The following is a 71,567-nucleotide window of genomic DNA, read 5'->3' on the forward strand; positions in this document are numbered from 1 at the left end:
TGACCCCCGACATCTCATCAGATCATGTGACGACCTAGGCTGACGCTTCCACCTCTGGTGATGACATCATGTTACCTGTACATAGGGGGCACTGACCTCCAGGGTGACCCCCGACATCTCATCAGTGATGACATCATGTTACCTGTACATAGGGGGCACTGACCTCCAGGGTGACCCCCGACATCTCATCAGTGATGACATCATGTTACCTGTACATAGGGGGCACTGACCTCCAGGGACCCCCGACATCTCATCAGTGATGACATCATGTTACCTGTACATAGGGGCACTGACCTCCAGGGTGACCCCCGACATCTCATCAGTGATGACATCATGTTACCTGTACATAGGGGGCACTGACCTCCAGGGTGACCCTCGACAGCTCATCAGTGATGACATCATGTTACCTGTACATAGGGACGCTGACCTCCAGGGGTGACCCCCGACATCTCATCAGATCATGTGACGACCTAGGCTGACGCTTCCACCTCTGGTGATGACATCATGTTACCTGTACATAGGGGACGCTGACCTCCAGGGTGACCCCCGACATCTCATCAGTGATGACATCATGTTACCTGTACATAGGGACGCTGACCTCCAGGGGTGACCCCCGACATCTCATCAGTGATGACATCATGTTACCTGTATATAGGGGACGCTGACCTCCAGGGGTGACCCCCGACATCTCATCAGGTCATGTGACACCACATAGGAGGAAACGTCTCCGGCTGATCTCCAGGGCATGGAAGGGAAGGAGGCAGAATTTGGCCGCTCACCTCTCTTCTCTCCACAGGTCACATCTAATGCCGAGGCTGAAGGAATCGCGCTCCCACGAGTCTTTGCTTAGTCCCAGCAGTGCGGTTGAAGCTCTTGATCTCAGCATGGAGGAAGAGGTGGTGATCAAACCTGTCCACAGCAGCATCCTGGGCCAGGACTACTGCTTCGAGGTAAGGGGACTACTACTGAGGTGATGAGGGCAACACACAGCACGCTGTGTAAGAACAGTCAGCGTTAGACAGGTCTTTATTATCCCAGGTCACGTAACAGGTCCTCACTATCCATGGTCACCCAACGGGTCCTCTCAGTCCCTGGTCACATGACGGGTCCTCCTGGCCCCTGGTCACATGGCAGTTCCTCATTATCCCTGGTCACTTGTCGGTCCTCATGACCCCTGGTTATATGATAGGTCCTTGTTATCCCTGGTCACATGACAGGTCCTTCTAGTCGCATAGCAGGCCTCCTGGCCCCTGGTTGCAAAGTAGGTCCTCCTGGCCCCCGGTTACATGGCGGGCCCTCCTGGCCCCCGGTTTCATGGCGGGTTCTTTTTATCCCTGGTCACTTGATAGGTCTACAGAATACGTCCCCTGAGATGAATTCAGCAGGAAGGAGCCTTGTGTCAGAGCAGGAGGTCTGTACTCCATGGTTTGGGTCCTGGAGCTCCTCGCCTGCTGCAGGGTAAGGCCAGGGTGGGGCACTAATATGCCGAGCACGCGCTGAGTTGTCTCTTTCACCCGCTGGGGATTCTATGCCACACCTCATGCCGCCTGCTTGTTAATTTCTGTTCTGGGGAGATCTGTTGGAATCTTGTGGTCACAGGGGTCGTCTCCCACCCTGCAGGTCTGGCATATTGTGGATGATGGGCTGGCATAGCCTGGCAGTCTTCCAGTCACCAGTCTCTACACCAGACTGGATCTGCGTGCTGAGCAGGGCTCCGTCTCTGCCTTCTGTGTCATGGCGGAGGGAGGCGAGGGGACACATGGCAGACATGTCCTTGGTATCTCTCCTTCCACTTCCATATGTGATGGAAGCAGCAGGATAAACCCTCACTGTGTGCAGTAATGGAGGCTGAGGAATCGGGTCGCTAGAAGCTGACAACCAGGGCTGAGCACCATTAAACTACACACGTGCACAACCCGACACAAGCTAGCGCATGTAGGGATGCAGAGTGCTCTCATGGCGTCTGTTTTCCTCGTAGGTCACAGCATCGTCTGGCAGTAAATGCTTCTCGTGCCGCTCATCAGCTGAACGGGATAAATGGATGGAGAACCTGCGTCGTGCCGTACACCCAAATAAGGTATGGGAAGAGCGCACTAACGGGCACCCAGGTACTCTGCCCGCATATCCCTCCATAATGCTTCATCATCTTCCACCCCATACCTCCTCCATGCTGTCCAAGCTCACACCAGTACTGAAGATCTGGAGGACATGGAATTCAAGATGGCGGCTTCTAAAGAGGAGGGGCAGGGTATTCATCTTAGGTGGCTCTTGAGTGTTGACTTGATTGCCTCCCAATGAAGCTGCTTAAAGGAGTGGTCTGTCTTCAGCAGAGGAAGTTAATACCAGGCACTTACTAATGTGCAGTGATTCTCCATATTGCCTCCTGTGCTGGCTGGATTCATTTTTCCATCACATACACTGCTAGTTTCCATTATTATGTCCACCCTACAATCCAGAAGCCGCAGTTGTGCTTCACCCTATAGAATAAGCTCCGGCTTCTTAGATATCCAGGCAGCAGCTCCCTTCCCGACCACCTGGACTCTGCGCAGCAGCTCCCTTCTCGACCACCTGGACTCTGCGCAGCAGCTCCCTTCCCGACCACCTGGACTCTGCGCAGCAGCTCCCTTCCCGACCACCTGGACTCTGCGCAGCAGCTCCCTTCTCGACCACCTGGACTCTGCGCAGCAGCTCCCTTCCCGACCACCTGGACTCTGCGCAGCAGCTCCCTTCCCGACCACCTGGACTCTGCGCAGCAGCTCTCTTCCCGACCACCTGGACTCTGCGCAGCAGCTCCCTTCCCGACCACCTGGACTCTGCGCAGCAGCTCCCTTCCCGACCACCTGGACTCTGCGCAGCAGCTCCCTTCCCGACCACCTGGACTCTGTGCAGCAGCTCCCTTCCCGACCACCTGGTCACTGCAGTGCCCGTAACCCTGAGCCATGTATAATGTGAGGGAAAAAATGGACATGGAGACTGACAAGGCATTAGGAGGAGCCTGGTAGTAACTGCGTCTGCAGCAGGGATGGCCAACCTGAGGCTCTCCAGCTGTTCCAAAACTACAACTCCCACATGCCCGAACTGGGAGTTGTAGTTTTGGAACAGCTGGAAAGCCGCAGGTTGGCAGTGCCTGGCCTACAGGATAAACGCCATCTGCTGAAAACAGAGACCCCCTTTAAGGCCTCCCTAATCCTTCAAGTAAGATATTGGAAAGTGTTAGAAATGCCCTAACAATATTTTTTCTGATAAACTTTATCTATTTATTTTCTAATTTTACCACCAAGCGACCCCTGAAGTTCGGGCCCCCAGACTAGGGGACATCCTGCACTGAATTTCACAGGCGAACTCCGGTCAGCAGAGCGCTCGCATAGTACAGACCAGTACCCGTACTCCGCAGACAGCGCTTCAAGGGTCGCCTGGTGGTAAAAATACAAAATAAGTTGATCGGAACTACCCTAAATACATTTTTTTCGAACACTTTCACAAAATGTTGCTTTCAGGATTGGGTCCACTTTATTGGCTTCAGAGCAGGAAACCTGTGTGTGAATGGCGCACTGACGGCGTTTGTGGCTTGCAGGATAACAGTCGTCGGACGGAGAACATGCTGAAGCTGTGGATTGTTGAGGCCAAGGACCTGCCGGCCAAGAAGAAGTACCTGTGCGAGCTGTTCCTGGACGATGTGCTCTACGCACGGACGACCTGCAAACTGAAGACAGACAACGTCTTCTGGGGCGAGCACTTTGAGTTCAACAACCTGCCGCCCCTGAGGAGCATCATGGTGCACTTATACAAGGAGACGGACAAGAAGAAGAAGAAGGACAAGAACAACTACGTGGGCCTGGTCAGCATCCCCATAACCGCGGTGACGGGGCGGCAGTTTGTGGAAAAGTGGTATCCGGTGGTGTCCACAAACACCAGCAAAGGGAAGTCCGCCGGCCCCATGATTCGCATGAAGAGCCGCTACCAGAGCATCAGCATCCTGCCCATGGAGCTGTACAAGGAATTCGCCGAGTACATCACCAACAACTACATGGTGCTGTGCACCAGCCTGGAGGCTGTCCTCAGCGTCAAGAACAAGGAGGAGATGGCGTCCGCGCTGGTCCATATCCTACAGAGCACCGGAAAGGCCAAGGTAAGAAGCCACACTACATGACACTCCACCTGCACACCGCCATGGTCAGCAGGAGGGAGGTGTGCTCATCCTGCAGCCTCTCCAGTAACCTGCAATGTGCTGCAGAGATGTGATCATCTGCGGAATATATCACTATGTACAGTACAGACCAAAAGTTTGGACGCACCTTCTCATTCAAAGAGTTTTCTTTATTTCCATGACTATGACAATTGTAGATTCGCACTGAAGGCATCAAAACTATGAATTATCACATGTGGAATTATATACATAACAGAAAAGTGTGAAACAACTGAAATCATGTCATATTCTAGGTTCTTCAAAGTAGCCACCTTTTGCTTTGATTACTGCTTTGCACACTCTTGGCATTCTCTTGATGAGCTTCCAGAGGTAGTCACCTGAAATGGTCTTCACTTCACAGGTGTGCCCTGTCAGGTGTAATAAGTGGGATTTCTGGCCTTATAAATGGGGTTGGGACCATCAGTTGCGTTGTGGAGAAGTCAGGTGGATACACAGCTGATAGTCCTACTGAATAGACTTAGGGGTGGGCGATATGGCCTAAAATCTATCGCACAGCCTGGAGCTGTGTAAGGGCTATTTGACCATGGAGGAGAGTGATGGGGTGCTGCGCCAGATAACCTGGCCTCCACAGTCACCGGACCTGAACCCAATCGAGATGTTTGGGGTGAGCTGGACCGCAGAGTGAAGGCAAAAGGGCCAACAAGTGCTAAGCATCTCTGGGAACTCCTTCAAGACTGTTGGAAGATCATTTCAGGTGACTACCTCTCATCAAGAGAATGCCAAGAGTGTGCAAAGCAGTAATCAAAGCAAAAGGTGGCTACTGTGAAGACCCTAGAATATGACATATTTTCAGTTGTTTCACACTTGTTTGTTATGTATATAATTCCACATGTGATAATTCATAGTTTTGATGCCTTCAGTGCGAATCTACAATTGTCATAGTCATGAAAATAAAGAAAACTCTGGGAATGAGAAGAAGGTGTGTCCAAACTTTTGGTCTGTACTGTGTGTGTCAGGAGGCAGAGAGGACAGAGTGATGTTCTGCAGATCTCTGTAGAGGTGTAATAATCTGCAGGATATATCACTATGTATGTGTCAGGAAGTAGAGAGGACAGAGCGATGTTCTGCAGATCCCTGTAGAGGTCAGAGGTGTAATAATCTGCAGGATATGTCACTATGTATGTGTCAGGAGGTAGAGAGGACAGAGCGATGTTCTGCAGATCTCCGTGTAATACTCTGCAGATTCTCTCCCTGTGACTCGGCAGGGCTGTATGTACACTCCCCTCGTGTCCCAGTGATCCTTGGCAGCGTGGTCTGGGGGTTGTGGCGCTGCCCGCCGCCTCCCTCTCTGCCAGCACTCGGGAGCAGTGTTTGTTTTGGGGTATCTGTGAAGCCGCCCGGCAGTTTCTGCCATCCGGATGAGAAGGCGCGTGTCCGCAGTCTCCACCGATCGTACCGCCGATCTCTGAGCGCCCTTCTCTGTTCTGTGCAGACCTCAGAATGCTGCTGTTTACTGATCTTATTGCAATGGCTGCTTTCCCTGATAACTCCACATGGCAGCTTCATATCTTCCAGATGTTCTGATTGTTACTCAATGGGTAGTACTCTGGTAATTACACGCTCCTGGCAGGACATCAGTACACAGACAGGACTGCACATTCACCCAAGGCTCCTTGCTGATGATCTCTGAGCAGATATGGGGTGTACGTGGTATGGTTCCTATTACTGTACTGCAGACATGGGGTGTACGTGGTGTGGTTATTACTGTACTGCAGATATGGGGTGTACATGGTGTGGTTATTACTGTACTGCAGATATGGGGTGTACATGGTGTGGTTCCTATTACTGTACTGCAGATATGGGGTGTACACGGTGTAGTTCCTATTACTGTACTGCAGATATGGGGTGTACATGGTGTGGTTATTACTGTGCTGCAGATATGGGGTGTACATGGTGTGGTTATTACTGTACTGCAGATATGGGGTGTACATGGTGTGGTTCCTATTACTGTGCTGCAGATATGGGGTGTACACGGTGTAGTTCCTATTACTGTACTGCAGATATGGGGTGTACATGGTGTGGTTATTACTGTGCTGCAGATATGGGGTGTACATGGTGTGGTTATTACTTGTCATGGTCTTACCTCCTTGCTGTTCCCTTCGTTTGACATGTGCTGGCGGCCATCTTGGTTTCTGGGTTTTCTTGTAGCCTCCCACCCTGCGGCTCCTCCTTCCCACTGGGAGGAGCTGGATGCCCAGCTCATATATATAGGAGGTCTGTGGCTTCAGTTCCTTGCTTGGTCCTCCTGTGTTCACATGCTTCCAAGACTGCTGCTGCTTCTGGTTCCTGATCCTGGCTGATTCCGGCTTCGTCTGACTACCCCGTTGGTTCCTGATTCCGGCTTCGTCTGACTACCCCGTTGGTTCCTGATTCCGGCTTCGTCTGACTACCCCGTTGGTTCCTGTTCCTGGCTTCGTCTGACTACCCTTCTGGTTCCTGACCTCTGTCTCCGCAAGACCCTGCTTCGGTTTAGCCATCCGTTCGGACTTTGCTTACGGCTTGCTCTTCAATAAAACCTTCTTATTTTCCACTTATCTCTTGTTGTACGTCTGGTTCATGGTTCCATGACATTAGGACCAAGCCATGAATTCTGACGGTACAGGGCCACCCTCGCTACCTACGCTGGTTGCCAGACTTGATCAGCAGGATCACCTGTTGGGTCGGTTCGCTGTGGCGTTGCAAACCCTGCTTGAACGCACAGCTCATTTAGCTTCCGTTGCCGATGGGTCGGTTGTCGCTCCTGGGCCCGCTCCTACTGCCGCTCCGGTTGTTGCGCCAGAGTCTACCCTGACACCTGTTGCTGCGCCTGTGGTGTTTCAGGGTATGACCGGTTCTGCCCCCCTTCCACAGCGCTTTGGGGGAGAGCCAACTCAGTGCCGAGGTTTCCTTAACCAGGTGGGCATTTACTTCGAGTTGCTGCCACATGCCTTTCCTACTGAGAGATCAAGGGTGGGCTTCTTGATCTCGCTGCTCTCGGACAAGGCCTTGGCCTGGGCCAGCCCTTTATGGGAGAACAACAATCCGGTGGTTGCCGAGTTTTCCGGTTTTGTTGCTTCTCTTCGGAAGGTATTCGATGTGCCGGCTCGTGCTGCCTCTGCTGCGAAGCTCCTTATGTCCATCAGACAGGGTTCACGATCCGTAGCTGAATACGCCATTGAGTTTCGTACCCTGGCAGCAGAGGTGGGCTGGAATAATGAGGCTCTGGTCGCTGCTTTCTCTCATGGTCTCTCGGATGCCTTGAAGGATGAGGTTGCAGCTAAGGACCTACCAGTGGAGCTCGAGTCTCTTATTTCTTTCCTGATTTTGATTGACACCAGACTCAGGGAGAGACCTTCCTTTAAGGAGAGCCTGCGGAGGTCTCCTAACAGATTGGCGCCTACGTTTGCTGTCCCACCCGTGCCTCCCTCTCCTCCCACGCCTCCTGGGGATGACTTGTCTGGGGGTGAACCCATGCAGCTGGGGTTTGCTCGCCTGTCTGAGGGGGAGAGGGTACTCCGGAGACGCGAGGGCCGATGCATGTACTGTGGTCTCGGTGGGCATTTTCGGTTGGCATGTCCGAACCGTCCGGGAGAACGCTCGCACCTGAGGTCCTGTCGGGGGCAGATCTTGGGTGGAGTCTCCTCGTCCCCGGTTTCCCGTGTTGACAAACCACTGATCACGGTTGTCCTCTCCTGGGTCGGGGGCTCGGTGACGACCCAGGCGTTGGTGGACTCTGGTGCTGGTGGTTTGTTCATTGATAGAGTGTTCGTTGCCGCCAATTCCATTCCTCTGCAGCCTCGAGGTTCCCCACTGGCTCTTGAGGCGATAGACGGCAGACCCCTTCTGCCGCCACACGTGACTCATGAGACCCTTCCAGTGGGGATAGCCATTGGTGCCGTTCACAGAGAGTCGGTCTGTCTCCAGGTTATTTCGTCTCCACACTACTCGGTGGTCTTGGGGTACCCCTGGCTCCAGAAGCATAATCCGACTTTCGATTGGAGATCGGTCGAGATCCTCTCGTGGTCACCGCAGTGTGGGGCTAGTTGCATCCATGGGCCTGTCAAGTTGCTGTGTACTTCCTCGGACTCTCTGTTGCCTCCTGAATACGAAGAGTACCGGGATGTATTCGATAAGGTGCGCGCGGTTGCCCTACCTCCGCACCGCCCATACGATTGTGCCATAGAGTTACAATCCGGTGCCGTTCCTCCTCGTGGCAAAGTCTATCCACTGTCGGTAGCGGAGAATGAGGCCATGGAGGAGTACGTGAGGGAGGCGCTTTCACGCGGACACATTCGCAAATCCTCGTCCCCGGCAGGGGCTGGATTTTTCTTTGTGAAAAAGAAGGGCGGCGAGTTGAGGCCTTGCATCGATTACAGGGGTCTCAATCGCATCACGATCAAGAACGCTTACCCGATACCCTTGATTTCCGAGCTGTTCGATCGCCTCAAAGGGGCCACGGTCTTTACCAAACTCGACCTGAGGGCGGCATATAACCTGGTAAGGATCAAGGCGGGCGATGAGTGGAAGACCGCGTTTAACACCAGGACCGGTCATTATGAATCCTTGGTTATGCCCTTTGGGTTGTGCAATGCGCCCGCAGTCTTCCAGGAATTCATCAACGATGTTTTCCGTGACCTGTTGCAGCAGTGTGTGGTGGTCTATTTGGATGACATCTTGGTATATTCTGCATCCATGGAGGCCCACATTCTGGATGTCAGACGAGTGTTGCAACGCTTACGAGAGAACAAGCTGTTCGGTAAGCTTGAGAAATGCGAATTTCACCGATCCCAGGTAACCTTCTTAGGTTACATCATTTCCGCTGAGGGGTTCTCCATGGATCCTGAGAAGGTTTCGGCTGTCTTACAGTGGCCCCAGCCCAGTGGGCTTCGTGCCCTGCAGCGCTTTTTGGGCTTCGCCAATTATTATCGGAAGTTCATCAGGGACTTTTCCATGCTAGCCAAGCCTCTCACGGATCTGACCAGGAAGGGCAGTAATCCTCAGGTCTGGCCGCTCGAGGCCATCCGAGCTTTTGAGGCTCTAAAGTCCGCCTTTGTGTCGGCTCCGATTCTGTCGCATCCCAACCCTGGGTTGCCTTTTGTCCTCGAGGTGGACGCGTCTGAGACGGGAGTAGGCGCCCTCCTGTCTCAGCGTAGAACACCAGAGGGTCCTCTGCTTCCTTGTGGGTTTTACTCCCGGAAACTGTCTTCCGCGGAGTGCAACTATCAGATTGGTGACAGGGAGTTATTGGCCATCGTGCAGGCCCTTAAAGAATGGAGGCACTTGCTCGAGGGCTCGGTGGTTCCGGTTCTCATCCTGACGGACCACAAGAATCTGACCTACCTCTCTGAGGCCAAGAGATTGACACCACGTCAGGCCAGATGGGCTCTGTTCTTGTCACGTTTTAATTACGTGGTCTCCTACCTACCCGGCTCCAAGAACATCAGAGCGGATGCCTTATCACGGCAGTACTCCGAGCTGTCCGGGGAGGAGTCGATTCCGACTACGGTCATACCCCCGAATCAGATCCTGGCCGCTATTCGCACCAGCCTGACTTCTCCTCTGGGTGAGCAGATTTTGGCGGCTCAATCTGGTGCTCCCTCTGGGAGACCCAACGGCAGATGTTTTGTGCCTGAGGAGTTGCGCACTCGGTTGTTGCGAACCTACCATAACTCCAAGGCCGCGGGGCACCCTGGAAAGAATCAGCTGTCCTGGGCGGTTTCACGTCTGTTCTGGTGGCCTTCTCTACGTTCCGACATCGCCGCATATGTAGCGGCATGCTCCGTTTGTGCCCAGAGTAAGTCCCCTCGGCACCTTCCGTTGGGCCTTTTGCAACCCATAGCCACCGGGGAGCGTCCATGGTCACACCTGGGGATGGATTTCATTGTGGACCTCCCTGCATCCCGAGGCCATACGGTCATTCTCATGATTGTGGATCGGTTTTCCAAAATGTGCCACTGTGTTCCTCTCAAGAAGTTACCCTCTGCACAAGAGTTGGCCTCGATTTTTGCCAGGGAGGTCTTCCGGTTGCTCGGTTTGCCCAAGGAGATTGTGTCGGATCGGGGGAGTCAGTTTGTGTCCAGGTTCTGGCGCGCCTTTTGCTCCCAGTTGGGGATTCATCTCTCTTTCTCCTCGGCCTACCACCCTCAGTCCAATGGGGCCGCAGAACGATCCAATCAGGCCTTGGAGCAATTCCTTCGTTGCTATGTCTCCGATCACCAAGACAATTGGGTTGACCTCCTGCCTTGGGCTGAGTTTGCCAGGAACACGGCGGTGAACTCTTCCTCTGGGACGTCTCCCTTCATGGCCAATATTGGGTTCCAACCTGCCGTGTTACCGGAGGTATTCTCTCCCCAGGATATTCCGGCTGTGGAGGATCACCTTTCCGTCCTACGTGCTTCTTGGGTACGGATCCAGAGGTCCCTTGAGGTCTCTGCGCAGCGCCAGAAACTCCAGGCTGATCGCAGACGAGCGCCCGCTCCTTCCTACCAGGTCGGAGACCGCGTATGGTTGTCCACCCGCAACCTCAACCTTCGAGTGCCCACTCCCAAGCTGGCGCCTCGCTTTGTTGGTCCCTTCCGAGTGCTTCGCAGGGTAAACCCGGTAGCCTATGCCCTTGCGCTTCCTCCTGGCATGCGGATCTCCAACGTGTTTCATGTCTCCCTGTTGAAGCCACTGGTGTGTAATCGTTTCACTTCCTCGATTCCTCGGCCTCGTCCGGTCCAAGTGGGCAATCGTGAGGAGTATGAGGTGAGCAATATCCTGGACTCACGCCTGGTCCGCGGCCGGGTGCAGTTTTTGGTCCATTGGCGTGGTTATGGTCCAGAGGAGCGTTCCTGGGTTCCCTCCGCAGATGTCCATGCTCCTGTCTTGCTCCGAGCCTTCCACGCACGCTTCCCTCAGAAACCGTTCCTTACTCCGCGGAGGAGGGGCCCTTGAGGGGGAGGTACTGTCATGGTCTTACCTCCTTGCTGTTCCCTTCGTTTGACATGTGCTGGCGGCCATCTTGGTTTCTGGGTTTTCTTGTAGCCTCCCACCCTGCGGCTCCTCCTTCCCACTGGGAGGAGCTGGATGCCCAGCTCATATATATAGGAGGTCTGTGGCTTCAGTTCCTTGCTTGGTCCTCCTGTGTTCACATGCTTCCAAGACTGCTGCTGCTTCTGGTTCCTGATCCTGGCCTCGTCTGACTACCCCGTTGGTTCCTGATTCCGGCTTCGTCTGACTACCCCGTTGGTTCCTGATTCCGGCTTCGTCTGACTACCCCGTTGGTTCCTGTTCCTGGCTTCGTCTGACTACCCTTCTGGTTCCTGACCTCTGTCTCCGCAAGACCCTGCTTCGGTTTAGCCATCCGTTCGGACTTTGCTTACGGCTTGCTCTTCAATAAAACCTTCTTATTTTCCACTTATCTCTTGTTGTACGTCTGGTTCATGGTTCCATGACATTACTGTACTGCAGATATAGGGTATACACGGTGTGGTTATTACTGTGCTGCAGATATGGGGTGTACATGGTATGGTTATTACTGTACTGCAGATATAGGGTATACACGGTGTGGTTATTACTGTGCTGCAGATATGGGGTGTACATGGTGTGGTTATTACTGTACTGCAGATATAGGGTATACACGGTGTGGTTATTACTGTACTGCAGATATGGGGTATACACGGTGAAGTTATTACTGTGCTGCAGATATGGGGTGTACATGGTGGTGTTATTACTGTACTGCAGATATGGGGTGTACATGGTGTGGTTCCTATTACTGTACTGCAGATATGGGGTGTACATGGTGTGGTTATTAATACTGTACTGCAGATATGGGGTGTACATGGTGTGGTTATTACTATGCTGCAGATATGGGGTGTACATGGTGTGGTGGGTATTACTATATTGCAGGTATGGGGTGTACATGTTATTACTGTAATGCAGATATGGGGTACACATGGTGTGGTTATTACTGTGCTGCAGATATGGGGTACACATGGTGTGGTTAGGTTATTACTGTGCTGCAGATATGGGGTATGCATGGTGTGGTTAGGTTATTACTGTGCTGCAGATATGGGGTATGCATGGTGTGGTTACTATTACTGTGCTGCAGATATGGGGTGTACATGGTGTGGTTCCTATTACTGTGCCGCAGATATGGGGTGTACATGGTGTGGTTCCTATTACTGTACTGCAGATATCGGGTGTACATGGTGTGGTTCCTATTACTGTACTGCAGATATGGGGTGTACATGGTGTGGTTCCTATTACTGTACTGCAGATATGGGGTGTACATGGTGTGGTTCCTATTACTGTGCTGCAGATATGGGGTGTACATGTTGTGGTTATTAATACTGTTCTGCAGATATGGGGTGTACATGGTGTGGTTATTAATACTGTACTGCAGATATGGGGTGTACATGGTGTGGTTATTACTGTGCTGCAGATATGGGGTGTACATGGTGTGGTTACTATTACTGTGCCGCAGATATGGGGTGTACATGGTGTGGTTATTACTGTAATGCAGATATGGGGTGTACATGGTGTGGTTACTATTACTGTGCCGCAGATATGAGGTGTACATGGTGTGGTTACTAATACTGTGCCGCAGATATGGGGTGTACATGGTGTGGTTACTATTACTGGGCCGCAGATATGGGGTGTACATGGTGTGGTTATTACTGTAATGCAGATATGGGGTGTACATGGTGTGGTTACTATTACTGGGCCGCAGATATGGGGTGTACATGGTGTGGTTATTACTGTAATGCAGATATCGGGTGTACATGGTGTGGTTACTATTACTGTAATGCAGATATGGGGTATGCATGGTGTGGTTACTATTACTGTAATGCAGATATCGGGTGTACATGGTGTGGTTTTTACTGTAATGCAGATATGGGGTGTACATGGTGTGGTTACTCTTCCTCTCCGTGGTGCAGGATGATCTGTGATCTCACTCTGATGTAATAGGCCTGGGAATCTCCTCCGTGGTGCAGGATGATCTGTGATCTCACTCTGATGTAATAGACCCGGTAATCTCCTCCGTGGTGCAGGATGATCTGTGATCTCACTCTGATGTAATAGACCTGGTAATCTCCTCCGTGGTGCAGGATGATCTGTGATCTCACTCTGATGTAATAGACCTGGGAATCTCCTCTGCGGTGCAGGATGATCTGTGATCTCACTCTGATGTAATAGACCTGGGAATCTCCTCCGTGGTGCAGGATGATCTGTGATCTCACTCTGATGTAATAGACCTGGGAATCTCCTCCGTGGTGCAGGATGATCTGTGATCTCACTCTGATGTAATAGACCTGGGAATCTCCTCCGCGGTGCAGGATGATCTGTGATCTCACTCTGATGTAATAGGCCTGGGAATCTCCTCTGTGGTGCAGGATGATCTGTGATCTCACTCTGATGTAATAGACCTGGGAATCTCCTCCGTGGTGCAGGATGATCTGTGATCTCACTCTGATGTAATAGACCTGGGAATCTCCTCCGTGGTGCAGGATGATCTGTGATCTCACTCTGATGTAATAGGCCTGGGAATCTCCTCCGTGGTGCAGGATGATCTGTGATCTCACTCTGATGTAATAGGCCTGGGAATCTCCTCCGTGGTGCAGGATGATCTGTGATCTCACTCTGATGTAATAGACCTGGGAATCTCCTCCGTGGTGCAGGATGATCTGTGATCTCACTCTGATGTAATAGGCCTGGGAATCTCCTCCGTGGTGCAGGATGATCTGTGATCTCACTCTGATGCAATAGACCTGGGAATCTCCTCCGCGGTGCAGGATGATCTGTGATCTCACTCTGATGTAATAGACCTGGGAATCTCCTCCGTGGTGCAGGATGATCTGTGATCTCACTCTGATGTAATAGGCCTGGGAATCTCCTCCGCGGTGCAGGATGATCTGTGATCTCACTCTGATGTAATAGGCCTGGGAATCTCCTCCGCGGTGCAGGATGATCTGTGATCTCACTCTGATGTAATAGACCTGGGAATCTCCTCCGTGGTGCAGGATGATCTGTGATCTCACTCTGATGTAATAGACCTGGGAATCTCCTCTGTGGTGCAGGATGATCTGTGATCTCACTTTGATGTAATAGACCTGGGAATCTCCTCCGTGGTGCAGGATGATCTGTGATCTCACTCTGATGCAATAGACCTGGGAATCTCCTCTGCGGTGCAGGATGATCTGTGATCTCACTCTGATGTAATAGGCCTGGGAATCTCCTCCGTGGTGCAGGATGATCTGTGATCTCACTCTGATGCAATAGACCTGGGAATCTCCTCCGTGGTGCAGGATGATCTGTGATCTCACTCTGATGTAATAGACCCGGTAATCTCCTCCGTGGTGCAGGATGATCTGTGATCTCACTCTGATGTAATAGACCCGGTAATCTCCTCCGTGGTGCAGGATGATCTGTGATCTCACTCTGATGTAATAGATCTGGGAATCTCCTCCGTGGTGCAGGATGATCTGTGATCTCACTCTGATGTAATAGACCCGGTAATATCCTCCGTGGTGCAGGATGATCTGTGATCTCACTCTGATGTAATAGACCCGGTAATCTCCTCCGTGGTGCAGGATGATCTGTGATCTCACTCTGATGTAATAGACCTGGGAATCTCCTCCGTGGTGCAGGATGATCTGTGATCTCACTCTGATGTAATAGACCTGGGAATCTCCTCCGTGGTGCAGGATGATCTGTGATCTCACTCTGATGTAATAGGCCTGGGAATCTCCTCCGCGGTGCAGGATGATCTGTGATCTCACTCTGATGTAATAGACCTGGGAATCTCCTCCGTGGTGCAGGATGATCTGTGATCTCACTCTGATGTAATAGGCCTGGGAATCTCCTCCGCGGTGCAGGATGATCTGTGATCTCACTCTGATGTAATAGACCTGGGAATCTCCTCCGTGGTGCAGGATGATCTGTGATCTCACTCTGATGTAATAGACCTGGGAATCTCCTCCGTGGTGCAGGATGATCTGTGATCTCACTCTGATGTAATAGGCCTGGGAATCTCCTCCGCGGTGCAGGATGATCTGTGATCTCACTCTGATGTAATAGACCCGGTAATCTCCTCCGTGGTGCAGGATGATCTGTGATCTCACTCTGATGTAATAGGCCTGGGAATCTCCTCCGTGGTGCAGGATGATCTGTGATCTCACTCTGATGTAATAGGCCTGGGAATCTCCTCCGTGGTGCAGGATGATCTGTGATCTCACTCTGATGCAATAGACCTGGGAATCTCCTCTGTGGTGCAGGATGATCTGTGATCTCACTCTGATGTAATAGGCCTGGGAATCTCCTCTGTGGTGCAGGATGATCTGTGATCTCACTTTGATGTAATAGACCTGGGAATCTCCTCTGTGGTGCAGGATGATCTGTGATCTCACTCTGATGTAATAGACCTGGGAATCTCCTCCGTGGTGCAGGATGATCTGTGATCTCACTCTGATGTAATAGACCTGGGAATCTCCTCCGTGGTGCAGGATGATCTGTGATCTCTCTGATGTAATAGACCTGGGAATCTCCTCCGTGGTGCAGGATGATCTGTGATCTCACTCTGATGCAATAGACCTGGGAATCTCCTCCGCGGTGCAGGATGATCTGTGATCTCACTCTGATGTAATAGACCCGGGAATCTCCTCTGCGGTGCAGGATGATCTGTGATCTCACTCTGATGTAATAGGCCTGGGAATCTCCTCCGTGGTGCAGGATGATCTGTGATCTCACTCTGATGTAATAGACCTGGGAATCTCCTCTGTGGTGCAGGATGATCTGTGATCTCACTCTGATGTAATAGACCCGGTAATCTCCTCCGTGGTGCAGGATGATCTGTGATCTCACTCTGATGTAATAGACCCGGTAATCTCCTCCGTGGTGCAGGATGATCTGTGATCTCACTCTGATGTAATAGACCTGGGAATCTCCTCCGTGGTGCAGGATGATCTGTGATCTCACTCTGATGTAATAGACCTGGGAATCTCCTCTGTGGTGCAGGATGATCTGTGATCTCACTCTGATGTAATAGACCTGGGAATCTCCTCCGTGGTGCAGGATGATCTGTGATCTCACTCTGATGTAATAGACCTGGGAATCTCCTCCGTGGTGCAGGATGATCTGTGATCTCACTCTGATGTAATAGACCTGGGAATCTCCTCCGTGGTGCAGGATGATCTGTGATCTCACTCTGATGTAATAGACCTGGGAATCTCCTCTGCGGTGCAGGATGATCTGTGATCTCACTCTGATGTAATAGACCTGGGAATCTCCTCCGTGGTGCAGGATGATCTGTGATCTCACTCTGATGTAATAGACCCGGGAATCTCCTCCGTGGTGCAGGATGATCTGTGATCTCACTCTGATGTAATAGACCCGGTAATCTCCTCTGTGGTGCAGGATGATCTGTGATCTCACTCTGATGTAATAGACCTGGGAATCTCCTCCGTGGTGCAGGATGATCTGTGATCTCACTCTGATGTAATAGGCCTGGGAATCTCCTCCGTGGTGCAGGATGATCTGTGATCTCACTCTGATGTAATAGGCCTGGGAATCTCCTCCGTGGTGCAGGATGATCTGTGATCTCACTCTGATGTAGTAGGCCTGGGAATCTCCTCTGTGGTTCAGGATGATCTGTGATCTCACTCTGATGTAATAGACCTGGGAATCTCCTCCGTGGTGCAGGATGATCTGTGATCTCACTCTGATGTAATAGACCTGGGAATCTCCTCCGTGGTGCAGGATGATCTGTGATCTCACTCTGATGTAATAGGCCTGGGAATCTCCTCCGTGGTGCAGGATGATCTGTGATCTCACTCTGATGTAATAGACCTGGGAATCTCCTCCGCGGTGCAGGATGATCTGTGATCTCACTCTGATGTAATAGGCCTGGGAATCTCCTCTGTGGTGCAGGATGATCTGTGATCTCATTCTGATGTAATAGACCTGGGAATCTCCTCCGCGGTGCAGGATGATCTGTGATCTCACTCTGATGTAATAGACCTGGGAATCTCCTCTGCGGTGCAGGATGATCTGTGATCTCACTCTGATGTAATAGGCCTGGGAATCTCCTCCGTGGTGCAGGATGATCTGTGATCTCACTCTGATGTAATAGGCCTGGGAATCTCCTCCGTGGTGCAGGATGATCTGTGATCTCACTCTGATGTAATAGACCTGGGAATCTCCTCCGTGGTGCAGGATGATCTGTGATCTCACTCTGATGTAATAGGCCTGGGAATCTCCTCCGTGGTGCAGGATGATCTGTGATCTCACTCTGATGCAATAGACCTGGGAATCTCCTCCGCGGTGCAGGATGATCTGTGATCTCACTCTGATGTAATAGACCCGGTAATCTCCTCCGTGGTGCAGGATGATCTGTGATCTCACTCTGATGTAATAGACCCGGTAATCTCCGTGGTGCAGGATGATCTGTGATCTCACTCTGATGTAATAGATCTGGGAATCTCCTCCGTGGTGCAGGATGATCTGTGATCTCACTCTGATGTAATAGACCCGGTAATCTCCTCCGTGGTGCAGGATGATCTGTGATCTCACTCTGATGTAATAGACCCGGTAATCTCCTCCGTGGTGCAGGATGATCTGTGATCTCACTCTGATGTAATAGACCTGGGAATCTCCTCCGTGGTGCAGGATGATCTGTGATCTCACTCTGATGTAATAGACCTGGGAATCTCCTCCGTGGTGCAGGATGATCTGTGATCTCACTCTGATGTAATAGGCCTGGGAATCTCCTCTGTGGTGCAGGATGATCTGTGATCTCACTCTGATGTAATAGGCCTGGGAATCTCCTCCGTGGTGCAGGATGATCTGTGATCTCACTCTGATGTAATAGGCCTGGGAATCTCCTCCGTGGTGCAGGATGATCTGTGATCTCACTCTGATGTAGTAGGCCTGGGAATCTCCTCTGTGGTTCAGGATGATCTGTGATCTCACTCTGATGTAATAGACCTGGGAATCTCCTCCGTGGTGCAGGATGATCTGTGATCTCACTCTGATGTAATAGACCTGGGAATCTCCTCCGTGGTGCAGGATGATCTGTGATCTCACTCTGATGTAATAGGCCTGGGAATCTCCTCCGTGGTGCAGGATGATCTGTGATCTCACTCTGATGTAATAGACCTGGGAATCTCCTCCGCGGTGCAGGATGATCTGTGATCTCACTCTGATGTAATAGGCCTGGGAATCTCCTCTGTGGTGCAGGATGATCTGTGATCTCATTCTGATGTAATAGACCTGGGAATCTCCTCCGCGGTGCAGGATGATCTGTGATCTCACTCTGATGTAATAGACCTGGGAATCTCCTCTGCGGTGCAGGATGATCTGTGATCTCACTCTGATGTAATAGGCCTGGGAATCTCCTCCGTGGTGCAGGATGATCTGTGATCTCACTCTGATGTAATAGGCCTGGGAATCTCCTCCGTGGTGCAGGATGATCTGTGATCTCACTCTGATGTAATAGACCAGGGAATCTCCTCCGTGGTGCAGGATGATCTGTGATCTCACTCTGATGTAATAGGCCTGGGAATCTCCTCCGTGGTGCAGGATGATCTGTGATCTCACTCTGATGCAATAGACCTGGGAATCTCCTCCGCGGTGCAGGATGATCTGTGATCTCACTCTGATGTAATAGACCCGGTAATCTCCGTGGTGCAGGATGATCTGTGATCTCACTCTGATGTAATAGACCCGGTAATCTCCGTGGTGCAGGATGATCTGTGATCTCACTCTGATGTAATAGATCTGGGAATCTCCTCCGTGGTGCAGGATGATCTGTGATCTCACTCTGATGTAATAGACCCGGTAATCTCCTCCGTGGTGCAGGATGATCTGTGATCTCACTCTGATGTAATAGACCCGGTAATCTCCTCCGTGGTGCAGGATGATCTGTGATCTCACTCTGATGTAATAGGCCTGGGAATCTCCTCCGTGGTGCAGGATGATCTGTGATCTCACTCTGATGCAATAGACCTGGGAATCTCCTCTGTGGTGCAGGATGATCTGTGATCTCACTCTGATGTAATAGGCCTGGGAATCTCCTCTGTGGTGCAGGATGATCTGTGATCTCACTTTGATGTAATAGACCTGGGAATCTCCTCTGTGGTGCAGGATGATCTGTGATCTCACTCTGATGTAATAGACCTGGGAATCTCCTCCGTGGTGCAGGATGATCTGTGATCTCACTCTGATGTAATAGACCTGGGAATCTCCTCCGTGGTGCAGGATGATCTGTGATCTCTCTGATGTAATAGACCTGGGAATCTCCTCCGTGGTGCAGGATGATCTGTGATCTCACTCTGATGCAATAGACCTGGGAATCTCCTCCGCGGTGCAGGATGATCTGTGATCTCACTCTGATGTAATAGACCTGGGAATCTCCTCTGCGGTGCAGGATGATCTGTGATCTCACTCTGATGTAATAGGCCTGGGAATCTCCTCCGTGGTGCAGGATGATCTGTGATCTCACTCTGATGTAATAGACCTGGGAATCTCCTCTGTGGTGCAGGATGATCTGTGATCTCACTCTGATGTAATAGACCCGGTAATCTCCTCCGTGGTGCAGGATGATCTGTGATCTCACTCTGATGTAATAGACCCGGTAATCTCCTCCGTGGTGCAGGATGATCTGTGATCTCACTCTGATGTAATAGACCTGGGAATCTCCTCCGTGGTGCAGGATGATCTGTGATCTCACTCTGATGTAATAGACCTGGGAATCTCCTCTGTGGTGCAGGATGATCTGTGATCTCACTCTGATGTAATAGACCTGGGAATCTCCTCCGTGGTGCAGGATGATCTGTGATCTCACTCTGATGTAATAGACCTGGGAATCTCCTCCGTGGTGCAGGATGATCTGTGATCTCACTCTGATGTAATAGACCTGGGAATCTCCTCCGTGGTGCAGGATGATCTGTGATCTCACTCTGATGTAATAGACCTGGGAATCTCCTCTGCGGTGCAGGATGATCTGTGATCTCACTCTGATGTAATAGACCTGGGAATCTCCTCCGTGGTGCAGGATGATCTGTGATCTCACTCTGATGTAATAGACCTGGGAATCTCCTCCGTGGTGCAGGATGATCTGTGATCTCACTCTGATGTAATAGGCCTGGGAATCTCCTCCGTGGTGCAGGATGATCTGTGATCTCACTCTGATGCAATAGACCTGGGAATCTCCTCCGCGGTGCAGGATGATCTGTGATCTCACTCTGATGTAATAGACCTGGGAATCTCCTCTGTGGTTCAGGATGATCTGTGATCTCACTCTGATGTAATAGACCCGAGAATCTCCTCCGTGGTGCAGGATGATCTGTGATCTCACTCTGATGTAATAGGCCTGGGAATCTCCTCTGTGGTGCAGGATGATCTGTGATCTCACTCTGATGTAATAGACCTGGGAATCTCCTCTGTGGTGCAGGATGATCTGTGATCTCACTCTGATGTAATAGACCTGGGAATCTCCTCCGTGGTGCAGGATGATCTGTGATCTCACTCTGATGTAATAGACCCGGGAATCTCCTCCGTGGTGCAGGATGATCTGTGATCTCACTCTGATGTAATAGACCCGGTAATCTCCTCTGTGGTGCAGGATGATCTGTGATCTCACTCTGATGTAATAGACCTGGGAATCTCCTCCGTGGTGCAGGATGATCTGTGATCTCACTCTGATGTAATAGGCCTGGGAATCTCCTCCGTGGTGCAGGATGATCTGTGATCTCACTCTGATGTAATAGCCCTGGGAATCTCCTCCGTGGTGCAGGATGATCTGTGATCTCACTCTGATGTAGTAGGCCTGGGAATCTCCTCTGTGGTTCAGGATGATCTGTGATCTCACTCTGATGTAATAGACCTGGGAATCTCCTGCGTGGTGCAGGATGATCTGTGATCTCACTCTGATGTAATAGACCTGGGAATCTCCTCCGTGGTGCAGGATGATCTGTGATCTCACTCTGATGTAATAGACCTGGGAATCTCCTCCGTGGTGCAGGATGATCTGTGATCTCACTCTGATGTATTAGGCCTGGGAATCTCCTCCGTGGTGCAGGATGATCTGTGATCTCACTCTGATGTAATAGACCTGGGAATCTCCTCCGCGGTGCAGGATGATCTGTGATCTCACTCTGATGTAATAGGCCTGGGAATCTCCTCTGTGGTGCAGGATGATCTGTGATCTCATTCTGATGTAATAGACCTGGGAATCTCCTCCGCGGTGCAGGATGATCTGTGATCTCACTCTGATGTAATAGACCTGGGAATCTCCTCTGCGGTGCAGGATGATCTGTGATCTCACTCTGATGTAATAGGCCTGGGAATCTCCTCCGTGGTGCAGGATGATCTGTGATCTCACTCTGATGTAATAGGCCTGGGAATCTCCTCCGTGGTGCAGGATGATCTGTGATCTCACTCTGATGTAATAGACCTGGGAATCTCCTCCGTGGTGCAGGATGATCTGTGATCTCACTCTGATGTAATAGGCCTGGGAATCTCCTCCGTGGTGCAGGATGATCTGTGATCTCACTCTGATGCAATAGACCTGGGAATCTCCTCCGCGGTGCAGGATGATCTGTGATCTCACTCTGATGTAATAGACCCGGTAATCTCCTCCGTGGTGCAGGATGATCTGTGATCTCACTCTGATGTAATAGACCCGGTAATCTCCGTGGTGCAGGATGATCTGTGATCTCACTCTGATGTAATAGATCTGGGAATCTCCTCCGTGGTGCAGGATGATCTGTGATCTCACTCTGATGTAATAGACCCGGTAATCTCCTCCGTGGTGCAGGATGATCTGTGATCTCACTCTGATGTAATAGACCCGGTAATCTCCTCCGTGGTGCAGGATGATCTGTGATCTCACTCTGATGTAATAGACCTGGGAATCTCCTCCGTGGTGCAGGATGATCTGTGATCTCACTCTGATGTAATAGACCTGGGAATCTCCTCCGGGGTGCAGGATGATCTGTGATCTCACTCTGATGTAATAGGCCTGGGAATCTCCTCCGCGGTGCAGGATGATCTGTGATCTCACTCTGATGTTATAGACCTTGGAATCTCCTCCGTGGTGCAGGATGATCTGTGATCTCACTCTGATGTAATAGTCCTGGGAATCTCCTCCGCGGTGCAGGATGATCTGTGATCTCACTCTGATGTAATAGACCCGGTAATCTCCTCCGTGGTGCAGGATGATATGTGATCTCACTCTGATGTAATAGGCCTGGGAATCTCCTCCGTGGTGCAGGATGATCTGTGATCTCACTCTGATGTAATAGGCCTGGGAATCTCCTCCGTGGTGCAGGATGATCTGTGATCTCACTCTGATGCAATAGACCTGGGAATCTCCTCTGTGGTGCAGGATGATCTGTGATCTCACTCTGATGTAATAGGCCTGGGAATCTCCTCTGTGGTGCAGGATGATCTGTGATCTCACTTTGATGTAATAGACCTGGGAATCTCCTCTGTGGTGCAGGATGATCTGTGATCTCACTCTGATGCAATAGACCTGGGAATCTCCTCCGTGGTGCAGGATGATCTGTGATCTCACTCTGATGTAATAGACCTGGGAATCTCCTCCGTGGTGCAGGATGATCTGTGATCTCTCTGATGTAATAGACCTGGGAATCTCCTCCGTGGTGCAGGATGATCTGTGATCTCACTCTGATGCAATAGACCTGGGAATCTCCTCTGTGGTGCAGGATGATCTGTGATCTCACTCTGATGTAATAGGCCTGGGAATCTCCTCTGTGGTGCAGGATGATCTGTGATCTCACTCTGATGTAATAGACCTGGGAATCTCCTCCGCGGTGCAGGATGATCTGTGATCTCACTCTGATGTAATAGACCTGGGAATCTCCTCTGTGGTGCAGGATGATCTGTGATCTCACTCTGATGTAATAGACCCGGTAATCTCCTCCGTGGTGCAGGATGATCTGTGATCTCTCTGATGTAATAGACCTGGGAATCTCCTCCGTGGTGCAGGATGATCTGTGATCTCACTCTGATGCAATAGACCTGGGAATCTCCTCTGTGGTGCAGGATGATCTGTGATCTCACTCTGATGTAATAGACCTGGGAATCTCCTCTGTGGTGCAGGATGATCTGTGATCTCACTCTGATGTAATAGACCCGGTAATCTCCTCCGCGGTGCAGGATGATCTGTGATCTCACTCTGATGCAATAGACCTGGGAATCTCCTCCGCGGTGCAGGATGATCTGTGATCTCACTCTGATGTAATAGACCTGGGAATCTCCTCCGTGGTGCAGGATGATCTGTGATCTCACTCTGATGTAATAGACCCGGTAATCTCCTCCGTGGTGCAGGATGATCTGTGATCTCACTCTGATGTAATAGACCCGGTAATCTCCTCCGTGGTGCAGGATGATCTGTGATCTCACTCTGATGTAATAGACCCGGGAATCTCCTCCGTGGTGCAGGATGATCTGTGATCTCACTCTGATGTAATAGACCTGGGAATCTCCTGCGTGGTGCAGGATGATCTGTGATCTCACTCTGATGTAATAGGCCTGGGAATCTCCTCCGTGGTGCAGGATGATCTGTGATCTCACTCTGATGTAATAGACCTGGGAATCTCCTCCGTGGTGCAGGATGATCTGTGATCTCACTCTGATGTAATAGACCTGGGAATCTCCTCTGCGGTGCAGGATGATCTGTGATCTCACTCTGATGTAATAGACCTGGGAATCTCCTCCGTGGTGCAGGATGATCTGTGATCTCACTCTGATGTAATAGACCTGGGAATCTCCTCTGTGGTGCAGGATGATCTGTGATCTCACTCTGATGTAATAGACCCGGTAATCTCCTCCGTGGTGCAGGATGATCTGTGATCTCACTCTGATGTAATAGACCTGGGAATCTCCTCCGTGGTGCATGATGATCTGTGATCTCACTCTGATGTAATAGACCCGGTAATCTCCTCCGCGGTGCAGGATGATCTGTGATCTCACTCTGATGTAATAGACCTGGGAATCTCCTCCGCGGTGCAGGATGATCTGTGATCTCACTCTGATGTAATAGACCTGGGAATCTCCTCCGTGGTGCAGGATGATCTGTGATCTCACTCTGATGTAATAGACCTGGGAATCTCCTCCGTGGTGCAGGATGATCTGTGATCTCACTCTGATGTAATAGACCTGGGAATCTCCTCCGTGGTGCACGATGATCTGTGATCTCACTCTGATGTAATAGACCCGAGAATCTAGAGCCCCCATGTTGTACACGTGTGATATCCTCCATCCTGGCGCTGATCATCGGACTATGTGTTGTCCCGCTACAGATGTAACTTTGCGTTGTCGCCATCATCCGGCCTTTAAATGTTATTTTATTATAATTTGGTGTCATCTGGCGACCGTTACTTCCTGCTACAATAAAGCTGCAGCTTTGAGGGGTTGTCTTCATTATAATGACGCCCCCTAGTGTATCCTCTGTAATGTGCACGTCCAGCTGCTGAGCACTGCCACAGCCATATCTACTGTTAGAAACTGTGACCGTTACTAGGAGAGGGTTCCAGGTCACATCCCCGGAGCAGTGATGGTAGTGCTGCAGTAGACAGGTCACATCCCCGGAGCAGTGATGGTAGTACTGCAGTAGACGGGTCACATCCCCGGAGCAGTGATGGTAGTGCTGCAGTAGACAGGTCACACCCCCGGAGCAGTGATGGTAGTGCTACAGTAGATGGGTCACATCCCCGGAGCAGTGATGGTAGTGCTGCAGTAGACAGGTCACATCCCCGGAGCAGTGATGGTAGTGCTGCAGTAGACAGGTCACACCCCCGGAGCAGTGATGGTAGTGCTGCAGTAGACGGGTCACATCCCCGGAGCAGTGATGGTAGTGCTGCAGTAGACAGGTCACATCCCCGAAGCAGTGATGGTAGTGCTGCAGTAGACGGGTCACATCCCCGGAGCAGTGATGGTAGTGCTGCAGTAGACAGGTCACACCCCCGGAGCAGTGATGGTAGTGCTGCAGTAGACAGGTCACACCCCCGGAGCAGTGATGGTAGTGCTGCAGTAGACAGGTCACACCCCCGGAGCAGTGATGGTAGTGCTGCAGTAGACAGGTCACACTCCCGGAGCAGTGTGTCACCACCAGATATCTGAGAAGCTTGTTTTGCTTTCATTTTCTCATCTCGTTAGCCTCTCTCAGCTGTCATGTAGTTGCACTGATTGCATCCCTTTAAATCCCTTCCCAGACTGCTTCACTTTGCGGTTTATATTCCTTCCTGGAGTGTGTGCATGCTGATCCTACTTCTGAGTCTCTTTTTTCATTCATTTGTGTTTTTCTGTTTGCTGGATCCCAGGTGACCCTGACTCCCTCCGGTGGCCGTGTCCACTCACTATTATAGGGTGTTCAGGTGTTGTACAGTCGAGGTACGAAGATATGCGATCATCTACCATTGGGATTTTCGCATAGGCTGAGCAGTCAGGGAGAGAGCCAGGTCTGATGCAGGGCTCTCCCTTTTGTTCCTTAGTTTTGGATCCAGTGAGTCGGATCTTCATTTTGTGTCTTCTAGTTTCCTGTACACCTTCCGTGACATTATAAACCGCCAAAACCGTCTCAAGCATGGATCCGGTTTCACTTTTGGCTGAACGCTTCCAGGGTCTTTCATTGGAGGTAGCTGACCTCCGTAAGACTCTTTCTCAGTTTCTTGTGACCGGTTCAGCTTGCGTTCATGGAGTTTGTTCTGAGCCTAAGATCTCGCTCCCGGATACGTTCTCCGGGGGTAGTGAGAATTTTGTGCGTTTTAGAGAGGCTTGCAAACTCCATTTTCGCCTTCTTCCCCATTCCTTTGGTGATGAGGAACGGAGGGTGGGGATCATTATATCGCTGCTCAGAGGTAACGCTCAGTCCTGGGCCTTTTCGCTGCCGGTCGGGGCTCGGCCCCTCCGTTCAGTGGATGAATTCTTTTTAGCCCTGGGTCAGATATATGATGATCCGGATCGTATTGCTCTGGCTGAGTCTAGACTACGTCTATTATGCCAGGGTAAACAGTCCGCAGAGATATACTGTTCAGAATTTCGGAGATGGGCAGTTGATACTGGTTGGAATGATGCTGCGCTCCGAAGTCAATTTTGCCATGGTCTTTCAGAGGGATTGAAAGATGCATTTGCCTTTCATGAGAGACCTACCTCCTTGGACTCTGCTATGTCTCAGGCCGTTCGTATTGACAGGCGTCTTAGAGAGAGAGGAGAGATCACTCTTTCCTGTCATACTCAGTCCCAGGACAGTGCAGCGGTCTCATTCTGTGCACAGGGGTCTCAGTCGCTGTCAGCCCCTTCTGAGCAGGAGCCCATGCAGCTGGGGTTGATTGCCTCTGACAATAAAAGATTCAGCCCGCATGGGAAGGTTTGTTTCTGTTGTGGAGGTATAAATCATTTGGCAAATGTTTGTCCCTCTAGGAGATTCAGGCAGTTTTTTGGAAGTAATAAAGAAACAAAAAGAAAAAAATGTTCCATCTGTTACTATTGGCAGGGTTGAGGCGGAAATTGAAGGTTTTCCGTTGGCTTGTAGTTCCCGTTTTGTCCTGCCTGCTAGGGTGGCGCTAGAGAGCAAGAGCATTTTTTGTGAGATTTTTGTAGATAGTGGAGCAGCTGTCAATCTCATTGATAATCAATTTGCTATAACTCATGGTTTCCAGGTGTGCACTTTGGGAAAGGATATTCCTGTTTTCGCTATTGATTCCATTCCACTTTCTCAGAAATCATTAAAGGGCATAGTTCACAATATCCGTTTAATTGTGAGTGATGCTCATGTTGAGGATGTGTCATGTTTCGTCCTTAGCGGTTTGCCTACTCCTCTAGTGTTGGGGCTACCCTGGCTCACTAAACATAACCCCACCATTGATTGGCAAGCGAGGCAAATAAATGGTTGGAGTGACTTTTGCAGAGAGAATTGCCTCACGACATCTGTTTCTGAGGTTTCTACTAAGACTGTACCACCTTTTCTCTCTGAATTTTCGGATGTCTTTTCTGAGAGTGGAGTTCAGGATTTGCCCCCGCACAGGGAGTACGATTGCCCTATTAATCTCATCCCAGGCGCCAAGCTGCCTAAATCTCGTTTATACAATCGTTTATATATCTCTGAGAGTCTGAGAAAAGGACACATTCGACCCTCGAAGTCACTGTTGCCGCTGTTTTTTTCTTTGTTAAGAAAAAATATGGTTCTTTGAGACCATGTCTGGATTTCAGAGAGCTGAACAGTATCACAATTCGTGACCCTTATCCGCTTCCTCTGATCCCGGACCTGTTTAACCAGGTTGTTGGGGCTAAAGTTTTTTCCAAGTTAGATCTAAGAGGGGCATACAACCTGGTCAGGGTCAGAGATGGAAGACGGCCTTCAATACCCCTGAGGGCCATTTTGAGAATTTGGTCATGCCTTTTGGTCTGATGAATGCTCCAGCCGTCTTTCAGCATTTTGTGAACAGCATTTTTTATCATTTAATGGGGAAATTTGTATTAGTGTATCTAGATGACATTTAGATTTTTTTCTCCTGATTTCAAAACTCATAAGGAACACTTACGTCAGGTCTTGCTCATCCTGCGGGAGAATAAATTGTACGCGAAACTGGAGAAATGTGTGTTTGCGGTTCCAGAAATTAAATTTCTGGGGTTTCTTTCTCCTCTCCGCTTCTGGTTTTCACATGGACCCCGAGAAGGTCCGCGCTGTGCTTGAGTGGGAGCTTCCTGAGAATCAGAAGGCTCTGATGCGGTTTTTGGGCTTTGCCAATTATTACAGGAAGTTTATTTTGAATTATTCCTCTGTTGTTAAACCACTCACTGATATGACCAGAAAGGGGGTAGATTTTTCCTCCTGGTTGGTAGAGGCGCGTAAGGCCTTTTCTAATATCAAGGAGAGTTTTGCTTCCGCTCCCATCGGTGCAACCTGATATTTCTCTACCCTTCATGGTTGATGCTTCTGAGGTGGGTGTGGGTGCGGTATTGTCTCAGGGTTCCTCTCCTGCCAAATGGCGACCGTGTGCCCTTTTTCTCGAAGAAACTCTCCTCCGCGGAGAGAAATTACGATGTGGGAGATAGGGAGTTGTTGGCCATCAAATTGGCTTTTGAGGAATGGCGTCATTGGCTAGAGGGAGCCAGACACCCTATTACCGTGTTTACTGACTATAAGAATCTGGCCTACTTGGAGTCAGCCAAGTGTCTGAACCCGAGACAGGCCAGTTGGTCTTTGTTCTTTTCCAGGTTTAATTTTGTTGTCACGTTCCGCCCTGTGGTTAAGAATGTGAAGGCGGATGCCCTGTCACGTTGTTTTCCGGGAGGTGGGAATTTTGAAGACCCGGGTCCCATTTTGGTTGAAGGTGTGGTGGTCTCGGCTCTTTATCCTGAATTAGAGGCAGAGGTGCAGGTAGCCCAGTCAGAGGCTCCTGATCTTTGTCCTCCTGGGAGGTTGTTTGTGCCTCTCGCTTTAAGACACAAGATTTTTAAGGAACACCACGATACTGTCCTTGCTGGGCACCCGGGGGCAAGAGCCACAGTGGATCTCATCGCTCGGAGATTCTGGTGGCCGGCGCTTCGTAAGTCGGTTGAGGGTTTTGTGGCACCCTGCGAGACCGGCGCTCGTGCCAAAGTCCCTCATTCACGGCCATCAGGTCCTCTCCTTCCCTTACCCTTTCCTTCCCGTCCTTGGACACATCTGTCCATGGACTTCATTACAGACCTGCCTCGTTCCTCGGGGAAGACTGTGATTCTGGTGGTGGTGGACCGTTTTAGCAAAATGGTGCTTTTCATCCCTTTTCCTGGCTTGCCCAATGCTAAAACGCTGGCGCAGGCATTTATTGATCACATTGTCAAATTGCACGGTATTCCTTCAGACATAGTCTCTGATAGGGGCACGCAGTTTGTTTCCAGATTCTGGAAGGCTTTCTGTTCTCGCTTGGGGGTTCGGTTGTCATTCTCTTCTGCTTTCCACCCGCAGTCGAATGGCCAGACAGAGCGCGTCAATCAGAATCTGGAGACATATCTGCGCTGTTTTGTGGCGGAGAATCAGGAGGATTGGTGTTCTTTTTTGTCCCTTGCTGAGTTTGCTTTAAATAACCGTCGTCAGGAGTCCTCTGATAAGTCACCATTTTTTGGTGCATATGGGTTTCATCTGCAGTTTGGGACATTCTCTGGAGAGGGGTCTTCTGGTTTACCTGATGAGGACAGATTCTCCTCGTCTTTGTCATCTATTTGGCAAAAGATTCAGGATAATCTTAAGAGCATGAGTGAGAGATATAAGCGTGTGGCGGATAAGAGACGTGTGCCTGGTCCGGACCTGAATGTTGGTGATCTGGTGTGATTGTCTACTAAGAATATCAAATTGAAGGTTCCCTCCTGGAAGTCGGGTCCTAAGTTTATTGGGCCTTACAAAATCTTGTCCGTCATCAATCCTGTTGCCTACCGTCTTGATCTTCCTCAGACTTGGAAGATCCATAATGTTTTTCATAAGTCCTTATTAAAACCTTATGTCCAACCCATTGTACCCTCGTCTTTGCCTCCTCCTCCGATTGTGGTTGATGGTAATCTTGAATTTCAGGTGTCTAGGATTGTGGATTCTCGTGTTGTCCGCAGTTCTCTTCAGTACCTCGTTCATTGGGAGGGTTATGGGCCTGAGGAGAGGATGTGGGTCCCAGTGACGGACATTAAGGCCACTCGTCTCATCAGGGCTTTCCATAGGTCCCATCCTGAGAAGGTGGGCTCTGAGTGTCCGGAGTCCACTCGTAGAAGGAGGGGTACTGTCACCACCAGACATCTGAGAAGCTCTGACAGATGCCTTTCAGAACCTCCTCCTTGAGGTTCCTTTGTTTTGCTTTCATTTTCTCATCTCGTTAGCCTCTCTCAGCTGTCATGTAGTTGCACTGATTGCATCCCTTTAAATCCCTCCCCATAGTGCATCAGTTTGTGGTTTATATTACTTCCTGGAGTGTGTGTGCATGCTGATCCTACTTCTGAGTCTTCAACAAGATAAGTTTTGTTCATTCATTTGTGTTTTTCTGTTTGCTGGATCCCAGGTGACCCTGACTCCCTCTGTATCTAGTGTAGGGAGCCGGTGGTCGTGTCCCCTCACTATTATAGGGTGTTCAGGTGTTTATACAGTCGAGGTACGAGGATATGCGATCATCTACCATTGGGATTTTCACATAGGCTGAGCAGTTAGGGAGAGAGCCAGGTCTGATGCAGGGCTCTCCCTTTTTGTTCCTTAGTTTTGGATCCAGTCAGTCGGATCTTCATTTTGTGTTTTCTAGTTTTCTGCACACCTTCCGTGACACAGTGATGGTAGTGCTGCAGTAGACAGGTCACACCCCCGGAGCAGTGATGGTAGTGCTGCAGTAGACGGGTCACACCCCCGGAGCAGTGATGGTAGTGCTGCAGTAGACGGGTCACACCCCCGGAGCAGTGATTGTAGTGCTGCAGTAGACAGGTCACACCCCCGGAGCAGTGATGGTAGTGCTGCAGAAGAATGGACACACCCCCATAGCAGTGATGGTAGTGCTGCAGTAGACGGGTCACACCCCCGGAGCAGTGATGGTAGTGCTGCAGTAGACGGGTCACACCCCCGGAGCAGTGATGGTAGTGCTGTGGTAGAAAGGTCACACCCCCGGAGCAGTGATGGTAGTGCTGCAGTAGACAGCGGTCACACCCCCGGAGCAGTGATGGTAGTGCTGCAGTAGACAGCGGTCACACCCCCGGAGCAGTGATGGTAATGCTGCAGAAGAATGGACACACCCCCGGAGCAGTGATGGTAGTGCTGCAGTAGACAGGTCACACCCCCGGAGCAGTGATGGTAGTGCTGCAGAAGAATGGACACACCCCCGGAGCAGTGATGGTAGTGCTGCAGAAGAATGGACACACCCCCGGAGCAGTGATGGTAGTGCTGCAGAAGAATGGACACCCCCCCCCCGGAGCAGTGATGGTAGTGCTGCAGAAGAATGGACACACCCCCGGAGCAGTGATGGTAGTGCTGCAGTAGAATGGACACACCCCCGGAGCAGTGATGGTAGTGCTGCAGAAGAATGGACACACCCCCGGAGCAGTGATGGTAGTGCTGCAGAAGAATGGACACACCCCCGGAGCAGTGATGGTAGTGCTGCAGAAGAATGGACACCCCCCCGGAGCAGTGGTGGTAGCGCTGCAGAAGAATGGACACCCCCCCGGAGCAGTGGTGGTAGCGCTGCAGAAGAATGGACACACCCCCGGAGCAGTGATGGTAGTGCTGCAGAAGAATGGACACACCCCCGGAGGAGTGATGGTAGTGCTGCAGAAGAATGGACACACCCCCGGAGCAGTGATGGTAGTGCTGCAGAAGAATGGACACACCCCTGAGCTACCAGCCTAAAGAAGATTTAGCAGAACAATGAAGGGGGGACACTGGATCCATGAGGTTCTGGACTGGTTCTAGAGATGGTCCTGCATCATGGGGTCAGTCATGATCCGACCTCAGAATGTGACAGGACGGTGCAACGGCGCGAGATTACACAATGTTTGAGGACGAGCAGCGCCCAGATCTACAAGATATTTACCAGATTACATGCCTGGGAGTCATTCGTCAGAGCTCGGTGCCACTTATCTCGGATCTGAATCCACTTGGAAAAACTACCCAACGCACGGCACCGCTTATCACCAGCCACAGGAGCCGACTAACACCCATGTGTCACCGCTGATCTATAGCGATGGATAGGCGGCATTCACAGTGATAGCACCGCTGATCACCAGCCACAGGAGCCAACTAACACCCATGTGTCACCGCTGATCTATAGCGATGGATAGGCGGCATTCACAGTGATAGCACCGCTGATCTCTAGTGTATGGATAGGGGTCATTCACAGTGATGGCACCGCTGATCTCTAGTGATGGATAGGTGGCATTCTCAGTGATGGCACCGCTGATCTCTAGTGAAGGATAGGCTGCATTCTGTGATGGCGCCGCTGATCTCAGTGAGGATAAAGGTCAGGATGATGTCTCCTCACCAGTCTCTTCTCCCCAGGATTTCCTCACGGATCTGATGATGTCAGAGGTGGATCGCTGTGGAGACAATGAACATCTGATATTTCGGGAGAACACTTTGGCCACCAAGGCGATTGAGGAATACCTGAAGCTGGTGGGACAGAAGTATCTGCAGGATGCGCTGGGTAATGTCACCACAGGGGGCACCGTGGGCGTCAGCAGAGGGGGATGGGAAATGGTAATGAGGGGGATGGCTTCTGACAAATCCCTCCTCGCAGGGATCGGGGTTTCGGAATTCCCTCCTCGCCGGGATCGGGGTTTCGGAATTCCCTCCTCGCCGGGATCGGGGTTTCGGAATTCCCTCCTCGCCGGGATCGGGGTTTCGGAATTCCCTCCTCGCCGGGATCGGGGTTGCATGGCCCCTGCTGGTGACCTCATCAGGCAGTGCCCGGCAGCGGTGCCTCATGCAGTGGAATTGTTTAGGGCAGGGATACCCAACCTGCGGCCCTCCAGCTGTTGCAAGACTACAACTCCCAGCATGCCCTAGTAGCTGTAGGCTGTCGATGCATGCTGGGAGTTGTAGTTTTGCAACAGCTGGAGGGCCGCAGGTTGGGCATTACTGGTTTAGGTGCATCACACAGGGATCGCCCTCTGATCAGTCTTGTGTCCTCCACAGGAGAGTTCATCAAGGCCCTGTACGAGTCAGACGAGAACTGTGAGGTCGACCCCAACAAGTGTTCAGCCTCCGACCTCCCCGAGCACCAGGGGAACCTCAAAATGTGCTGCGAGCTGGCCTTCTGCAAGATCATCAACTCCTACTGGTCAGTGGGGGGCCGGGGTATAGGAGAGGATGTGACTGCAGCTCTGGATGTGACTGGAGTATATGACAAGATGTGACTGCAGTTCTGGATGTGACGAGTATAGGACTGGATGTGACTGGAGTATAGGGTGTGACTGGGTGGGGGGGCTTATTGCGCTGTGGGCGGGGTCTGGTGATAATTCTCATTTTACTTCTTGTATTTGCAGTGTTTTCCCCCGAGAGCTCAAGGAGGTGTTTGCGTCCTGGAGGCAGGAGTGTAACAGCCGGGGGCGGCCGGACATCAGCGAGCGGCTCATCAGTGCGTCTCTCTTCCTACGCTTCCTCTGTCCCGCCATCATGTCTCCCTCCTTATTCAACCTTCTCCAGGAATATCCTGATGACCGCACAGCTCGCACTTTAACCCTGATTGCCAAAGTCACGCAGAACCTCGCCAACTTTGCAAAGTAAGTTTGCGACAGAGGGCGGGGCGGTCTGTGGAGGAGGGAGGAGGAGCGGTCTGTGGAGGAGGGGCAGTCTGTGGAGGAGGGAGGAGGGGCAGTCTGTGGAGGAGGGAGGAGGGGCAGTCTGTGGAGGAGGGGCGGTCTGTGGAGGAGGGGCGGTCTGTGGAGGAGGGAGGAGGGGCGGTCTGTGGAGGGGCGGTCTGTGGAGGAGGGAGGAGGGGCGGTCTGTGGAGGAGGGGCAGTCTGTGGAGGAGAGAGGAGGGGCAGTCTGTGGAGGAGAGAGGAGGGGCAGTCTGTGGAGGAGAGAGGAGGGGCAGTCTGTGGAGGAGAGAGGAGGGGCAGTGTGTGGAGGAGGGAGGAGGGGCAGTGTGTGGAGGAGGGAGGAGGGGCAGTGTGTGGAGGAGGGGCAGTGTGTGGAGGAGGGAGGAGGGGCAGTGTGTGGAGGAGGGAGGAGGGGCAGTGTGTGGAGGAGAGAGGAGGGGCAGTGTGTGGAGGAGGGAGGAGGGGCAGTGTGTGGAGGAGGGAGGAGGGGCAGTGTGTGGAGGAGGGAGGAGGGGCAGTGTGTGGAGGAGGGAGGAGGGGCAGTGTGTGGAGGAGGGAGGAGGGGCAGTGTGTGGAGGAGGGAGGAGGGGCAGTGTGTGGAGGAGGGAGGAGGGGCAGTGTGTGGAGGAGGGTTGAGGGGGTCTGTAGAGGAGGGAGGAGGGGTCTGGAGGATGGCTGAGGGGGTCTGTGGAGGAGGGAGGAGGGGCAGTCTGTGGAGGAGGGAGGAGGGGCAGTCTGTGGAGGAGGGAGGAGGGGCAGTCTGTGGAGGAGGGAGGAGGGGCAGTGTGTGGAGGAGGGAGGAGGGGCAGTGTGTGGAGGAGGGTTGAGGGGGTCTGTGGAGAAGGGAGGATGGGTCTGGAGGAGGGCTGAGGGGGTCTGTGGCGGAGGAGGGAGGAGGTGCAGTCTGTGGAGGAGGGAGGAGGGGCAGTCTGTGGAGGTGACCACTTGTGGGCGCTCTTGTATCACACTAATAGAAGCTATGGTGATGAGGGGGTGGACAGATCACACAAGGTCTAGTCTTGATTTGCATGTCCCTTCTCATTTGAAGTGTAGTGGAAAGCAACCCCTGAGGTAAATGTGGTGTGCCATGACCACCGGGCTGATGGTAAGCCATCCATGTTTACCAGTCATTAGGTTCTTGTTAGTGGGGTCCACATCTCGCTGTCACCCAGCAAGATGTGGCCCCACCAGGAAAGATGTCCTGTGGCCACATGGTTGACTGGCCGTGTCCTGTGTATCCGCAGGTTCGGCAGTAAGGAGGAGTATATGTCCTTCATGAATCAGTTCTTGGAGCACGAATGGACCAACATGCAGCGTTTCCTCCTGGAGATCTCAAATCCAGAAACCATCTCCAACACGGCAGGATTTGAGGGCTACATCGACTTGGGTCGGGAGTTGTCCATGCTGCATTCCCTGTTGTGGGAAGTGATCTCCATGGATCAGGTACAACGACCTTCTCTAAGGGATGCCCTCTGGAGGTGAGGGCAGTGACCTGTGCACACTTCCCATTAGGTTGGTCACGATTCAGTATTTCTTTTTTTGAATCAGATAATCTTTTTATTATCATTTTTTCTTTTTCATCATCAAATGACAGTCAAATCAAATATCCAAAACATCAAAAAGACATCAGGTACAAAGGATAAATGTACAAAATAATCATCCTATGACCGTAAGACATCGTAAGAATTTACACAATAGATCTAGACCTTTATTTGTCTACATTTTCTCCCTCAACAAACATCCCTGTAAACACCCCCCCCTCCCCTCCCAAACCTTCCAAGAGCAGGACATCATTGCAATAGGAGCATAACTACCTCCTAATTCTTTTTCTCCTCTTCGTATCGGCACCGTTCCATTGATTTTAATACACATTACAGGCAGTGAGCCCCAAGTAACTATACTCCCATACAATTATGGCACTCAGTCCACGGTCACATATCACACAGCAGACACCAACAAACGTACACCACACATTCCACACATCGCCAGATTATACACAGTTACTTCCCCAGATCAGCCTTACCGGGCACCCAGAACACTCCACGTTAATGCTAGCCAAGGACTACAGCATCCCGACCTATCTATCCAGCTACCCCAAATAGCCTCAAATTTAGTCAAGCATTTTCTTTTCTGGTACACACCCCTCTCAAGGCGCACTACCATATTCATTCTAGCAACATATTCCGATACCTCTGGGGGTATCCCCTGTATCCATTTTGCTGCGATAGTCTTCCTCGCCTGATACAGCATCCTTTCTATTCCCATAGCTACTGTAGACTGCAAATTTTCCTCTGACAGCAGTCCCAGAATACAAATTTTCGGATCCATCTTAAATTTAGTACTATGCACCTTATTAACAAGATGTAATATTGCTCTCCAGTAAGAGGTCAATGAAGGGCATGACCACAACATATGTAGGAGATCAGCTTCAGCGCTACCACATTTCGGACAATTGGGACTATCCCTGCAACCCACGATTCAGTATTTCAACTTCAATACCAAGTCAAATATCGCGCCACTCGGTGCCACAAACGCGAAAACATACAGTCCGTCCAAACGTAAAATGGTTATTGAGTGAACCCTCACATCAACAGTAAGTTCCATTGCTTTCCTACCCAGTCTTCTATGATGTACAGTCCCATGTAAAGACCATCGCTCCCCTCCCCCAGTCTTCTGTGAAGTACAGTCACATGTAAGTACCATCGCTCTTATCCCCCAGTCTTCTGTGATGTACAGTCCCATGTAAGTACCATTGCAGTGGCCGGTTTTATGGTGGCCCAAATGCTACGCAGGGTCCCCCGGACACCTTTGAGGTGTCACTACGTGTTGCTGCTCTCCGGAAGGGATGGTAAGGTGTGGTGCACATTACAGGCGAGGCATAGGGCTGTCTTCTCCAGTCTCCTCCCAAGGACGAGGCATAGGGCTGGCTTCTCCAGTCTCCTCCCTAGGACCAGGCATAGGGCTGGCTTCTCCAGTCTCCTCCCTAGGACCAGGCATAGGGCTGGCTTCTCCAGTCTCCTCCCTAGGACCAGGCATAGGGCTGGCTTCTCCAGTCTCCTCCCTAGGACCAGGCATAGGGCTGGCTTCTCCAGTCTCCTCCCTAGGACCAGGCATAGGGCTGGCTTCTCCAGTCTCCTCCCTAGGACCAGGCATAGGGCTGGCTTCTCCAGTCTCCTCCCTAGGACCAGGCATAGGGCTGGCTTCTCCAGTCTCCTCCCTAGGACCAGGCATAGGGCTGGCTTCTCCAGTCTCCTCCCTAGGACCAGGCATAGGGCTGGCTTCTCCAGTCTCCTCCCTAGGACCAGGCATAGGGCTGGCTTCTCCAGTCTCCTCCCTAGGACCAGGCATAGGGCTGGCTTCTCCAGTCTCCTCCCTAGGACCAGGCATAGGGCTGGCTTCTCCAGTCTCCTCCCTAGGACCAGGCATAGGGCTGGCTTCTCCAGTCTCCTCCCTAGGACCAGGCATAGGGCTGGCTTCTCCAGTCTCCTCCCTAGGACCAGGCATAGGGCTGGCTTCTCCAGTCTCCTCCCTAGGACCAGGCATAGGGCTGGCTTCTCCAGTCTCCTCCCTAGGACCAGGCATAGGGCTGGCTTCTCCAGTCTCCTCCCTAGGACCAGGCATAGGGCTGGCTTCTCCAGTCTCCTCCCTAGGACCAGGCATAGGGCTGGCTCCTCCAGTCTCCTCCCTAGGACCAGGCATAGGGCTGGCTTCTCCAGTCTCCTCCCTAGGACCAGGCATAGGGCTGGCTTCTCCAGTCTCCTCCCAAGGACCAGGCATAGGGCTGGCTTCTCCAGTCTCCTCCCTAGGACCAGGCATAGGGCTGGCTTCTCCAGTCTCCTCCCTAGGACCAGGCATAGGGCTGGCTTCTCCAGTCTCCTCCCTAGGACCAGGCATAGGGCTGGCTTCTCCAGTCTCCTCCCTAGGACCAGGCATAGGGCTGGCGTCTCCAGTCTCCTCCCTAGGACCAGGCATAGGGCTGGCTTCTCCAGTCTCCTCCCTAGGACCAGGCATAGGGCTGGCTTCTCCAGTCTCCTCCCTAGGACCAGGCATAGGGCTGGCTTCTCCACTCTCCTCTCTAGGACCAGGCACAGGGCTGGCTTCTCCAGTCTCCTCCCTAGGACCAGGCATAGGGCTGGCTTCTCCAGTCTCCTCCCTAGGACCAGGCATAGGGCTGGCTTCTCCAGTCTCCTCCCTAGGACCAGGCATAGGGCTGGCTTCTCCAGTCTCCTCCCTAGGACCAGGCATAGGGCTGGCTTCTCCAGTCTCCTCCCTAGGACCAGGCATAGGGCTGGCTTCTCCAGTCTCCTCCCTAGGACCAGGCATAGGGCTGGCTTCTCCAGTCTCCTCCCTAGGACCAGGCATAGGGCTGGCTCCTCCAGTCTCCTCCCTAGGACCAGGCATAGGGCTGGCTCCTCCAGTCTCCTCCCTAGGACCAGGCATAGGGCTGGCTCCTCCAGTCTCCTCCCTAGGACCAGGCATAGGGCTGGCTCCTCCAGTCTCCTCCCTAGGACCAGGCATAGGGCTGGCTCCTCCAGTCTCCTCCCTAGGACCAGGCATAGGGCTGGCTCCTCCAGTCTCCTCCCTAGGACCAGGCATAGGGCTGGCTTCTCCAGTCTCTTCCCTGGCAGAAGAAGGGTTTGATGCTGAGGAAAGGCCTGAGCTAGCTGTCCCTCTTTCTCTTCAGAAGGCTGGTACGCTGGTCCAAGGCTGGTGATCCAGGGTCTGTGGCAGAGTATCTCCGTCTCAGCGTCTTCTTCTGGTCACTCAGTAGTTTGGCAGAGTCTCCCCTCCAAGCACTGGTCCCTAACTGCAGCACACTAGGGGCTCTGACTGCTCTCCTTTTTGCTAGGCTAGAACCTTCTGGTGGGTGGAGTGGAGAAACTCAGCACAGATAGATACATTGTAACACTTCTCGTCTGTAATAGACTTACATTACTGTGTTCCCCAGTATATGGACTGGAGGGGGTCCTAGCGGTCAGGCATATATTCTTGCAATGGGTGGGGTACCCCTTGCAAGTCCATGCATACAATGATTTAACAGGTCAGAAATGGCACCTTCTTAGACAGAGCTGATAGAATCTGGCTGTGTGCTGAGGACCATTGATCACCATTGCCAAGACGGGAACACGTCTGGTGGAGTCTCCTGGAGCTCTGCTTCCACAGCTCTAGACAGGGGCATGGAGGTTGGGCACTACAGCCTCCATCCTGGGGCTCTGTGCACTCACTGCAGGGACTTGTGGCCATTCTGCTTGTACTCTCCTCCTGTCCCCATTAAACACCTGAGGCATTTGCCGCTCCCTGTCCCGCATTCCAGGTGGTTGCATGGGGCTCCTTCCATTGATCCCCTAGGGCAGTGTTTCCCAACCAGTGTGCTTCCAGCTGTTGCAAAACGACAACTCCCAGCATGCCCGCACAGCCAAAGGCTGCCCGGGCATGCTGGGAGTTGTAGTTTTGCAACAGCTGGAGGCACACTGGTTGGGGAACACTGCTCTAGGGAACAAAGGGGGTAAAACTTAACATTTATTAATAATCATTATAAAATAACCGTGCTGAAACACGGGGGGCCTATACAAACATACACTGAATGGTGCCAGTATGTAGTGAATAAGGAACGCTCTCACCCATCAATGGCTGTGCAGGTTGGTGGTCAGATCTCCTCCAGTGGGATGGGCTTAGGCAGTATCCCTAGTACACCCTACTGGAGGTAAACTCCCGCCGTGTCATCAGGGGAGATGTACAACAATGGCAGCTGACCGCCTGACTACTCTGACTCACTGACACCCTCCCGATTAGTGGTGTTTGGGTGGCCTGGGTCCCACTGGCCTGGCCTTTCCCTAGGAGTTTTTTAGTTCCCTGTTTTTTAGGTGAAAGCTCCAACCACTGCCAATTCGTCATTTGTTTGCCGCCCCCCGGGATACCAGCTCACTGTTTCTGCAATCCGAATGTATCCGCGTGCTCGGTGCCTTGGTTTTCCAACCTCCTTATACAGGTACAGCGAAAGTTCGGCCGATTTAGACTCCGGCGCTCACTTGTTTTGAAGTGTCAAATTCTCCGTCTTTATTTAACAAGTATTTGACAGACGGTACAGGACTGGAATGCTCTCCGATGCAGGCTGCTGACGCGCTTCGGAAGGCTCTTATCCGTAACAGTGGTGTGCGTCTGGTGTTCTCAGGTACATATAGGAGTATAGGTGGATGCAACTAGCTCTAAACTCACTCCCACCTCCGACATGTAAGTAACCCATCTCTAATAATTGTCTCCTGGAACATCAGACGCGTTCCCACTGGAATATCGGACATACAGAGATTCGTACAGAAGGACAATAGCCATGCTTGGTGAATCCACACTCCTGGTCTCTTCTGACGCGGTAACACTATATAGACTACAGATACAGGGCGGGGAAGGGAAACCTCTGCCGATGGGTTTCTGCATTCTGTAGGTACCTATTCACATTGGAGTTGCGTTACTTCTACATTTTCCTTTTAGAATATAACGTTAGTGTTTTTATAGAAGAGTGATGCATTTATAAGACATCCAACGTTTGCCCTGTTTTTAGATTGGTGGGTGTACATTCGAGCTTGGGGTAGGAAAAGCAGGGCCTCATTTCCCTCCTCGTGTTCAATCCTTCTGGATACCCGGTCTCTAATGTAAGTCTCCAGAAAGCCTCAGATCTCGGATTCACTTGGTGTCTGATAGAGGTTTGACGTGTTCTATAGCATATGTTTTGGAATACTTCGGGCTGCGGTTAGGCTTCTCGATAAAATGTCTTGCCGCATTAGACGTGTTGGTATATGAGGGATTTTCTATATAGTTTAGATGCTCTAAGATTATTTTCTTATGGTGCGTCCTATATACATTTTGTCACATTGTTCACACAGATCACATAAACGACTGCTTTTGTGCTGCAGTTGATGGAGGACGTGATATTGTATGTCTGTGTGTCATCTGTGTTGGGGAACGGTTTTGTGTGTTGCACATAATTGCATGTGCGGCATCGTTGACTACCGCAGCGTGCGAACCCCTTATATACCAACCATGCGTCTGGGGACAAGGAATCCCCTATTGTTGGAGGTCTTTTTGATACTATTCTGCAGCCCTTTTTCAATACAGTATTCAATATATTGTCTTCATATAATACTGGAAGGGATTTTCTTATTATATTTTGAATTGTGTTGTATTGGCGGCTTTATGTTAGTACCAGGGTAGGTTGTGTTGTATTGGCGGCTATATGTTAGTACCAGGGTAGGTTGTGTTGTATTGGCGGCTATATGTTAGTACCAGGGTAGGTTGTGTTGTATAGGCGGCTATATGTTAGTACCAGCGTAGGTTGTGTTGTATTGGCGGCTATATGTTAGTACCAGGGTAGGTTGTGTTGTATTGGCGGCTATAGGTTAGTACCAGGGTAGGTTGTGTTGTATTGGCGGCTATAGGTTAGTACCAGGGTAGGTTGTGTTGTATTGGCGGCTATATGTTAGTACCAGGGTAGGTTGTGTTGTATTGGCGGCTATAGGTTAGTACCAGGGTAGGTTGTGTTGTATTGGCGGCTATATGTTAGTACCAGGGTAGGTTGTGTTGTATTGGCGGCTATAGGTTAGTACCAGGGTAGGTTGTGTTGTATTGGCGGCTATATGTTAGTACCAGGGTAGGTTGTGTTGTATTGGCGGCTATATGTTAGTACCAGGGTAGGTTGTGTTGTATTGGCGGCTATAGGTTAGTACCAGGGTAGGTTGTGTTGTATTGGCGGCTATATGTTAGTACCAGGGTAGGTTGTGTTGTATTGGCGGCTATATGTTAGTACCAGGGTAGGTTGTGTTGTTTTATTCTTATTATCTTCTGTTGTCTGACCCTTTGTACCTCTGTATTTGTAATTATTATTTTGTCCATTAATATTTTTTGGGTATTATACATTGGGTATTTGTTTGTAATTGTATTTTTAGGGTTATTTTTATTATTTTTATTTTTAAACAACAACATTTCCCTAGTTTTATTTTTTGCTTTTATTTTTAAAGGAATGTTATATTATATGGAAGCGCCTTTCTGAGGCTTTCTGGAGACTTACATTAGAGACCGGGTATCCAGAAGGACTGAACACGAGGAGGGAAATGAGGCCCTGCTTTTCCTACCCCAAGCTCGAATGTACACCCACCAATCTAAAAACAGGGCAAACGTTGGATGTCTTATATAAAAACACTAACGTTATATTCTAAAAGGAAAATGTAGAAGTAACGCAACTCCAATGTGAATAGGTACCTACAGAATGCAGAAACCCATCGGCAGAGGTTTCCCTTCCCCGCCCTGTATCTGTAGTCTATATAGTGTTACCGCGTCAGAAGAGACCACGAGTGTGGATTCACCAAGCATGGCTATTGTCCTTCTGTACGAATCTCTGTATGTCCGATATTCCAGTGGGAACGCGTCTGATGTTCCAGGAGACAATTATTAGAGATGGGTTACTTACATGTCGGAGGTGGGAGTGAGTTTAGAGCTAGTTGCATCCACCTATACTCCTATATGTACCTGAGAACACCAGGCGCACACCACTGTTACGGATAAGAGCCTTCCGAAGCGCGTCAGCAGCCTGCATCGGAGAGCAGTCCTGTACCGTCTGTCAAATACTTGTTAAATAAAGACGGAGAATTTGACACTTCAAAACAAGTGAGCGCTGGAGTCTAAATCGGCCCAACTTTCATTGTTGTACATCTCCCCTGATGAGTTAATGTGGAACGAAACGTGACACGTCGCGAGTTTACCTTCAGTAGGGTGTACTAGGGATACTGCCCGGAATTGGGGAAAGGTATCCGGACGGGGTCGCTCCTTGCGGGGCAAGTACTTCGTATAGCTAGGGAAGGGTGATATTAGTCCCTTCCCCCTGGATAGGGCGTATTAGGGACTTATTCTTCCGTTTCCCATCTACGCTGATATTCACTATTGGCATTTTTTCCTGAATGGTACTGCAGCCTATGGGATTTTTCATCTCCATCAAATTGGGAAATCCATGGCTTTGAAGCCCATCCCACTGGAGGAGATCTGACCACCAACCTGCACAGCCATTGATGGGTGAGAGCGTTCCTCATTTATTACGTACTGGCACCATTCAGGGTATGTTTGTATAGGCCCACCCCGGGCTGTTTTATTGATTTTGAAGGTTCCACCCGTGTTTCAGCACGGATATTTTACAATGATTATTAATAAATGTGAAGTTTTACCCCCTTTGTCCCCTAGGGGATCAGTACTTTTGTATTTGCATTTTAGGAGGAACTGGCCAAGCCAATCACTGCATGCTCGCCCTTCTAGCTTTTGTCGCTCCTTCCATTGGTTGTATGGGAGTCGTAGAGATGTGTCAGATGTGACAGCTCCATCCCCCCCTCCCCCAGGCTTCCCAGTTGCTGTGCTTTACCCCGACTCCTTTGCCTCAGACATGCGGCCGCTGATGAGAACATGGTGTGCACAGCGGTGTGTGTGTCCTGCACCGTGTGTTTGCTGTGATCTCCAGGAGCCACGTACTAAGCTCTGCAGGAGCCCCCTCTAGTGGATGGAGATGAGAGCTGCAGCCACTGTTCTGTGCCTCATGACTGGGGGAGGGCGCATTATATATTGCATTAGGAAAGTCCTCACACCCTCTCATTATCAGTTCCCCCCATAATAAGAAAGTGAGGACAGAATGTGAGAAATCTGAGAGGGGAACTCTCTAGTGGGTGGAGTGGAGAAACTCGGCACAGACAGATACATTGTAACACTTCTTGTCTGTCATAGACTTACATTACTGTGGTCCCCAGTATATGGACTGGTGGGGGTAACTCCCGAGTGAAGGGGCCGAAGACTTATGTCCCGAGTGAAGGGGCCGAAGACTTATGTCCCGAGTGAAGGGGCCGAAGACTTATGTCCCGAGTGAAGGGCCGAAGACTTATGTCCCGAGTGAAGGGGCCGAAGACTTATGTCCCGAGTGAAGGGGCCGAAGACTTATGTCCCGAGTGAAGGGGCCGAAGACTTATGTCCCGAGTGAAGGGGCCGAAGACTTATGTCCCGAGTGAAGGGGCCGAAGACTTATGTCCCGAGTGAAGGGGCCGAAGACTTATGTCCCGAGTGAAGGGGCCGAAGACTTATGTCCCGAGTGAAGGGGCCGAAGACTTATGTCCCGAGTGAAGGGGCCGAAGACTTATGTCCCGAGTGAAGGGGCCGAAGACTTATGTCCCGAGTGAAGGGGCCGAAGACTTATGTCCCGAGTGAAGGGGCCGAAGACTTATGTCCCGAGTGAAGGGGCCGAAGACTTATGTCCCGAGTGAAGGGGCCGAAGACTTATGTCCCGAGTGAAGGGGCCGAAGACTTATGTCCCGAGTGAAGGGGCCGAAGACTTATGTCCCGAGTGAAGGGGCCGAAGACTTATGTCCCGAGTGAAGGGGCCGAAGACTTATGTCAATGTAAGATGTTAGTTTCCCCTCTCAGATTTCTCACCTTCTGTCCTCACTTTCTTATTAGGGGTGAACTGATAGTACAAGGAACAAAAGAACAAAATGTGAGATGGTGTAAGGACTTATGTCCAGGTGAGAGGGTGTGAAGGCTTCCCGGATGAACATGGCGATATATGGATTTATTAACCCACTCCACCTCCTCTCTATTCTGTCCCTACAGGCCACAGTCGCTAAGCTGGGACCCCTGCCTCGTATCCTGCGGGATGTGAATGCCGCACTCAACAATCCGTCCAGCGCACAGGGATCTGTCACCAGCGATCACTCCGCCACCTCGCCGAACACAAGCAACAACGTCTCCATCGGCCTCCAAAAGATGGTAATCGACAATGACTTATCTGGGTAAGAGCCGCTGAGGCCTGTGTGCGGACCCCCAATAACCCGCAGCTGTGCAGAGCCACCTCCGCCGGGAAACCCCTCCTTTTCCCTAATACCGTGTAATTATACTGATCTGAAGTAGGACTGTATTTAACAATTTAATTAGTAGAAGGGGAGGCGGGCGGGATGTCTTGCTAATTACCACTTCTGTCCCTAATTCTGCTCAGCATGTGGTCTACTAGAGCAGCAGAGCAGGAGTGTGGCGGCTGCCTGCCTCTGCTGCATCGTCAGGGGTGTCCCATCAGTAGAGCGTTCTGCAGGGAGGTCATGGAGCATCCACATGTAAGGATGCATCGGGACCACACTGTAGCCGATTCCCAAAGACATTCAGACTCCCCGATGGCGGCAGTAATGAATCTGGAAGGCACCAGATGAGCCCATGGATGGCACAGCATGGTGAGCAGACATGGCGGGTCAGATTATATGTCCCAGGAGGAGATTCTCTGCTGCCATAACTGTGAACTACAACCCCAATTATCTGTAATAACCAAAAGCTAGAACACAGGGGTGCCCTCTGATGGTGAGCTGTGCTAATGCAGAGGTCTAGAGAGATGGCGGGAGGAGGTGTAATGTGATGACTGACCAGTGCTGGGCGCCATTTACAGCTCCTCTTTATCTATTTCCCTCTAGTCTGATAGATTTCTCCAGGTCCCATCTCCGTATGGTGGGGGATGGGGTGTAATGTGATGACTGACCTGTGTGGGGCGCCATTTACAGCTCCTCTTTATTTCCCCCTAGTCTGATAGATTTCACCAGGTCCCATCTCCGTATGGTGGGAGATCGGGTGTAATGTGATGACTGACCTGTGCGGGGCGCGATTTACAGCTCCTCTTTATCTATTTCCCCCTAGTCTGATAGATTTCTCCAGGTCCCATCTCCGTATGGTGGGGGATGGGGTGTAATGTGATGACTGGCCAGTGCGGGGCGCCATTTACAGCTCCTCTTTATCTATCTATTTCCCCCTAGTCTGATAGATTTTACCAGGTTACCATCTCCGTATGGTGGGGGATGGGGTGTAATGTGATGACTGGCCAGTGCTGGGCGCCATTTACAGCTCCTCTTTATCTATTTCCCCCTAGTCTGATAGATTTCACCAGGTCCCATCTCCGTATGGTGGGGGATGGGGTGTAATGTGATGACTGACCTGTGCGGGGCGCCATTTACAGCTCCTCTTTATTTCCCTCTAGTCTGATAGATTTCTCCAGGTCCCATCTCCGTATGGTGGGGGATGGGGTGTAATGTGATGACTGGCCAGTGCGGGGCGCCATTTACAGCTCCTCTTTATTTCCCTCTAGTCTGATAGATTTTACCAGGTTACCATCTCCGTATGGTGGGGGATGGGGTGTAATGTGATGACTGACCAGTGCTGGGCGCCACTTACAGCTCCTCTTTATCTATCTATTTCCCCCTAGTCTGATAGATTTCACCAGGTCCCATCTCCGTATGGTGGGGGATGGGGTGTAATGTGATGACTGGCCAGTGCTGGGCGCCATTTACAGCTCCTCTTTATTTCCCTCTAGTCTGATAGATTTTACCAGGTTACCATCTCCGTATGGTGGGGGATGGGGTGTAATGTGATGACTGGCCAGTGCTGGGCGCCATTTACAGCTCCTCTTTATCTATCTATTTCCCCCTAGTCTGATAGATTTTACCAGGTTACCATCTCCGTATGGTGGGGGATGGGGTGTAATGTGATGACTGGCCAGTGCTGGGCGCCACTTACAGCTCCTCTTTATCTATCTATTTCCCCCTAGTCTGATAGATTTCACCAGGTCCCATCTCCGTATGGTGGGGGATGGGGTGTAATGTGATGACTGGCCAGTGCTGGGCGCCATTTACAGCTCCTCTTTATTTCCCTCTAGTCTGATAGATTTTACCAGGTTACCATCTCCGTATGGTGGGGGATGGGGTGTAATGTGATGACTGGCCAGTGCTGGGCGCCACTTACAGCTCCTCTTTATCTATCTATTTCCCCCTAGTCTGATAGATTTTACCAGGTTACCATCTCCGTATGGTGGGGGATGGGGTGTAATGTGATGACTGGCCAGTGCTGGGCGCCATTTACAGCTCCTCTTTATCTATTTCCCCCTAGTCTGATAGATTTCACCAGGTCCCATCTCCGTATGGTGGGGGATGGGGTGTAATGTGATGACTGACCTGTGTGGGGCGCCATTTACAGCTCCTCTTTATTTCCCTCTAGTCTGATAGATTTCACCAGGTTACCATCTCCAACTCCTGAAAACAAGGACTTATTTTTTGTCACAAGGTCTGCTGGGGTTCAGCCTTCGCCGGCACGAAGCTCCAGTTACTCGGAGGCCAACGAGCCGGACGTGCAGATAACTAATGGCAGCAAGAGTTTGTCCATGGTTGACCTGCAGGACAATCGGGTTTTGGATATTGGCACTAGTCCCCCCACCATTGGGGACTCTTTAAATGACAGCCAGACATCGTTCAGCCAGCTCCAGGCAATATGGACAGCCCGGACGCCGCAGGGTAACATGATGACCATGACCACGGCCAGGAGAACGGGGCAGACGCCGACCACTCCCAATGCAGACGCCACATTGGGGAGACCCCAGCTCCTGGCGCCTTTGTCATTCCAGAACCCTGTGTACCAGATGGCAGCAGGTTTGCCGGTGTCACCGAGGGGGTTGGCAGACTCTGGGTCAGAATGTCACAGCTCGCTGAGCTCTCACAGTAACAGCGAGGACTTAGCCGCCACTAAACACGGCTTCATGAACATGGGCGCCAGTGAGGACTTTAGCCGTCGCTCAGGGGACGGCTCCAGGCGGCAGCTCTCCATGACAGAAAAGACTGGCCAGCCCACCATGCCGCGGCAAAACAGCTCTGGTCCCCAGAGGAGGATAGACCAACCCCCACCTCCTCCCCCACCACCAATGATGAGGGGCAGGACGCCCCCAACGTTACTCAACACAGCACCCTACCCAAGACCGTCCAGCGGCAGCATGATGTCCTCCTCCCCGGACTGGCCTGGCAGTGGAGCCCGCATGAGGCAGCAGTCATCGTCCTCCAAAGGAGACAGCCCCGAGATGAAGCACAGGACGGTGCACAAACAGGTGGGTTGTCTCCATCAGGAATGGGGGGCCAAACATTTCACCTGTGCTGTTGGGGGGGAGGCAACATGTGACCTGTGCTATTTAGGGGTGAGGGGGTCGCTAACATGGACCCGTGCTATGGAGGGGGGGCTGAGCATGTGACCTGTGCTATGGAAGGAGGGGGGCTGAGCATGTGACCTGTGCTATGGAGGAAGGGCTGAGCATGTGACCTGTGCTATGGAGAGGGACTGAGCATGTGTGACCTGTGCTATGGAGGGGGGCTGAGCATGTGTGACCTGTGCTATGGAGAGGGACTGAGCATGTGTGACCTGTGCTATGGAGAGGGGCTGAGCATGTGTGACCTGTGCTATGGATAGGGGCTGAGCATGTTACCTGTGCTATGGAGGGGGGGCTGAGCATGTGACCTGTGCTATGGAGAGGGACTGAGCATGTGACCTGTGCTATGGAGGGGGGGGCTGAGCATGTGACCTGTGCTATGGAGAGGGACGGAGCATGTGACCTGTGCTATGGAGGGGGGCTGAGCATGTGACCTGTGCTATGGAGAGGGACGGAGCATGTGACCTGTGCTATGGAGGGGGGCTGAGCATGTGTGACCTGTGCTATGGAGAGGGACTGAGCATGTGACCTGTGCTATGGAGAGGGGCTGAGCATGTGTGACCTGTGCTATGGAGAGGGGCTGAGCATGTGTGACCTGTGCTATGGAGAGGGACTGAGCATGTGTGACCTGTGCTATGGAGAGGGACTGAGCATGTGTGACCTGTGCTATGGAGAGGGGCTGAGCATGTGTGACCTGTGCTATGGATAGGGGCTGAGCATGTTACCTGTGCTATGGAGGGGGGGCTGAGCATGTGACCTGTGCTATGGAGAGGGACTGAGCATGTGACCTGTGCTATGGAGAGGGACTGAGCATGTGTGACCTGTGCTATGGAGAGGGACTGAGCATGTGTGACCTGTGCTATGGAGAGGGGCTGAGCATGTGTGACCTGTGCTATGGAGAGGGACTGAGCATGTGTGACCTGTGCTATGGAGAGGGGCTGAGCATGTGTGACCTGTGCTATGGAGAGGGACTGAGCATGTGTGACCTGTGCTATGGAGGGGGGGCTGAGCATGTGACCTGTGCTATGGAGAGGGACTGAGCATGTGACCTGTGCTATGGAGGGGGGGGGCTGAGCATGTGACCTGTGCTATGGAGAGGGACGGAGCATGTGACCTGTGCTATGGAGGGGGGCTGAGCATGTGTGACCTGTGCTATGGAGAGGGACTGAGCATGTGACCTGTGCTATGGAGAGGGGCTGAGCATGTGTGACCTGTGCTATGGAGAGGGGCTGAGCATGTGTGACCTGTGCTATGGAGAGGGACTGAGCATGTGTGACCTGTGCTATGGAGAGGGACTGAGCATGTGTGACCTGTGCTATGGAGAGGGACTGAGCATGTGTGACCTGTGCTATGGAGAGGGACTGAGCATGTGACCTGTGCTATGGAGGGGGGCTGAGCATGTGTGACCTGTGCTATGGAGAGGGGCTGAGCATGTGACCTGTGCTATGGAGGGGGGGGGCTGAGCATGTGTGACCTGTGCTATGGAGAGGGACTGAGCATGTGACCTGTGCTATGGAGGGGGGGGGCTGAGCATGTGACCTGTGCTATGGAGAGGGACTGAGCATGTGTGACCTGTGCTATGGAGGAAGGGCTGAGCATGTGACCTGTGCTATGGAGGAAGGGCTGAGCATGTGACCTGTGCTATGGAGGGGGGGGCTGAGCATGTGACCTGTGCTATGGAGGGGGGCTGAGCATGTGACCTGTGCTATGGAGAGGGACTGAGCATGTGTGACCTGTGCTATGGAGAGGGGCTGAGCATGTGTGACCTGTGCTATGGAGAGGGGCTGAGCATGTGTGACCTGTGCTATGGAGGGGGGCTGAGCATGTGACCTGTGCTATGGAGAGGGACTGAGCATGTGACCTGTGCTATGGAGAGGGGCTGAGCATGTGTGACCTGTGCTATGGAGAGGGGCTGAGCATGTGTGACCTGTGCTATGGAGAGGGACTGAGCATGTGTGACCTGTGCTATGGAGAGGGACTGAGCATGTGTGACCTGTGCTATGGAGAGGGACTGAGCATGTGTGACCTGTGCTATGGAGAGGGACTGAGCATGTGTGACCTGTGCTATGGAGAGGGACTGAGCATGTGACCTGTGCTATGGAGGGGGGCTGAGCATGTGTGACCTGTGCTATGGAGAGGGGCTGAGCATGTGACCTGTGCTATGGAGGGGGGGGCTGAGCATGTGACCTGTGCTATGGAGGGGGGCTGAGCATGTGACCTGTGCTATGGAGAGGGACTGAGCATGTGACCTGTGCTATGGAGAGGGGCTGAGCATGTGTGACCTGTGCTATGGAGAGGGACTGAGCATGTGTGACCTGTGCTATGGAGAGGGACTGAGCATGTGTGACCTGTGCTATGGAGAGGGACTGAGCATGTGTGACCTGTGCTATGGAGAGGGACTGAGCATGTGTGACCTGTGCTATGGAGAGGGACTGAGCATGTGTGACCTGTGCTATGGAGAGGGACTGAGCATGTGTGACCTGTGCTATGGAGAGGGACTGAGCATGTGTGACCTGTGCTATGGAGAGGGACTGAGCATGTGTGACCTGTGCTATGGAGAGGGGCTGAGCATGTGACCTGTTCTATGGAGGGGGGCTGAGCATGTGTGACCTGTGCTATGGAGGGGGGCTGAGCATGTGTGACCTGTGCTATGGAGAGGGACTGAGCATGTGTGACCTGTGCTATGGAGAGGGACTGAGCATGTGTGACCTGTGCTATGGAGAGGGACTGAGCATGTGTGACCTGTGCTATGGAGAGGGACTGAGCATGTGTGACCTGTGCTATGGAGAGGGACTGAGCATGTGTGACCTGTGCTATGGAGAGGGACTGAGCATGTGTGACCTGTGCTATGGAGAGGGACTGAGCATGTGTGACCTGTGCTATGGAGAGGGACTGAGCATGTGTGACCTGTGCTATGGAGAGGGACTGAGCATGTGACCTGTGCTATGGAGAGGGACTGAGCATGTGTGACCTGTGCTATGGAGAGGGACTGAGCATGTGTGACCTGTGCTATGGAGAGGGACTGAGCATGTGTGACCTGTGCTATGGAGAGGGACTGAGCATGTGTGACCTGTGCTATGGAGAGGGACTGAGCATGTGACCTGTGCTATGGAGGAGGGGGGCTGAGCATGTGACCTGTGCTATGGAGAGGGGCTGAGCATGTGACCTGTGCTATGGAGGGGGGGGGCTGAGCATGTGACCTGTGCTATGGAGGGGGGGGCTGAGCATGTGACCTGTGCTATGGAGGGGGGGGGCTGAGCATGTGACCTGTGCTATGGAGGGGGGGACTGAGCATGTGACCTGTGCTATGGAGAGGGGCTGAGCATGTGACCTGTGCTATGGAGGGGGGGGCTGAGCATGTGACCTGTGCTATGGAGAGGGACTGAGCATGTGACCTGTGCTATGGAGAGGGACTGAGCATGTGACCTGTGCTATGGAGGGGGGCTGAGCAGGTGACCTGTGCTATGGAGAGGGGCTGAGCATGTGGGCCCACAGAAGGCGTTGGTGCCGGCCTCCCGGGGCCCACAGAAGGCGTTGGTGCCGGCCTCCCGGGGCCCACAGAAGGCGTTGGTGCCGGCCTCCCGGGGCCCACAGAAGGCGTTGGTGCCGGCCTCCCGGGGCCCACAGAAGGCGTTGGTGCCGGCCTCCCGGGGCCCACAGAAGGCGTTGGTGCCGGCCTCCCGGGGCCCACAGAAGGCGTTGGTGCCGGCCTCCCGGGGCCCACAGAAGGCGTTGGTGCCGGCCTCCCGGGGCCCACAGAAGGCGTTGGTGCCGGCCTCCCGGGGCCCACAGAAGGCGTTGGTGCCGGCCTCCCGGGGCCCACAGAAGGCGGGGTTGCCGGCCTCCCGGGGCCCACAGAAGGCGTGGTTGCCGGCCTCCCGGGGCCCACAGAAGGCGGGGGTGCCGGCCTCCCGGGTCTGTGTTGAGTAGATAGTAATCAGTGACGATTCGACCCTGGTAAGGCTAATGAGAGGAACTAAACTAGGGGTTCGGGGGGGGATATAAGAGCATTCGTGTACACCACAGTCACACAACCCTCACCATCCAGAAAATAGATCAGGTCCAGAGTGATGTTGGGTGTTGTAGTGCCCTGTGGACACCCCGCACCATCTCGTCTTCTCTCTTCCTAAATTGGAACCTGAAATGAGAAGGGAAAGAATCAGGAAAGGAGCCTAATGACATTTTGCACCTGCATTACATGGGACTGCATCACTGAGCTAGCAGTCCTGTGTAACAGCACAGCTCACACCTGACGCACAGTAGCCCAGATTGTGTCCGTACCTGTGGTGTTACATGGGACTGCATCACTGAGCTAGCAGTCCTGTGTAACAGCACAGCTCACACCTGACGCACAGTAGCCCAGATTGTGTCCGTACCTGTGGTGTTACATGGGACTGCATCACTGAGCTAGCAGTCCTGTGTAACAGCACAGCTCACACCTGACGCACAGTAGCCCAGATTGTGTCCGTACCTGTGGTGTTACATGGGACTGCATCACTGAGCTAGCAGTCCTGTGTAACAGCACAGTTCACACCTGATGCACAGTAGCCCAGATTGTGTCCGTACCTGTGGTGTTACATGGGACTGCATCACTGAGCTAGCAGTCCTGTGTAACAGCACAGCTCACACCTGATGCACAGTAGCCCAGATTGTGTCTGTACCTGTGGTGTTACATGGGGCTGCATTACTGAGCTTACAGTCCTGAGTAACACCACAGCTGACATCGGACGCACACCCCATGTAACACCTGTGGTGTTACATGGGGCTGCAGATAGTATGTTAGATGTGATCGGTTCCGCTCGTCTTGGGTGCAGATGTCGAGCTTGGTGCAGGGCTCCAGACTGATACACTGTAGCAAACCAGCTGCTGATGAGCAATGCCTAGGTGAGAAGCAGCACTAGGTGTGTGGGTCACTCAGGTGCAGTTCAGGCTCTGGGCAGGAGGGGCGCCATTGTCTTCAGACCATGTCCATTACCTGCTTGCTTCTCACCTTCACAGTGTCACTTACCCTAGAAGAGCGGGGGCAGCAGGTCTGTGAAGGCGGTGGCACTGGGGGCCGGTTAGCTGATGTCATCGGGGCCCATTCTTCCTTTGCTGCCAGTGTCATGCTTTTGGTTACGGCTGTATGTTCTGTTTTAGGCCCCCTCGCCCGTGAACCCCAATGCCCTGGACCGCACAGCTGCTTGGCTGCTGACTATGAATATGCAGCTTTTAGAAGATGAAGGCCCCGAGCTCAGGGATAGGAGCAGGAGTAAGGAAGACATGAGCCAAGCAGAAAAGGTAAAATGTCGCCCCAGGTTAGCCAGGCTCACACCTACCGCAGCGCAGGGGACTGCATGTGCCGCCATCTTCATCACTTCTTGTCTGCATTTCATGCTGTCAATGGGATCTTAAGCTGGAGATTACTGCAGCACAGAGGGTTTAAGCAGGGAGTTCTCTTCTACTTCGGCTTGTAGCTGGGTTTGCCAATGCTCTAGCAGCTCATGAGGGTTATAGTCTGTCCAGAAGAGAGTGAGGGGGGGGAATAGTACTGAGTGCAGCGTGACGGCTGATTACTATACCTGCAGAATGTCAGTGAATGACAACACTGCTTTATACTCAGGGCTGTGCCCTGTACACAGCTGAGGGTTTGTGACAGCTGTATCCAGTGAACACCCTGGACTCCAGACTGGATGCAACTGTAACAAACCTGCAGCTGAGAGCAGGACTGGGTTTGGTCATTCACCGCCATTGAAAGCCTCAAGGCTGTGGAGCGTCGTTTACAGAAAACCACTACACGGACACTGGGATCCGTCAGTTGTGGGCGAGCTGAGCAGCCTGGGGATCCCATTGGCTCTCAGTCTGATAAGATCCATCAGTTGTGGGCGAGGTGAGCAGCCTGGGGATCTGATTGGCTCCCAGTCTGATAAGATCCGTCAGTTGTGGGCGAGCTGAGCTGCCTGGGGATCCCATTGGCTCCCAGTCTGATAAGATCCATCAGTTGTGGGCGAGCTGAGCAGCCTGGGGATCTGATTGGCTCCCAGTCTGATAAGATCCATCAGTTGTGGGAGAGCTGAGCAGCCTGGGGATCCAATTGGCTCCCAGTCTGATAAGATCCGTCACTTGTGGGAGAGCTGGGGATCCCATTAGCTCTCAGTCTGATAAGATCCGTCAGTTGTGGGCGAGCTGAGCAGCCTGGGGATCTGATTGGCTCCCAGTCTGATGAGATCCGTCAGTTATGGGCGAGCTGAGCAGCCTGGGGATCTGATTGGCTCCCAGTCTGATGAGATCCGTCAGTTGTGGGTGAGCTGAGCAGCCTGCGGATCCCATTGGCTCCCAGTCTGATAAGATCCGTCAGTTGTGGGCGAGCTGAGCAGCCTGGGGATCCCATTGGCTCCCAGTCTGATGAGATCCGTCAGTTGTGGGAGAGCTGAGCAGCCTGCGGATCCCATTGGCTCCCAGTCTGATAAGATCCGTCAGTTGTGGGAGAGCTGAGCAGCTTGGGGATCCCATTGGCTCCCAGTCTGTTGAGATCCGTCAGTTGTGGGCGAGCTGAGCAGCCTGGGGATCCCATTGGCTCCCAGTCTGTTGAGATCCGTCAGTTGTGGGCGAGCTGAGCAGCCTGGGGATCCCATTGGCTCCCAGTCTGATGAGATCCGTCAGTTGTGGGCGAGCTGAGTAGCCTGCGGACCCTATTGGCTCCCAGTCTGATAAGATCCATCAGTTGTGGGAGAGCTGAGCAGCCTGGGGATCCAATTGGCTCCCAGTCTGTTGAGATCCGTCAGTTGTGGGAGAGCTGAGCAGCCTGGGGATCCCATTGGCTCCCAGTCTGATGAGATCCGTCAGTTGTGGGAGAGCTGAGCAGCCTGGGGATCCCATTGGCTCCCAGTCTGATGAGATCCGTCAGTTGTGGGCGAGCTGAGCAGCCTGCGGATCCCATTGGCTCCCAGTCTGATGAGATCCGTCAGTTGTGGGCAAGCTGAGCAGCCTGTGGATCCCATTGGCTCCCAGTCTGATAAGATCCGTCAGTTGTGGGAGAGCTGAGCAGCCTGCGGATCCCATTGGCTCCCAGTCTGATAAGATCCGTCAGTTGTGGGCGAGCTGAGCAGCCTGCGGATCCCATTGGCTCCCAGTCTGATAAGATCCGTCAGTTGTGGGCGAGCTGAGCAGCCTGGGGATCTGATTGGCTCCCAGTCTGATAAGATCCGTCAGTTGTGGGCGAGCTGAGCAGCCTGCGGATCCCATTGGCTCCCAGTCTGATAAGATCTGTCAGCAGCAGTTTCTTTCCAGGCCGTCACCTTTCCGCTGGACTTGGACAGGATGGAGCTTTTAGACGAAGGATGACAGCCAATCAGAGAGCAGCATTGTTGCTCCACCTGCAGGTTGAACTGTGCGCAGCAATCTGATTGGCCAGCTGTGCAGTGAGCCACTAAGGAGAGGATTCTAGGGGGTCATTGTACAGTTCACGTCACATTATAGGACTGCTCCCCCATTGTGTGTTTAGCCGCCCGCTTCCTAACACTGGTTTGTCGCCTGCAGTATCAGCAGGAGATCCTGGTGCTGCAGGACAAGCTGCGACTCTCCAACAAGAAGCTGGAGGAGTACGAGAGCCGCTGCAAGAGCCAGGACGAGCAGACGCAGAAGATCCTGCTGGAGTACCAGGCGCGGCTGGAGGAGAGCGAGGAGCGGCTGCGCAGGCAGCAGGAGGACAAGGAGATGCAGATGAAGGGGATCATAAGCAGGTACGCCGCTTCTGAAGAGCATGGATGATGGGGGATGTAGTCTGCACCATTGTCGTAGACCTCCTCACCATTTCCAAGATCTCTGCTTGCCTGCAGTGAATGAGCACTGACGCCCAGAGTAACAACCCCTCAGCTGTAAGAGGAGATCTTGGAAATGAGTGAAGCACAAAGGGGGAATTTATTAAAGGCTTTATTGTTGCCATAATACGTGACCAGGGGGCGGGGCCACTGTGCCAGCCCTCAGCGGCGTGGACGTGGAGTCAGGCCGAGGTATGCGGTGCCAGATGAGCACACAGCCGGGGGACATCAAGGCGGTATCAGTCACCTTCATGTCAGGTATTTAATGGGGTTGTGTCTGCTGCAGGCTGATGTCCGTGGAGGAGGAGCTGAAGAAGGATCACGCCGAGATGCAAGCGGCGGTCGACTCCAAGCAGAAGATCATCGACGCCCAGGTGAGGAGCGCATCCCATTGGATGAGCTGCCGCGCTTCGTGTACGGATTAGTAAGTGGATCTCACCGGGGTGACTATTATCTACTGCCCCCTGTACTCAGCGCACCATATTCAGGATCTCTGCTTACTGTCTTTGAATCCTTATTTACAGCTCGCGTAGCTGAGGGTTTGTTACAGTGCATCAGTGTACAAATCTCTCCAGTGCTGGAGCTCCCCCTGCACTGACACTTTGTTACAAACCCTCAGCTGTGTGCGTAGGGCAGCTTTTATGTCTCTGAATCTAAGCCGTGTTCTCATTCACTGACAGCAAGCAGAGGAAAAGCATTGTAAGACAGTTTGGAGTGCGAGAAGGTAATTTAAAGGAGCCTTCTCTTGTTACAGGAGAAGCGCATCGCCTCGCTGGACGCGGCCAACGCCCGGCTCATGAGCGCCTTAACCCAGCTGAAAGAGAGGTACAGCATGCAAACACGTAACGGGATCTCGCCCACAAACCCGACTAAGTTACAGATCACAGAGAACGGCGAGTTCCGAAACAGCAGTAATTGTTAACGGTCGGACGGCGGCAGAGACGCGGCAGCGGGGACTGCTCCAGGACTGGCGGATGCTGTAATGTGCCATAAGAACCTTATTTGTAGAAGATTCCGGTTATTTTAATGTTAAATCAGATTTTTATTTCCTCCGAGAAACTGCAAAGGGTTAAAACCAATCTGCGCAGCCGCCATCGGCGTGAGCGCAGTCCGTAAACACTAAAACCTGCTGCTCCAGCTCACAGGATGTATGGCCAGACCTGCGCTACCCTGTACACAACCTTATAGCGGCAGAAAGTAAGTGACCCCCTCCCCAGTCAGTGTATTCATAGTCTAGTCTGCGATTACACTGCCCCCGGTCACGTGTACTACTACTCTCATCAGGCTATAGGACGTCTTCCAGGTGTCTGTGGTGGACTGTGTACATTAACCTGTGGAATAAAGATGCTTTATCAGAACGTCTCCCCTGGTCTGCGGATTATATAGGGTTAATGCAGCAGAGGGGCTGAGGCCTCGGTGGATAGAAATCCCCAGGTAACGGACCCCGACATTAGACCCCCCCCCCCCTAGTGCTCTCTACGTATCAGCCATGACCTAGCAGAGTGGTCCCGGCGGGCCTCGGCACAAGATTCCCAGGGGAGGGACCACCCAGGGGATGTAATATTGTCCCCCATATAACAGGCTCAATCTTCATGATGTCATCAGCCATGACCTAGCAGAGTGGTCCCGGCGGGCCTCGGCACAAGATTCCCAGGGGAGGGACCACCCAGGGGATGTAATATTGTCCCCCATATAACAGGCTCAATCTCCATGATGTCATCAGTCATGACCTAGCAGAGTGGTCCCGACGGGCCTCGGCACAAGATTCCCAGGGGAGGGACCACCCAGGGGATGTAATATTGTCCCCCATATAACAGGCTCAATCTCCATGATGTCATCAGTCATGACCTAGCAGAGTGGTCCCGACGGGCCTCGGCACAAGATTCCCAGGGGAGGGACCACCCAGGGGATGTAATATTGTCCCCCCCATATAACAGGCTCAATCTCCATGATGTCATCAGCCATGACCTAGCAGAGTGGTCCCGGCGGGCCTCGGCACAAGATTCCCAGGGGAGGGACCACACAGGGGATGTAATATTGTCACCCCATATAACAGGCTCAATCTCCATGATGTCATCAGCCATGACCTAGCAGAGTGGTCCCGGCGGGCCTCGAGCAGGCTTTGGGCCTCGGCACAAGATTCCCAGGGGAGGGACCACACAGGGGATGTAATATTGTCACCCCATATAACAGGCTCAATCTCCATGATGTCATCAGCCATGACCTAGCAGAGTGGTCCCGGCGGGCCTCGAGCAGGCTTCGGGCCTCGGCACAAGATTCCCAGGGGAGGGACCACCCAGGGGATGTAATATTGTCACCCCATATAACAGGCTCAATCTCCATGATGTCATCAGCCATGACCTAGCAGAGTGGTCCCGGCGGGCCTCGAGCAGGCTTTGGGCCTCGGCACAAGATTCCCAGGGGAGGGACCACCCAGGGGATGTAATATTGTCACCCCATATAACAGGCTCAATCTCCATGATGTCATCAGTCATGACCTAGCAGAGTGGTCCCAGCGGGCCTCGAGCAGGCTTCGGGCCTCGGCACAAGATTCCCAGGGGAGGGACCACCCAGGGGATGTAATATTGTCACCCCATATAACAGGCTCAATCTCCATGATGTCATCAGCCATGACCTAGCAGAGTGGTCCCGGCGGGCCTCGGCACAAGATTCCCAGGGGAGGGACCACCCAGGGGATGTAATATTGTCACCCCCATATAACAGGCTCAATCTCCATGATGTCATCAGTCATGACCTAGCAGAGTGGTCCCGGCGGGCCTCGGCACAAGATTCCCAGGGGAGGGACCACCCAGGGGATGTGATATTGTCACCCCATATAACAGGCTCAATCTCCATGATGTCATCAGCCATGACCTAGCAGAGTGGTCCCAGCGGGCCTCGAGCAGGCTTCGGGCCTCGGCACAAGATTCCCAGGGGAGGGACCACCCAGGGGATGTAATATTGTCACCCCATATAACAGGCTCAATCTCCATGATGTCATCAGCCATGACCTAGCAGAGTGGTCCCGGCGGGCCTCGGGCAGGCTTTGGGCCTCGGCACAATATTCCCAGGGGATGTAATATTGTCCCCCCCATATAACAGGCTCAATCTCCATGATGTCATCAGCCATGACCTAGCAGAGTGGTCCCGGCGGGCCTCGGCACAAGATTCCCAGGGGAGGGACCACCCAGGGGATGTAATATTGTCCCCCATATAACAGGCTCAATCTCCATGATGTCATCAGCCATGACCTAGCAGAGTGGTCCCGGCGGGCCTCGGCACAAGATTCCCAGGGGAGGGACCACACAGGGGATGTAATATTGTCACCCCATATAACAGGCTCAATCTCCATGATGTCATCAGCCATGACCTAGCAGAGTGGTCCCAGCGGGCCTCGAGCAGGCTTCGGGCCTCGGCACAAGATTCCCAGGGGAGGGACCACCCAGGGGATGTAATATTGTCACCCCATATAACAGGCTCAATCTCCATGATGTCATCAGCCATGACCTAGCAGAGTGGTCCTGGCGGGCCTCGGCACAAGATTCCCAGGGGAGGGACCACCCAGGGGATGTAATATTGTCACCCCCATATAACAGGCTCAATCTCCATGATGTCATCAGCCATGACCTAGCAGAGTGGTCCCGACGGGCCTCGGCACAAGATTCCCAGGGGAGGGACCACCCAGGGGATGTAATATTGTCACCCCCATATAACAGGCTCAATCTCCATGATGTCATCAGTCATGACCTAGTAGAGTGGTCCTGGCGGGCCTCGGCACAAGATTCCCAGGGGAGGGACCACCCAGGGGATGTGATATTGTCACCCCATATAACAGGCTCAATCTCCATGATGTCATCAGCCATGACCTAGCAGAGTGGTCCCAGCGGGCCTCGAGCAGGCTTCGGGCCTCGGCACAAGATTCCCAGGGGAGGGACCACCCAGGGGATGTAATATTGTCACCCCATATAACAGGCTCAATCTCCATGATGTCATCAGCCATGACCTAGCAGAGTGGTCCCGGCGGGCCTCGGCACAAGATTCCCAGGGGAGGGACCACACAGGGGATGTAATATTGTCACCCCATATAACAGGCTCAATCTCCATGATGTCATCAGCCATGACCTAGCAGAGTGGTCCCGGTCGGGCCTCGGCACAAGATTCCCAGGGGAGGGACCACCCAGGGGATGTAATATTGTCCCCCATATAACAGGCTCAATCTCCATGATGTCATCAGCCATGACCTAGCAGAGTGGTCCTGGCGGGCCTCGGCACAAGATTCCCAGGGGAGGGACCACCCAGGGGATGTAATATTGTCCCCCATATAACAGGCTCAATCTCCATGATGTCATCAGCCATGACCTAGCAGAGTGGTCCCGGCGGGCCTCGGCACAAGATTCCCAGGGGAGGGACCACACAGGGGATGTAATATTGTCCCCCCATATAACAGGCTCAATCTCCATGATGTCATCAGCCATGACCTAGCAGAGTGGTCCCGGCGGGCCTCGGCACAAGATTCCCAGGGGAGGGACCACACAGGGGATGTAATATTGTCACCCCATATAACAGGCTCAATCTCCATGATGTCATCAGCCATGACCTAGCAGAGTGGTCCCAGCGGGCCTCGGCACAAGATTCCCAGGGGAGGGACCACCCAGGGGATGTAATATTGTCCCCCATATAACAGGCTCAATCTCCATGATGTCATCAGCCATGACCTAGCAGAGTGGTCCCGGTCGGGCCTCGGCACAAGATTCCCAGGGGAGGGACCACCCAGGGGATGTAATATTGTCCCCCATATAACAGGCTCAATCTCCATGATGTCATCAGCCATGACCTAGCAGAGTGGTCCCGGTCGGGCCTCGGCACAAGATTCCCAGGGGAGGGACCACCCAGGGGATGTAATATTGTCACCCCATATAACAGGCTCAATCTCCATGATGTCATCAGCCATGACCTAGCAGAGTGGTCCTGGCGGGCCTCGGCACAAGATTCCCAGGGGAGGGACCACCCAGGGGATGTGATATTGTCCCCCCATATAACAGGCTCAATCTCCATGATGTCATCAGTCAGGCGTCATCGCTCTGTAGCGTGTAACTCGCAGGTCTCGTGGCACCAGCATGTCTGCACCTGGATCCCAGCCAGAACACAATTTAAGTTGGGTGTACATGGGGGGGGGCGGGGAGCAGCAGCCGAAGCGTGAGGGCGTGAAGCGCTGTGTGTCCCTGCCGCCATCGCCCGTCATACGGTTTACACACCACCATCTGCTGCCCCGAAACCATGATTTACTGGCCTGCAGAAAACGACGGTCACCTGATTAACGGGCGGATCGTTCATCCCCAATAATCCCGCCATTACACGTCTGTCAGAGCCCAGTGTGAGATGGCGAATAACTCCATGTAAAGCCCTCTAGAACCCATCATGTGACCGCATCACATGATCCTCAGTGACCAATTCAGTATAAGGTAAACGTTGCTATGGAAACCATAGGAAGCTATAGAGGACTTCAACCCCATGGTTTGTAGAGCCTGATCTGTTGATGGTTCCCCCCATATACTGCGCCCCAATCCCATATACAGCCCACCCCCCACATACTGCGCCCCACCCCTGTATATAGACCCTCACCCCTGTATACAGTTCTCCCACATACTGCGCCCCACCCCTATATAGACCCCCACCCCTGTATACAGTTCTCCCACATATACAGCCCCCACCACATACTGCGCCCCACCCCTGTATATAGACCCCCACCCCTGTATACAGTTCTCCCACATACTGCGCCCCACCCCTGTATATAGACCCCCACCCCTGTATACAGTTCTCCCACATACTGCGCCCCACCCCTGTATATAGACCCCCACCCCTGTATACAGTTCTCCCACATACTGCGCCCCACCCCTGTATATAGACCCCCACCCCTGTATACAGTTCTCCCACATACTGTGCCCCACCCCTGTATATAGACCCCCACCCCTGTATACAGTTCTTCCACATATACTGCGCCCCACCCGTATATATACACCCCCACCCCTGTATACAGTTCTCCCATATACTGCGCCCCACCCCAGTATATAGACCACCACCCCTGTATACAGTTCTCCCACATACTGCGCCCCACCCCTGTATATAGACATCCACCCCTGTATACAGTTCTCCCACATACTGCGCCCCACCCCTGTATATAGACCCCTACCCCTGTATACAGTTCTCCCACATACTGTGCCCCACCCCAGTATATAGACCCCCACCCCTGTATACAGTTCTCCCACAACAATAGATAGCGGCCATTTTAACTCACAGACCACTGCTTGACCCTCAACACGGAGCCTTGTCTCGTTATTGGGGGGATTCCCTGTATGCTGTTAGAGACTGATTGCCAGGAGTGTAAGCTGATTGTATGCTTTTCCTGTTCGTCTGCTGGCAGCTATTCGCGAGATTCCAGTTTGGAGTGCTATTTTGTATCCAGTTCGGGAGTTTGGTGTTCTGCAGCAGCTGTGCCTGTCTCTCAGAAAGGGGCATATCGCCTAAACGGATTTTAACCCCTTGTCTGCTGAAACGGTCCGTTACAATTGGTGGCAAGCAGCGGGATCGTTCCTACAGCCAGAAGGACAGCTACAGGAGACACCATTTCTGTAGATTCTACAATTTAAGGGCAACGCATGTCCCAGTACAGCGACCCTAAAAGCACCAGGATGGAACCAGCAGTGTTATACGAGGAGGAGGACCTGGATGGCCAGGATGCATTAAGGAAAGGCATCTGGTACCAGGCCCTGGATAATGTACAATACCAGCGAGGTGAGAGTCTCCCCAGTGAAGAGCAGCGGTTGCAGAAGCAAGTGGCCCTGCGGATACCCTTCATGGGAGAGCAGCCCCTGGAGGAATGGGTGAAGGAACTAGAGCACCGGGTATGGCAGGAGCTATGGCTGGAGGATGCCTACCAGGCGCTCTGGTGGTATATGGCACAGTATATACCCTGGACAGCTGAGCATGACAAGCCAGAGGGAGAGGAGTTTGATGGTCCTGGCTTGTTATGGGAGTCCTTTGCAGAGCCTGACTTTGGGAGCCCTGCACAGTCCAGACTTCAGGACATTTTCTATGAGAGGGAGGCTAGGCATGAGTGGGATGACCCCCATGAGGTAGAGCAAGACCTGGCTCACCTAGCAACCCTGGAGTGGGAACTGGAGCAGGACTACCGAGATCTCTTCCACTCCATTGGGAAGGCTCAGCAGGACAGTAAGGTGACAGACCCAGATCCAGACCCATTCAGCTGGGCAGATATTGTAGAGCGTGACTGGGAAGGACCCCAGGTGGCTGGTAGAGATGGGACCGAGGTCTCCCCACCGGTCCTGCAGGGAATTGGGAGCCCAGTCTCCATTCCCCAGCGGCAGTGTGAAATGCAGGGAGAGGAGAGCAGTGTCCTCCCTCCCCAGCGGCAGACTGAGTTACAGAGGGCAGAGGTAGTTGTTCCTGCCCCCCCAGCAGCAGCATGATTTTTTGGGAATTGGGAGCCCAGTCTCCATTCCCCAGCGGCCGAGTGATGTGCCGGGAATTGGGAGCCCAGTCTCCATTCCCCAGCGGCAGGCTGAGTTACAGGGGGCAGAGACAGTCGGTCCTGTCCCCCAGCAGCAGATTGAGTTGTTGGGAATTGGGAGCCCAGTCTCCATCCCACAGCAGCAGAAGGATTTGTTGGGAACTGGGAGCCTAGTCTCCATTCCCCAGTGGCAGCTTAACGCACCAGGGGGAGACAGTAAACCCCACAACTGTGCAGATGGGACCGTGGTCTCTGCACTTACAGCACAGGGGGTAGGGACAGTCGGTCCTGTCCCCCAGCAACAGGGCTGTTTAGCCAAAGAGGAGACAGTCGGTCTCCCCCTCCAACAACCAGATCTCCAGCCATCTCCGCAGGGATACCAGGAGGAGGTAAGCGAGCCCTCCCCTTCCCAGCTACTTCCCAACCGAGTTCTGGGGGCAGGGGATGAGCCTGCGGAAGAGCTGGCATCAGGGCAGAGAGCCGCTAGCCTCTGCTCCACCGACCCCCTTGTTACAGGACTGGCTTGTACCCCCCTCAACACAGCAGAAGAGCTGACATCAGGGCAGAGCGCAGTCGGCCCCTGCCCTCCCCTATCCTCTTGTCCAGAGACTGACTTCCCACAGGCATCCCCAGCGGAAGAGCTGGCATCTGGGCAGAGCGCAGTCGGCCTCTGCCCACCAAGTGCCTACAGCTCCAAGCTGGAGAACCACAAAGCAAGAAGTAGCAGATGCACACTCAACAGCTGGGGACATACAGAACAGAGCCAGGCCCCAAGATTCAACAGGTCCAGTATTGGGTTGTGGTTGGACTGCCAGACTAACTCAGGTACTGACCGTGAGGTCAGGTATCTGGTTAGTCTTCCCTGGGAGGGGGAGATGTGTGGCGAAACCAACCTCGCCACTGTGTTTTGGAGGGGGCTGTTTTCCAGCCTCCTGCCCTGGGATTATGGTCCCTTAAGTTATTGGGTCTTAAGGCACTTGGGACTGAGCCATCTGTCCCTGGATTGCATCATTTGCCTTACTTGCCTTAATGGATGAAGCACATGGTGAGAACAATAGATAGCGGCCATTTTAACTCACAGACCACTGCTTGACCCTCAACATGGAGCCTTGTCTCGTTATTGGGGGGATTCCCTGTATGCTGTTAGAGACTGATTGCCAGGAGTGTAAGCTGATTGTATGCTTTTCCTGTTCGTCTGCTAGCAGCTATTCGCGAGGTTCCAGTTTGAAGTGCTATTTTGTATCCAGTTCGGGAGTTTGGTGTTCTGCAGTAGCTGTGCCTGTCTCTCAGAAAGGGGCATATCGCCTAAACAGATTTTAACCCCTTGTCTGCTGAAACGGTCCGTTACACACTGCTCTTACAGTAAAGAGTCCATAGTCTCACTGCTTTTACAGTAAAGAGTCCATAGTCTCGCCGGTCTTACAGTAAAGAGTCCATAGTCTCACTGCTCTTACAGTAAAGGGTCCATAGTCTCACTGCTCTTACAGTAAAGAGTCCATAGTCTCACTGCTCTTACACTAAAGAGTCTATAGTCTCACTGCTCTTACACTAAAGAATCTATAGTCTCACTGCTCTTACAGTAGAGTCCATAGTCTCACTGCTCTTACAGTATAGAGTACATAGTCTCGCCGCTCTTACAGTATAGAGTCCACAGTCTCGCCGCTCTTACAGTAAAGAGTCCATAGTCTTGCCGCTTTTACAGTATAGAGTCCATAGTCTCGCCGCTCTTACAGTAAAGAGTCCATAGTCTCGCCGCTCTTACAGTAAAGAGTCCATAGTCTCGCCGCTCTTACAGTAAAGAGTCCATAGTCTCGCCGCTCTTACAGTAAAGAGTCCATAGTCTCGCCGCTCTTACAGTAAAGAGTCCATAGTCTCGCCGCTCTTACAGTAAAGAGTCCATAGTCTCGCCGCTCTTACAGTAAAGAGTCCATAGTCTCGCCGCTCTTACAGTAAAGAGTCCATAGTCTCGCCGCTCTTACAGTAAAGAGTCCATAGTCTCGCCGCTCTTACAGTAAAGAGTCCATAGTCTCGCCGCTCTTACAGTAAAGAGTCCATAGTCTCGCCGCTCTTACAGTAAAGAGTCCATAGTCTCGCCGCTCTTACAGTAAAGAGTCCATAGTCTCGCTGCTCTTACAGTAAAGAGTCAATAGTCTCGCTGCTCTTCCTCATTCACTTCCAAATGAAAAGAAAATAATTTTTAAACTGAAAGTGAAGAAAAGTAATAATAATCACAAAATAGAAATGTGATAAATGGGCCGATCCAGAGAATGAGAACCATCTCCAAACCATTCTGCTGCCCCTCCATGTTTTCCCCTCTTCCCAGTGTCCTGCGGCTTGAATTCCGTGTTTTTGGGTCTTCTGCGGCCGTTGGACCCTATAAGAACAATCCTGCTTTCGTCTGTCCAGAGAACGTTCTGCCGCTTCTCTTTCGGCCTTTTCAGCAGGTTGTATTCTTCTCATTCCTGGTTCTTTACCAGGTTTGTCTCTACTTCGGTGTCTTCTGATTGCACCGCTCAAAGGTAGATGAAGATCTTGGATTTCCCAGGAGCCGATCTCTGGAGGCTTCTTAGCCATGCTTCTTATAACATCATCTACAGAGGATGGCGGTATTTTTCTTTTTTTTTACTATTTTAAAGTAGTGGAGTTCATTTTAGCCAAGCAGCCAATTATTTTCTGCCCTTCATGTGTTTTCCCCGTCTCCAATCAACTTCTTGATCAAAGTTCTTTCTTCTTCAGTCCAATGTCTGGAACGACCTATTTTACGGCCTGAGCTCGGGCTAAAAGCAGCAGGTCCAACATTCGCCTCCCTCCTTCTTTAAATTAGGGCCATGATTGACACCAGTTTTTTCACAGGATGAATGACCACACTCGCTGACCTCCACGCACGTCATGACTGTTGGTCGCCCATTACTCGGCCACACCCAGTTATGCATTTCTTCCCATGTTGAATTATCTTTTCTGCCAAAAACAGTAATTAAACACATTAGCGATTAGCTTGCTGTTATCTTGCACATAACTATAATCCTGATGGTGGTTGTAGTCCTCAATAGTTCCCTATGGTCTCCACAGCAACATTTACCTTGTTGAAACTTTCTAATGTTTATTTTATTGCTGATGTGTAATTGCCTGTAACGTGGATCACGTGATGTGGTCACATGACTAGTTATGAAGGGTTTTGCATAGACCCCGCTCTTCAGGGGGAGTCCGGCCCGTGAGCAGCTCATTACTGGAGGCTGTTGATTGTTTTTCACTTTTACATTGTTGCATAAAGACGCCAGTTTACAGCAAATAGATCCGGCAGCGAAAAGACCTGTCAAAACATTTACCGCCAAATACTCCCGACATCACATGCTGGATTCACAAGTGCACAAAAAAAAGTAGAGAGAGATGTCAGAGGATTAGACAGTAATATAGCTAAAACTGCCGCATACAGCACCATCTGTGGCTGCGATATTTTACATATGGGGGTCATTTGCATTCTATAAAGTATGAGAAGATACAAGAGGTGGGGGAAGAAAGACTCCTGACCATAGGAGTTTACAATCTATAAGAGGCGAGGGAAGAGAGAGAGTTCTGATCATAGGAGCTGAAAGTACATAAGGAAGTACCGCTGGGTCTATACGGTGAGATGTAGGACGAGCAGCCTCCCTCCCTCCTGTACCGCTGGGTCTATACGGTGAGATGTAGGACAAGCAGCCTCCCTCCCTCCTGTACCGCTGGGTCTATACGGTGAGATGTAGGACGAGCAGCCTCCCTCCCTCCTGTACCGCTGGGTCTATACGGTGAGATGTAGGACGAGCAGCCTCCCTCCCTCCTGTACCGCTGGGTCTATACGGTGAGATGTAGGACGAGCAGCCTCCCTCCCTCCTGTACCGCTGGGTCTATACGGTGAGATGTAGGACGAGCAGCCTCCCTCCCTCCTGTACTGCTGGGTCTATGCGGTGAGATGTAGGACGAGCAGCCTCCCTCCCTCCTGTACCGCTGGGTCTATACGGTGAGATGTAGGACGAGCAGCCTCCCTCCCTCCTGTACCGCTGGGTCTATACGGTGAGATGTAGGACGAGCAGCCTCCCTCCCTCCTGTACCGCTGGGTCTATACGGTGAGATGTAGGACGAGCAGCCTCCCTCCCTCCTGTACCGCTGGGTCTATATGGTGAGATGTAGGACGAGCAGCCTCCCTCCCTCCTGTACCGCTGGGTCTATATGGTGAGATGTAGGACGAGCAGCCTCCCTCCTGTACTGCTGGGTCTATACGGTGAGATGTAGGACGAGCAGCCTCCCTCCCTCCTGTACCGCTGGGTCTATACGGTGAGATGTAGGACGAGCAGCCTCCCTCCCTCCTGTACCGCTGGGTCTATACGGTGAGATGTAGGACGAGCAGCCTCCCTCTCTCCTGTACCGCTGGGTCTATACAGTGAGATGTAGGACAAGCAGCCTCCCTCCCTCCTGTACCGCTGGGTCTATTATGGTGAGATGTAGGACGAGCAGCCTCCCTCCCTCCTGTACTGCTGGGTCTATACGGTGAGATGTAGGACAAGCAGCCTCCCTCCCTCCTGTACCGCTGGGTCTATATGGTGAGATGTAGGACGAGCAGCCTCCCTCCCTCCTGTACCGCTGGGTCTATGCGGTGAGATGTAGGACGAGCAGCCTCCCTCCCTCCTGTACTGCTGGGTCTATACGGTGAGATGTAGGACGAGCAGCCTCCCTCCCTCCTGTACTGCTGGGTCTATACGGTGAGATGTAGGACGAGCAGCCTCCCTCTCTCCTGTACCGCTGGGTCTATGCGGTGAGATGTAGGACGAGCAGCCTCCCTCCCTCCTGTACCGCTGGGTCTATGCGGTGAGATGTAGGACGAGCAGCCTCCCTCCCTCCTGTACTGCTGGGTCTATACGGTGAGATGTAGGACAAGCAGCCTCCCTCCCTCCTGTACCGCTGGGTCTATATGGTGTGATGTAGGACGAGCAGCCTCCCTCCCTCCTGTACCGCTGGGTCTATGCGGTGAGATGTAGGACGAGCAGCCTCCCTCCCTCCTGTACTGCTGGGTCTATACGGTGAGATGTAGGACGAGCAGCCTCCCTCCCTCCTGTACTGCTGGGTCTATACGGTGAGATGTAGGACGAGCAGCCTCCCTCTCTCCTGTACCGCTGGGTCTATGCGGTGAGATGTAGGACGAGCAGCCTCCCTCCCTCCTGTACCGCTGGGTCTATACGGTGAGATGTAGGACGAGCAGCCTCCCTCCCTCCTGTACCGCTGGGTCTATGCGGTGAGATGTAGGACGAGCAGCCTCCCTCCCTCACGTACCGCTGGGTCTATGCGGTGAGATGTAGGACGAGCAGCCTCCCTCCCTCCTGTACTGCTGGGTCTATACGGTGAGATGTAGGACGAGCAGCCTCCCTCCCTCCTGTACCGCTGGGTCTATACGGTGAGATGTAGGACGAGCAGCCTCCCTCTCTCCTGTACCGCTGGGTCTATACGGTGAGATGTAGGACGAGCAGCCTCCCTCCCTCCTGTACTGCTGGTTCTATACTGTGAGATGTAGGACGAGCAGCCTCCCTCCCTCCTGTACCGCTGGGTCTATGCGGTGAGATGTAGGACGAGCAGCCTCCCTCCCTCACGTACCGCTGGGGTCTATGCGGTGAGATGTAGGACGAGCAGCCTCCCTCCCTCCCTCCTGTACCGCTGGGTCTATGCGGTGAGATGTAGGACGAGCAGCCTCCCTCCCTCCTGTACTGCTGGGTCTATACGGTGAGATGTAGGACGAGCAGCCTCCCTCCCTCCTGTACCGCTGGGTCTATATGGTGTGATGTAGGACGAGCAGCCTCCCTCCCTCCTGTACTGCTGGGTCTATACGGTGAGATGTAGGACAAGCAGCCTCCCTCCCTCCTGTACCGCTGGGTCTATATGGTGAGATGTAGGACGAGCAGCCTCCCTCCCTCCTGTACTGCTGGGTCTATACGGTGAGATGTAGGACGAGCAGCCTCCCTCCCTCCTGTACTGCTGGGTCTATGCGGTGAGATGTAGGACGAGCAGCCTCCCTCCCCTCCTGTACCGCTGGGTCTATACGGTGAGATGTAGGACGAGCAGCCTCCCTCCCTCCTGTACCGCTGGGTCTATACGGTGAGATGTAGGACGAGCAGCCTCCCTCTCTCCTATACCGCTGGGTCTATACGGTGAGATGTAGGACAAGCAGCCTCCCTCCCTCCTGTACCGCTGGGTCTATATGGTGAGATGTAGGACGAGCAGCCTCCCTCCCTCCTGTACTGCTGGGTCTATACGGTGAGATGTAGGACAAGCAGCCTCCCTCCCTCCTGTACCGCTGGGTCTATATGGTGAGATGTAGGACGAGCAGCCTCCCTCCCTCCTGTACCGCTGGGTCTATGCGGTGAGATGTAGGACGAGCAGCCTCCCTCCCTCCTGTACTGCTGGGTCTATACGGTGAGATGTAGGACGAGCAGCCTCCCTCCCTCCTGTACTGCTGGGTCTATACGGTGAGATGTAGGACGAGCAGCCTCCCTCTCTCCTGTACCGCTGGGTCTATGCGGTGAGATGTAGGACGAGCAGCCTCCCTCCCTCCTGTACCGCTGGGTCTATGCGGTGAGATGTAGGACGAGCAGCCTCCCTCCCTCCTGTACTGCTGGTCTATACGGTGAGATGTAGGACAAGCAGCCTCCCTCCCTCCTGTACCGCTGGGTCTATATGGTGAGATGTAGGACGAGCAGCCTCCCTCCCTCCTGTACCGCTGGGTCTATGCGGTGAGATGTAGGACGAGCAGCCTCCCTCCCTCCTGTACTGCTGGGTCTATACGGTGAGATGTAGGACGAGCAGCCTCCCTCCCTCCTGTACTGCTGGGTCTATACGGTGAGATGTAGGACGAGCAGCCTCCCTCTCTCCTGTACCGCTGGGTCTATGCGGTGAGATGTAGGACGAGCAGCCTCCCTCCCTCCTGTACCGCTGGGTCTATACGGTGAGATGTAGGACGAGCAGCCTCCCTCCTGTACCGCTGGGTCTATGCGGTGAGATGTAGGACGAGCAGCCTCCCTCCCTCACGTACCGCTGGGTCTATGCGGTGAGATGTAGGACGAGCAGCCTCCCTCCCTCCTGTACTGCTGGGTCTATACGGTGAGATGTAGGACGAGCAGCCTCCCTCCCTCCTGTACCGCTGGGTCTATACGGTGAGATGTAGGACGAGCAGCCTCCCTCTCTCCTGTACCGCTGGGTCTATACGGTGAGATGTAGGACGAGCAGCCTCCCTCCCTCCTGTACTGCTGGTTCTATACTGTGAGATGTAGGACGAGCAGCCTCCCTCCCTCCTGTACCGCTGGGTCTATGCGGTGAGATGTAGGACGAGCAGCCTCCCTCCCTCACGTACCGCTGGGTCTATGCGGTGAGATGTAGGACGAGCAGCCTCCCTCCCTCCCTCCTGTACCGCTGGGTCTATGCGGTGAGATGTAGGACGAGCAGCCTCCCTCCCTCCTGTACTGCTGGGTCTATACGGTGAGATGTAGGACGAGCAGCCTCCCTCCCTCCTGTACCGCTGGGTCTATATGGTGAGATGTAGGACGAGCAGCCTCCCTCCCTCCTGTACTGCTGGGTCTATACGGTGAGATGTAGGACAGCAGCCTCCCTCCCTCCTGTACCGCTGGGTCTATATGGTGAGATGTAGGACGAGCAGCCTCCCTCCCTCCTGTACTGCTGGGTCTATACGGTGAGATGTAGGACGAGCAGCCTCCCTCCCTCCTGTACTGCTGGGTCTATACGGTGAGATGTAGGACGAGCAGCCTCCCTCCCTCCTGTACCGCTGGGTCTATACGGTGAGATGTAGGACGAGCAGCCTCCCTCCTCCTGTACCGCTGGGTCTATACGTGAGATGTAGGACGAGCAGCCTCCCTCCCTCCTGTACCGCTGGGTCTATACGGTGAGATGTAGGACGAGCAGCCTCCCTCCCTCCTGTACCGCTGGGTCTATGCGTGAGATGTAGGACGAGCAGCCTCCCTCCCTCCGTGCTGGGTCTATACGGTGAGATGTAGGACGAGCAGCCTCCCTCCCTCCTGTACGCTGGGTCTACGGTGAGATGTAGGACGAGCAGCCTCCCTCCCTCCTGTACGCTGGGTCTATACGTGAGATGTAGGACGAGCAGCCTCCCTCCCTCCTGTACCGCTGGGTCTATACGGTGAGATGTAGGACGAGCAGCCTCCCTCCCTCCTGTACGCTGGGTTATAGTGAGATGTAGGACGAGCAGCCTCCCTCCCTCCTGTACCGCTGGGTCTATCGGTGAGATGTAGGACGAGCAGCCTCCCTCCCTCCTGTACCGCTGGGTCTATACGGTGAGATGTAGGACGAGCAGCCTCCCTCCCTCCTGTACCGCTGGGTCTACGGTGAGATGTAGGACGAGCAGCCTCCCTCTCCTGTACCGCTGGGTCTATACGGTGAGATGTAGGACGAGCAGCCTCCTCCCTCCTGTACGCTGGGTCTATACGGTGAGATGTAGGACGAGCAGCCTCCCTCCTGTACGCTGGGTCTATACGGTGAGATGTAGGACGAGCAGCCTCCCTCCCTCCTGTACCGCTGGGTCTATATGGTGAGATGTAGGACGAGCAGCCTCCCTCCCTCCTGTACCGCTGGGTCTATACGGTGAGATGTAGGACGAGCAGCCTCCCTCCCTCCTGTACCGCTGGGTCTATACGGTGAGATGTAGGACGAGCAGCCTCCCTCCCTCCTGTACGCTGGGTCTATACGGTGAGATGTAGGACGAGCAGCCTCCCTCCCTCCTGT

General features: G+C 52.8%; 1 protein-coding gene across 3 annotated transcripts; it reads left to right on the plus strand.

Annotated features, from left to right (window-relative positions):
- The first annotated feature begins 791 nt into the window (after positions 1–791).
- On the plus strand, positions 792–56,629 carry LOC122923900 (DAB2 interacting protein). Of its 3 annotated transcripts, none has more exons than XM_044274759.1 (13): positions 792–950; positions 1,979–2,077; positions 3,575–4,129; positions 32,190–32,334; positions 32,826–32,970; positions 33,176–33,412; positions 34,696–34,894; positions 44,081–44,259; positions 46,496–47,372; positions 52,608–52,748; positions 54,987–55,189; positions 55,554–55,641; positions 56,022–56,629. In XM_044274759.1, exons 1-13 carry the CDS (start codon positions 807–809, stop codon positions 56,187–56,189), a joined length of 3,180 nt encoding a protein of 1,059 aa, XP_044130694.1. In that variant the 5' UTR covers positions 792–806; the 3' UTR covers positions 56,190–56,629. The 3 variants fall into 3 exon arrangements, with proteins under 3 accessions (XP_044130694.1, XP_044130692.1, XP_044130693.1); XM_044274757.1 differs by having other exon boundaries at positions 795–950; positions 46,562–47,372; XM_044274758.1 differs by lacking the exon at positions 52,608–52,748 and having other exon boundaries at positions 795–950.
- The last annotated feature ends 14,938 nt before the right edge of the window (positions 56,630–71,567 follow it).

The sequence above is a fragment of the Bufo gargarizans genome, unplaced genomic scaffold (genome assembly GCF_014858855.1).
Source record: "Bufo gargarizans isolate SCDJY-AF-19 unplaced genomic scaffold, ASM1485885v1 original_scaffold_2044_pilon, whole genome shotgun sequence".
Classification (NCBI taxonomy): Eukaryota; Metazoa; Chordata; class Amphibia; order Anura; family Bufonidae; genus Bufo; species Bufo gargarizans.

Bases quoted from the DNA above. Each gene is read 5' to 3' on its own strand.
- LOC122923900 (XM_044274759.1), top strand. From the start codon at position 807: ATGCCGAGGCTGAAGGAATCGCGCTCCCACGAGTCTTTGCTTAGTCCC. The intron at 32,335-32,825 runs GTAATGTCACCA...TGTCCTCCACAG, and splicing joins GTATCTGCAGGATGCGCTGG to GAGAGTTCATCAAGGCCCTG. The intron at 32,971-33,175 runs GTCAGTGGGGGG...TTGTATTTGCAG, and splicing joins AAGATCATCAACTCCTACTG to TGTTTTCCCCCGAGAGCTCA.